This window comes from Peromyscus leucopus, chromosome 1 (assembly GCF_004664715.2).
Source record: "Peromyscus leucopus breed LL Stock chromosome 1, UCI_PerLeu_2.1, whole genome shotgun sequence".
NCBI lineage: Eukaryota > Metazoa > Chordata > Mammalia > Rodentia > Cricetidae > Peromyscus > Peromyscus leucopus.
In genome coordinates, this window is record NC_051063.1 from 73554295 (window position 1) to 73623685 (window position 69391).

The following is a 69391-nucleotide window of genomic DNA, read 5'->3' on the forward strand; positions in this document are numbered from 1 at the left end:
AACACCTGTGCCAGAGGGGCCTGAACTAGCACTGTCCATACTGTCCCTCTTTTCTATACATGCCCACAAAACCACATCCAACACCCACCAGTGACCAGCAGGGTAGCCTTGGACAAGCTACTTCTTGCTGGTTGTCATTTCTACACCTATAAAACGGGGAAGCAGCAGCCCCTATTGTTAGTTACTGGGGGGCTAACAGAGGTGTGTGCAATGCCCACACTGTGTTGGCACAGACATCCTTGGCCATGGCATGAGGATTTCCCACCCATTGCTCTAGGTATAATCTGTTGTGTCCCCAGACAGATCCATTCCCTTTTACTATTTCCTCTCTCCCAGTTTTTCAGTGTGAGTGGCATGAACCTCCCTTAGGTTAAGGTAACAATGACTTCCCCCCACCACAAACCACCAGCATGTCCACTACCCTACTGTAGCCCCTTAGCCCCCAGACCTTCCAAGGAACACCTTCCCGATACATCTAAGGATGAACCTGAAAGATCCCTTCCCCCTTAAGAACATAGAACACATGCTAAGAACCTAAACACTGTCTGGATCCTTTCTGACAGGCCTACATCACCTAAGTAGAGAGCAGAAGGCTGGACTGGGATGCAAGGACCACAGGATACCACAGATGCGAGCGAGGACCAGATTTGATGTATACTTTGCTTAACATCAAAGACCCTGCTATCTGGCCTTCCACAGCCTCTCCAGGTACAAAACTGGACCTTGCTGGAGAGAGAAAACTCAGTCAGGACAAAGAAACTTCTCTCCAGTGCCAGGACCATCTCGTGGGTATTGCTAATTACTCGACTTTGGACAACACCTCTCACACACACACCATGTATTCTCCTCATGGGGACCGAGGTATGTGTACAAGTCAAAGCAAAGTCGTGCAATGGTTTTCTTGAGTCCCGCTGTCCAGACTCTTACTGTAAAGCTTTCCCAGAAAGAAAGGAACCCTGCTGCTGTGGAGGCTCGAGCTGTGGGAAAGCAGGCTGAGGGAGCCCTCTCTAAATTCCGGAGGATGGAGTGCTTGCTCTTATTTTGGACCCAGGATAAGTATTTGCAGAAGCTTGTGCATTCTGCACACTTAGATCAGGCCATTCCCGTGCACTAGTCTAAAAAAAACTGGCTGGCTTTCAGGAGCCCTGACTGACTAGAGAGCACATGGCTTGCATCTGTCCTGTCCTGCTCTGGCTGTCCTCCACACTTGACCCACAGCAGGACAGATGCAAGGCCTTTTGGCACAGAGCAGAGGTTCCCCAGGGAGATCGTTGTTGACTGACTGCATGATGTATGAGATCGACAGATTCTCCTTAATTTAACCAGCTCCAGATTAAAGTAAAACTGTCCGTTCAGTGAGCCAAGGTGGCCAAATAGGGTTGTATGACGCTGGCAAATCCCAAGGGGAGATATTGAAATAACTCGTGGGGCAGAAAGCTCAGCCCTGCATGCACAATGTGGCTGAATGAGGAGCCCACTGACATCAAGGCCATTTCAAAAGGACTGCAGCCAGACGGTAAAAGAAGCACACCGAAATCCAAGTATGAAGAAGTACTTTAATAGCTGAAACTCAAAGTCATTGTGCTCCTGGTTCCAGGATTCCTAAGAGGCATCTTTGGCCATCTCAGAAGCCAGGGTCACCCACCTATGGTCTCAGGGCATCAACTTCCTCTGGGTGCTGACTTGGAGGAAAGTGTAAACACATCCAAGACCATGGCTGTGAGGACCTTCCTCTTACCTGTGCATCCAGTCAACTGCATTAGTTGGACAACTTGGGCTAAGGGAAGAGACAAATGTTGACTGCTTAAGCAGGAATAGCCCAAGCTTGTAAGGAAAAGCACGCTGCATACATAGCATTCAGAGGGTGGGGTCTGCCTGTGCACCTGCAACATTACATCTGTTTTGCCTGCAAACTACCAAGGAGGATTCTGTCGGCAGGGGCATTCCCTGAACAAGCAAAATGTTGGACAAAAAAGTCCTGGATGTCCTGCGTCACCAGCTCAGAGTCCTCATGCATCATCCACTGGAGAGTTTTGAGGGGAACATGAAGTCATGGCTCCTGCCTCTGCCTAGGGGTCAATTTCTTCGGGAATCACTGTAATCATAACGTCTTCATTGCCCCTGCGGACAACCATGTTCAGGGTGTTTTCCTTTTTAATGACATCACTGACATCATTGACAGTGACGATTGACTGTCCATTGATGCTGATGATGACGTCATTTTCTTTGAGCCCTCCACTGAAACACAAAGGGAAACACACTGGTGACATTTCCATTCTTCCCAGTCATCAAGAAAGGCACACTTTAGAACCCAAAAGCCCAGAACATAGGGTTTATAGGAGACGGTGGTGAACTCAGGCAGAAATGACTTCAATCAGAGTAGATGGAATTTCCTGTCAAGATTTTTGTTAAGGCCAAATCAATAATGCTCATTGTAGAAATGTCTATGATATTTGTATCAACTATGATCAGCTGTCCTCAGAGGCAACATGGAAACACCAGGTACTAGGACCACGGCCCATTTGCTCATAAATGGCACTGTAATTCAGAAAGTGATTCTTCCCGGAATACTGAATGCCTCTATTCAGAGAGAATTCTCCATGCTGTGGCTGGAACTTTTGTGCCTACATGACAGGGTCAACTATTCTACCACAGTCCTCCTTGTCCTAACGTAAGTCTACAGACTTCTTCCACAAAGCCCAGATGGGAAACAGCTTAGGCCTCACAGAGTATTTGGTTTCTGTGTCTTAGCTATCCAATTCTGCTGCAGCAGCATAAAAATCACTCCAGACAAGATGTCATCTTGTCTGGGGACACGGCTGTAGTCCAATAAAACATGTGTGCACATTTGCATTTCAGAGAATTAACAGTATCACAAAACAGTGTCATTTGGATTTATTTTTTCCCAACCATGAAAAAATGCAAACTCTTTTTTCTCAGCTCACAGGTCATTGACAAAGAGGCAGCAGGCCAAGCCTGGCCCCAGGGCCGCATATCTGCAAGCTTCAGTCCATATTGCTTTCCAGATGTCATGGGGGTCCAGGTAACAAACCTAACTTTGTCTGAACTGCTTCGTTCACTATTTGGATGGTTTTCTATAGGGGTTGATGGGTATGACTTCACTAGTCACAAACACAACTAGAGAAGGATGTGGGGAGGAGGAAGCCTGCTCCACAGAACCTTCCCAACGGCCAGGCTTCCCAGGGACTCCCAGCAAGCACACCAGCTGAGTGCTTTTCCTACATGGATGACCCCAGAGATGACCAAGGCAAGAAACCTGCTTCTGTGGCAAGCGCTGAGTCCAACCCAGGCAGAGGCCCTGGCTGTTAGGAAACGGTGGGCTGACATGGTCATCTGAGCCAGCACATGAACACTGCCTCCTAACCCACAAGCCACACGGATATTAGAAAAGGGGGAAAGGCTTCTCACTCACGCTTCTGCCGGGGTGTCAGGGATGACTTCAATGATATACGCCCCAGAGAAGACATCTGGGAAGTCTCGGTGGCGGTCCTTCAGCTCTTTGGCCTTGCTGCTTAGGAGAAAAAGCCCTTGTGTTAATATGAAGCACCCACAGCTTTCCTGGGCCAACAACTGGCTCTCGCTCACCAGATTCCTTTCTTATTCTCAACGTCAAGTCTTCTGATTTACTTGATCGTGACACATACAATACACATACACACAGGCTCTGACACAGCACAACACACATGTGGAGGTCCGGGGACAACGTTAGTCCTTACCTTGCACCTTGTGTAGCTAGAGTTTTCCTGCCTGGCCCACAGTCAGGACAAATCTCTGTCACCTGCCATTCCCACAACCGCTCAGACCCAACCAAGTAAACACAGAGACTTATATTGCTTATAAACTGTATGGCCATGGCAGGCTTCTTGCTAACTGTTCTTATAGCTTAAATTAATCCATTTCCATAAATCTATACCCTGTCACGTGGCTTGTGGCTTACCAGTATCTTCACATTCTGCTTGTCCTGGCGGGCAGCTGGCAGTGACTCCTTCTGCCTTCCTGTTCTTTTATTTCTCCTCTGTTAGTCCCGCCTATACTTCCTGCCTAGCCACAGCCAATCAGGTTTTATTTATTGACAAATCAGAGCAACACATTTGCCATACAGACCATCCATCCCACAGCACAGCCAAGTGCAGACCATCTCAGACACCTGCACTCAGGCCCGTGGTCCTAATCATCCTCTATGCGGACCTGCTGGGTAAAGCCACGAGGAACCCAAGGACGGGCTCCCACAGGACATACAGAACATCAACCACAGCAACCTTGTTTGGGGCAGGGTCTCTTGCTTGCTGCTGCACACATCGGGCTAGCCAGCCTGTGATGGGGTTTCTCCTCTGTTTACCTCCTTATGTTTATCTTGACATAAATAACATTGGAACTACAGACATGTATTGCTCTGCCTGGCTGTCCACAGGTCCTGGAGATTTGAACTCAGGTCTTCATACGACCATAGCAAGCACTTTTACCCACGGAGCCATCCCCCTCGCCCCCAGTTCTCCCTTAAAATGGCCTGCCGACTAGCATCCGCGGTTGCTACAGAATAGTCAGAAACTAGTTTAGCCACCAGCATAAGCCAGCTGCTGCTACAGCTGGCTGTCACTGCCGAGTATGAGCTGGACCTGACGGTCGATACAGTAAGCACACCCACACTGTTAACCTCATCCTGAAGGGGAGGGCGCCGAGCACCCAGGAGAGTACGCTGAAAAGCACAGGAGCTTGGGGGGAAACAACCCAGAAAGGTGACCCCCAGAGCCTAGCTTCCTTCACCCACACTTCCATCTCTCCGGCTCGCAAAGACAACCAGCGTGATTTCAGTCTCTGCAAAGCTGTCCCATCCTTGGCAACACTAAGAAAAGTACCATTGTTCATAAGCTGCACGGAATGTCTTCATATTTTGACAACTGGGTAGAATAGTACTATCAATACATCCTGCTCTTTAGTGACTCAGACATGCCAGTCAGCTCGGTTTCCTGTATTTCCTGCAGGATTCCCCCCAACCCCCTCCAGTATGGCATGAGCCTGGCAACTCCAGGCAGCAACTTCCACACTCAGGAAAACAAGTCCATCAGTCATCAGTACCCTGGGGCAGGGCCTTGCCCTGGCATTCCCGCAGCCACACCCCACGCTGCAGCGTGCAGGGGAGGCGGGTGCTCCAGGCTGGGGTGGGTGCTGGGGCACTCCTGGAATGTGAGTTTCAACAGAAGAAGCGGTGAGAGGCAGGCACGAGAGTGTGCAGGAGTGAGCCAGCCGTCTGCTGTCCGGGCCTGCCTTCGGGGAGGAGGGCAGAGTCTGCCGGCGGTCAGAATGCACAAACAAAGAGACCCAAAAGTCCCTCCCCTCCCCCAGTGTGACTTACTTCTAAGCAGAAACCTAGATGTCTGAAGGAAATAGTTTCCCTTCAAGAATGCCCATGCGGCCTTGTGATGTCCAGGTTTATATAAACACAGGGCAGATATTCATATTTCTATAAGTATGTGTCCTGTTTACCCACCTAGATGTGAGCGACATCATTCGGATCCCAATATACTTCTTCTTGGTGACAGCTTTTCCTGGTATGACAAGAAAGGGACAAAAAGTCGGCCCAATTGGTGGAAGTATTGGGACACAGGAGCTTGAATTCCAATGCTCCAGTTCTGTGGCATGAGCCAGAGGGGGGCACCCAAAGACTGTGGTTCAGTCCTGGCCTGGATTCCCAATCTACAGTGGGACTTTAGAAACTGTCAAAAACTCGGGCATGACCCTTCATTCCTAACCCCTAAGAGACCCCCTCTGTTCACTCTCCACCGCCACTACCCTGGTAACATACAGTGACTCTTGAGACGACTGGTCTTAGGAACTGTCCTCAGTGGGCAGCTAAGCCTCAGGACTGAACCTACAAAGGTCCCCGGGATGCCTGGACCTGGTTACCTTTGGCCTGTCGGTCGTGGGACTCTGTCAGGAACTTTTTTATCTTATCCGATGGAATTGCAAAGGAGATGCCTGCTGTCACCTTCAATGTGTTAATTCCGATCACCTCGCCATCCTGAAAAACAAGATGAGACCTGGAGACTCTGTATGACAGAAGTCTTTGAAATGTGTTGCCAGGTGTGGCGCCTCACACCTGTAATTCCAGCATTCAAAAGCAGCTGAGATAGGATCACTGTGAGATCCTGGCCAGCCTGAGCTATGGTTTGAGGCCTACTTTCAAAACACAAGATTGAGAGGAGGTTGCTATCTTCACTGGCCATCACGTATTCTACCCCACAAATGTGTACAATTAAAATAATAAAAAGGAAAAAAAAAGAAGCGTGGGCTGAGAAGACGACACCGTGGTTAAAGAGCTTGCCAAGCAAGTGAGAAGACTGGGAGTTGGGATCCCCAGGAACCCATGGAGATGTTGGGGGGGGTGGCAGCTGGCCTGTAATGCCAGCCTCAGAGGCAGAGGTGGGATCCCCAGAGAAAGCTGGCCCATGCAACTAGCTGTAGCATGTAGCTCTGGGTTCCACTGAGTAAGGGGGAACATGAATGTACAGATGATTTCAAAGCCATAATATGTGCTCTTTTTACAGGAAGACTGTTCCCAGAATCTCTGAGTCACTAAGGTGGCCGTTACCCTTCGTTGCTCTCCTTTTCCAATGACCTTACGGTGACTAGAGATGCTGAGGTGAGCCTGGACCCTCGGGTTCTACTCCCACCAGCTGTCCCAGGGTATGGTGGGGGCAAGTGAGGATGTTGAGGAACAATTGCTCTTGGTGTACTTCATATACATCAGTTTCTGACACCAAGGGACCCAGCGGGAAGCATTGTTGGGTGGCCTCAGTCCTATGCTCTCTTAATCAACTCCCCAGCTCTGGCATTCTGTGACCTTCAATTTTATGATGAGGTATTAAAGTTTAGGTTAAGTGAGACCTCTGTTAGCAAACAGATGGCTCCCCGTCATACCCACAGGCATTCAGGGAGGGTTCTGGCATGGAGACAAGTCAGGCCAGCTCATCTCCACTCAGCCACCCTCGAGGCTGCAGACAGCCTTTCTGGCTAGAACTTCATGGCGTCCACCTGTGGCCTGAAACACAGGCGTGTCCTCTGGCCTTACTGCTTCCAGAAAGGGCTGGTGGGGTAAGGTGCAAAGATATAGTCCACTCACATAGCGCACTATAAAGCTAATTACGTCATGCGCTCTGACCAGCTCATGTCCAAAGAGAAAGCGAAGAAAATAACATGCCCACTGAGGAAACAAACACAGCATAGGAACTGAAAGGCCTTACCAGGTTTACTAATGGGCCGCCAGAGTTTCCATACTGAAATAGAACCAAAAGGGAGAGGTCAGATCCGTTTCATATCGCCACCTAACTGATGTCTCTACCCAGCTGATTTCAAAGCACTTCAGGGTCTTCCCCAACATTTGTCTCTGCTCACCTAAGAGTTGGCTTAAAAAAGGGTCTTGACCGTTTTCACAAAGCTTGGGATGTGCCATATGGGATTATTTAGCTCCAGGCCCCACCGTGAGCACCTAATCCATTTTTACCTCCTCCTTGGAGGAGACCGGCTACCCACTTGCTTCAGGACCCCATAGTTTAACTCTGTTCAGTCCCAAGTAGGCCACCGCCACCCCCCCACCCTCTCCCACCCCCCACCCCCCACACACACGCCCCTGCTAGGACTACACTCCATGTGGTTCGTTCTAGTTCTAAGAATTCATGCAGACTACAAGAAAGTTTGGGGAAGTTTCCTCTGGCAAAAACTTGTCCCCGCCCCAGCAGGCAGAAGGAACAGAGGGCTTGCTCACATTGATGATGGCATCTGTCTGAATGTAGTCCATATCGGAGTTCCGGAGCCCCAGCTCTTTGCCGCCTCGTTGGGTGGTGCTCACGATCCCTGTGGTGACTGTGTTTTGAAGAGAGAAGGGGCTTCCAATGGCTACCACAAACTCTCCCGGTCGCAGCTCCGAGGAATGGCCAAGCAGCAGGACTGGCAGCTTTCCCTACGAGCACAAAGGCAGGCAGGCATTGCCACACTCCGCTTAACAAGCTAGAGAATGTAAATACAGGGGCACAGGGCAGACCCGGCCCCTAGGGGCTGAGCTCTGGGTTAACACTCCTCTCTCCTGAGGGCCAAGCCCCTGCCATAATCCACACACCACAGGCCATTAGGGAGCCAATGAAACAGAAGACACTCATGCCAAGGAAAATGGGACAAAGTGACAGACCATTTCTAGGTCTCACATATTAGAACCATCCACGCAGCTGGACAGAGGACAAGGGAGACAATGTAGACTTAAGATGGTCTTAGAGGTCAAAGTCCCAGGTGCCTTAGGGGAAGCAAACAACCTCGGGCCTACTTCCCACAGGCACAGCCTTCCTGAGGCCTGGGATGGGAGGAAGCCTGAGGGCAGGCACTCACACTGAATTCCTTGTGCACCCCGGTGGTGGCATGGCACAAGGATGAACAGAGGGGCTGGCAGCACCCAGGACCCCAGTGTTGGTCTGTCTCTCCTGCCTGCCCTGGGAAGGTCCCTACGCTCCCATCCTAGGCAGGCGGAGGATTCAGCGGAAGGAGTCCCATCTCCCATGCCCTCTAGATAATGGGCAAAGTCATGAGCCCTAAATAACTCCTCATAACAAGACAGAACCCTCCGAAGGCCATTGAGATTGATGGGCTGGGGAAATGGCTAGAGGCTGCCTTCCTTCACTAGCAAGGCCCCAGGCCCTGCTTTCTTCTTTCTTTCCATACAGCCCAGCAATCCCCGGTGCTGCTCATGGAGTTCAGGAAGATCTAGTCCCAGCTGCCTGCTAAGGGAAACTCTAACATTCATTCACCTTGAAAAAGAATAAGCTTTAAAAGGGGGGGGGCTAGCCTGGGCTACCAAGTGAGTTCCAGGAAAGGTGCAAAGCTACACAGAGAAACCCTATCTCAAAAAAACAAAAAAACAAAAAAAAAAAAGGACACAGTATAGGTAGAGATGGGATGGGTAGAGACCAGTGGCTTTAGCATCCCCTTAACAAAGAGAACTGAGCTGATGAGCTGGGAAACTTGTTTAGCAGACAAGGGAGGCTCCAGGGACCTGGGTGACTTGAGACAGTGCAGAGCACCACATACACACAAAGAGAAAGAGAGGGAGAATACTGGATAAGAAAACTCATGATGTAGAGAGTGCAAGTCCTCACCAGCTAGGAGCGTGAGAAGCCACACCTTTGGACTCTCAGATACCATACAGCCCCACAGAGCACCAGCCATCTGTGGCACAGGCTGAGGCCAGGCTGCCAAACTGAAATTCTGCATGAGCTTACAAGCCATGAACTCCTTATGTGAGAAGTGGGAATAACACAGTCCACCAATCTCACTTGTGTCTTACGAGAACCTGATGAATTCCGAGCCTGACCAGCTCTCTGGAAACAGCCTGCTTGGCTGGTCTATCAGCTACTTACCAATATCCAAGTGCCTGAAAATCCGATGAAGGATTCCAGCAACTGTGCTGTAACAAGCTAGCGTATGTCACCTTTCCAGACACAGTCCCACCCTGCCTTTGACCCTTTCACTTGAAGGTCACCTGAGGCCAGGGCCTATGGCATTCCCCAAACAGACCCACTCAGCATCCCATGGCACGTAGCAAGCTCAGCGCAACGTGTTTACCCTGGGTGGGCGCCAACAACAGTCCCTGCCAACAAGCTCTGCCAAGAATGACCTCAGCAATCACTGCAGGATGAGGCAGAGTCTGGCTGCTGATGTGTGCTCGGCCACACTGGAAGAGGCCCACCAGGACAGCACCATGTCTTCGGGGCCCGGGGCTGCCTCGAAGTCCTGTCTTGGAGGCTTTGGGGATAACTGAAGGGCAGGCAGAAGGGGTGGCCAGGGCCAGCAGCAGGTCAGCTTGGACATCCGAGGAAGCAGAGCTACACAGACAGAGTCAAGTTGAACTTGGAACAGTGAGCCCAGCTACACAGTGGGGACCCTAGCAGGTCGGAGGTAAGTAAGATCCACTGGGAGAATCAGTATCAGCATTTGGCTTGTACCACACCACATCCCAGCCACTGCTGCCTGCTAGGAGGAGAGCCAGATGCAGGCTTTAATCCTCAGGGTCCTCAGACAGCAGGGACATAATGACAGGGACATAAAGTCTGTCCCGTGCTTCTGTTCCAAAGTCTGAGCTCAGGCCCAGAGGATGCCAGGAAGGAGACAAATGTTTTGGGGGAAGCTGTGTGGACAAACAGTAGGAGCCTCTACAACGGCAGGAGATAAAGGCCTCTGCGTTACAGAGTGCTCAAAGGACATGCCAGGCTCAAGATCAATGGACTCATCCATTGTCACCGAGGTGACCATGTGGACACCAATGATGAGAACCCACAGGAATGCCCATGTGACCACCCTGTCACACCTGCCCAGGTGGGCAGTCCCAATGATCGTGTCTCATTAACTACATAAATCTTGAAGGGTAATTGTAAACACAAAACTAAACAGGCAGACATACAATGGCAGGGTAAGGAGACTGGGTATCATAGTCCAAATCCTCAATGTATACGAAAGGAATCAATCTTTCCCTGCCAGATGACCAAGATCTTACAGGGCACTCTGATGACCTGGGGGCATAATACCCCCCTCACACCATTTTACGGATATGGAAACTGAGGCTCGGGATGGAGACGCTTCTCTGAGAAGCCTGGTTAAGGAGAACTGGCTTCTAGCCTTGGGTCTCCATCCCTATAAGGCAGGAATTGTAATTGCTGGACTCCAATTACAGGCAGAAGTCCCTACAAGGGGGAGTGGGGTGGTGCCGAGATGGCGGCCAGGCCAGATTTATGGCTCCATGAGGTCAAGCTACCTTACGGGGGCCCTTTTGGCCCCTGCTCCCTGCAGGTGCTGGCTGATTGGCTATGAGCCTCAGGCTCCTTAGGCTTATTCAGATCCAAATGGGGCTCACTCTCAGCCATAATCCTCACCCAGGCCTGTCTGCTCGGTAGCTACGCCTTTGCTGGCCAAATTCCTGCTCAGTAATTGAGCTTTTAATTCTATCCCTGTCTAGACAGCCACACTCTCGGGAGGACAGAGGAGATGAAATGTACATGGCTGGAAGGCACAGCCATGCTACAGCCTTGACCTACAGGCGCTCTGCCACACTTCGGGGTCCCTGTTCTGTGTCCACAGGCTGCTTCCCATGTGCCCACATCAAAGCTGTCTCCAAGCTCCTGGCTGCAGACGCTCTGTCTAGGGTTCCCTTTGAAGCAGCACCAGCCACAGGCCCTCCAAGAGACCGGCTCCTCTCCTGACAGACACTTCCCATATCCACCCCCGTCCTGCAACTCAAAGCTCCCCTAAGAAGTAGACAGGACAAACATCCATTCTGATAGTTGCAAAAGCTGAGGAGAAGAAAGGGACCCACCGCTCCTGTTGGCCTTGTTGCTGGAGAGGCACGAACATGCCTTTATGAGAATAATAAATAAAGTCATGAGATGGAAAAACAGAGCTCTGAGGCTCCATACCATGAAGCCAAGAAGGAGCCCTCAGCCTCTAACAGGAGGGCCGGCAGCTTACACTGAGCCAAAACTCAAGTCCTTCGAGGGTGAGGGACATGGCACGGTGAATCTCTCACAATGAGTTCTCACCAAGCTGGAGAGAAAAAGTAGCCTAAGAGGCCAGCAGACGAGAAGCAGGAAGGTGCATAACCACCACATCTTCAGGGCACTGCCTCATGCCAAATGGTATCCCCAGCATCAACAAGAGAAAGAGAAGAATTCCTCAGGGCCCTGAAAATGGCTCAGCCAGGCAGCCTGATGACCTGAGTTTCACTCCTAGAAATCTCATCAAAAGCCACATATCTGTAATCCCAGCACTCCTACTTGGAGTTGGGAGACAGAAACAGGAGAAGCAGCCAGCAGCTGGTAGACCAGTTAGCTTGGATGTACAGTGTAGTGGCAGAAACAAGAGGGGTCTTCAACAAGGTGGAGACAAAAACTGGCACCATAAAGTTGTCCTCTAATCTCCATGCACACATTTGTACACATATGCATAGGCGCGCGCGCACACACACACAAATAATAATAATAATAATAATAATAATAATAATAAAAAAGAACTCATAATGCCCAAGTTATAAGCACACTGTCAGCTGAGTAGGTGGAGAATGAGCTCAAGGGAGTGTCAATAGTCCTGGACATAGACTCCAAGCTTACCATGTCCATACAAATTACTAAATGCCAGCCAAAGACTAGATGCTAGTTGTGAAGTAGGTCAAGGTCTTGGTCCCACAGCATGGTTCTAGAAGGCTCTTCCTAGCTAGTTCAATTATAGCTATCACACAAAGCAGGCCCAAGAGCTTTGCTTTCAGGACACTCTGCCCACCTGAGAGGGAATGGTCTCAACAAAGAGTCTTCCCAGTGCCGGGCATAAAACTTCAAAGACCTATATATCCAGTCCAGCTCTCCAGGCTTCCTGTCTGATGGGCAGAGCATGGATGAATCACCGAGGGCCAAGAGTAAAAGGGGAAGGAATAGAGACCATCCCCTTGCTGTAGGCAACTGGGCACAGTCTACAGTGCCAAACACAGAGCAATACTGCAGGGATCTACGTCTGTCTCACATGCAAGGAACAGAAAGCCGAATCCAAAATGAGCACAGCCATGTGTCTGAGGCCAGGGTTGCACTAAGCCTGAGAAAAAGGAGAAGTACTTTGTGAGGTGAGTTAGGAGTGGGCTCGTCCACTGTGCCCAGGCTTCAAAAGCTCAAGGACATCATGAAGAATCAGGCGCATCCTCCTCTCTACTCCATCAACGTCAGTGTGCTCTCCTGGTTACAAGACAGCCACCACCACTCCAGACATCACACAAAGACAAGGAGACGCCTAGTAGCAACACGACAAAGAGGGCCAGTAAAATGGCTCATCAGGGAAACGCAACTGCCACCAAGCCTGATGACCTGAGTCAAGGCGCAGGGGAATGAGCGGAGCCTGGCCACAGTAGACAAGCTCACTGCTGGTTCACCTCACACAACGGCTTCCTCCTGCTTTGCTGCACAGGAGTTGTTTACAATAAGCACTCTGCGGGACACACAAGGACAGGCTTGTACCCAATGGGCTGGGGGTACACGTGTGTGAGTTCGACACTCCCTCCCTCCTAAGCCTTGGCGGTAGATCTACCCCAGCCCACCAGCCCAGGATGCAGATACTCAGAGCCAGAAGGCCAACCAGCAAGGAAAGAACTGATCTGTGCCCAGAGGAAGGGGACAAGGGCCAGGGTAACAGAACAAAGCAATGACGGAGAAGTTAAAGAACCATGAAGTAAGCCAGGAGATGGTGGCACATGCCTTTAATCCCTGCACTCAGGAGGGGCAGAGGCAGGAGGATCCGAGTTCAAGGCCAGCCTGGTCTACAGAGGGAGATTCAGGACACCTAGGGCTACATAGAGAAAAGAAACCTTGTCTTGAAAAACCAAAAAAAAAAGTAAGAACCACCTAAGAGAATAGAGGAGGTGGAGCTCAGCACGTGTGAGACCTCGTGATCTATCCCCCACACAAGGGAATTTTCAAAAACAACCATCAGATGAACCAGCCAACATGAGCTGAGCTAGTGGTTCACAAGTAAAGGGTTGTCCCCACTTGTTATCTCACAGTACCTTTGGGGGAGTCTGTCTGATCCTCAGCCAAGCCCTGGTAAGCTTGATCTTGGCTTCAAGGCACCATGTACTGTAGTTTCAGGAGTGAGCAGAGGATGAACCCTGACTACCAGAGCTCCTCAGGGCAGGAGCAGAACCTGTGCCAAGTGACACTCCATGACGAGGGCTGCTCATCTAGCGCTGGAGGTCCAACGTCAAACAAGCCGATGCCGAAGAGAAAATCAGGCAAACATGCTCCCGTGCACACACACTCCCCAGTGTGTTTCCTGTTCACGGGGGAAGCGGACATCTGGGTTTGGGCTAAGTCCTGTATATTCAAATTTTACTGTGTTACTGTGAGTGTGTATGTGTGTTCCAAAGCACATGTATGCTGGTCCAAGGACAACTTTGTGGAGTCAGTTCTCTCCTTCTTCCTTTATATGGGCTCTGGACTCACAATCGGATCATCAGGCTTGTGCAGGGAGCGCCTTTACCCACAAAAATCACCTCTCTGGCTCTGGGTCCGATATTAACTCAGTCTGTTACTTGATTGATTTCTCTGGACCCTGTACTTGCACCTCCTCCACAAATAAAGGAGTTGAGGCCAGTCGGTTACGATGACTACGGATCTTGCCAGATGTGGCTGTTGCTGAAAATTCCATTAGCGGGAGTTAAATGGATAAAATCCAAAAGGGAATGGGGACCTGAAATGGCAAACAACTCCTGATGAGGTCTCAAGATCCTTGCCAACTTCTGAAGCATCAGGAGGAGAGATGTCTGGAAATCGTGAGGTGGTGGTGTGACCAGCCATCCTCTCACAAGGACAAGCTACCAGCTCAGGCACTCACCTCATTCCCTGAAGCGTGAAGTGAAGAGCAATACTAGGAACCAATGAAGCCAAAATGAAGGGAAAGCTGCCAACTTGTTTTTTTCTTTTAAGCCTAATAAGCCAAGTCAATCACTTCTTTATCTCTCCTTTGAGAAGTACAACAGGTTCCTCAGTCACAGAATAATATTTTTGTTGCTGAGTCTGCAGTTTTACTGCGTTTGCCAGCTGCCCGACACACTCCTGTTTAGGGCTGGGGCTTTCAGCCTGGGCCTCTTGTTGGCTGAAGTTTTCTTCAAAGGCTAATGTTGCAGCCACTGGCTGCAACTCAACTGAGTGATTCAACATGCCTTCTGGAAACAGTTATGTCAACCTTTCATTTTTCTTTAAAACTATGCAGTAGGGGGAATTGTGCGTTCCCCCACACCCAGAAAGAGGAGAGTGGAGGGGGCTAGGAAGTCGGGGGGGGGGGGGGTATATACCATCTAAGAACTTGCCTAAAGGTGAGGGGAGAATATTCCAGACTGGGTGAGGAGAGACACAGCACGTGACCAGCAAGGGTGGTAGAACCACAGGCTGTGGACCAAGTATAGCATCTGCAGAGCAATGTGAAATCAAACATGGTCCCTGGTTCAGAGGCTCTTTCCTTTTTTCTACATACTCTCCCCATAGCTTAATGGTTTATATTTGCTTTGGTCCTTGAAAAACAAAGAAATTCTTAGATTGGCAAGTGCAAACACCCAATTGGCCTCACAACCCAGCACTTTGCCACACAGCTATGTAACCTGCACACTGTACCAACTGGGGCAGAGAAGTAAAGCCTGGCATCTCTCCAAGGTTCAACCCATAGATGATGAGCGACTTCACGGGCTTCGGCATTACCACCACTGTGTTTATATGTTGGGTACCTAGATCAGAGTAGAAGCTCTCCTTGCCCAGTGACCGGCAGCATTAGTCTGTCACTCCAAGCCCTATATAACTTGCTGCCCTAAGATCTGTTGAGTGTGACAATAACTCCAATGCCCATGCCTCTTCCAGGCATGAGAGATAGTTATGAGTATACAAAGAAAAGGGGGCAGGCAGGGTCAGAGGTCCCTGGAACAGGGTAGTGGGAAGCCCAGGACTATCTTGAGGAAGAAGCAGCACCTGAGCCAAGGCTCCAAGCCCACTCAGCATACATCACTGTTCCACTAGGTGTCTAAGACAAGACACATATACAAGGATCAAATTGGGAAATGGTCTCAGAGCATAGGACCTTTCTGAGCCCAGGGCTTAGAAATGCAAATCACATGTCCATAGTCAACTGCCAAGTGAACCAAGAGTGAGATGCTTAGAATTTATATTAAAGAAGGCTATGAATGACATCAAGAGTATAACCTTGACAGAGTCAAGGATGGCTGTGGTGAATAAAGGGATGAGACTAAGGAGCTAAGAGGCCAGGGCAAAGGAGGACCTGCTACAAGGGTACTGAGACCACCAATGTGTCCAGGCTCAGGAGATGGGTGTCGCTGTGTCTTCAGCATCCATTTCCCCATCGGACATGTTACTGGTGTCTGGGGGTGTAGGACACATGAGAAGGTGGTTGGAAAAGAGATGGAAGAAGTGAGAAAGATGGAAGGAGACAGGAGGAGAAAGAATGTAAACAAGAAAAGTGCAAACTCCTTCCTCCCACTGTTTATGAACACCACCATAATATTTAGTCTCCTGTAAGATATATCAAGAAATGTTTGCTACTTCAAATATCCTCTTGCTCTATTTTGGACCACAAAATGTCAACAGCTCTGTATGGGAGCCAGCAGCCAGAGGCTTTACATTCTGTGGCACCCACAGGAGAAGAAACAGGATGTTGGTCAAGTCTTCTCTATACATCAGCCCCTTTGACCTCAACATGGCTGCTGATGCAGTGTTGGGTTATGGCAGATGTGCAACAAATATCTAGGGGGAAAAAAATCAATGAATGACCTTAAAAGATCCATTAGGGTCATGGATTGGGGAGAGGTACTTATATTAGTTAATGCTTAGCATTTTGGTCATGGTAACGGACTTGAAATGCCTTGGTTTGCAATTATCTATAAAGTGTTCATGCTATGAGATTTCAGTGCCATGTTTAACAAGTGTCTTTTCAATTAGTGTGTTTATTAGAACAATCAGTATTCAATCTACCACAAGGTTTTGCCTCTCCCTTGCCATAGAAAGAGGTCTGAAGGGTTCAGAAACCAGGTAGAGGAAATTGTGTCCTGTGACCAGATAATTAAGAACTCTTTCCATTTTGAGCCTCACAGGAAATTGACTGCATAGTTGACCGCGAAGAAGGCCTTGGAGGTTCCCAGAAGAGGAGCACTCTTTGCAGGGAATTAGAGGGAAAATATTGTGGTCCAGGCAAAGCAAGTCTCAGATCATTGGGAATGCCTCCTGGCCTTCTCACCTAGGGGAGACATTGTAGGGTCTGTCTGAGTGCTGTGAGCATGACCCCTAGCCAAGGCCAGTCAGAAGTATAGACAATACAAAGAGATAACAGCTAAGCAGAAACACTGGCCTTGTATTCTAGAAGTTATCAGGAACTCACTAGAAAATAACTGTTTATTCATAGTCCAAGATCCAGGACCTCCAGGCTGTGCAGAAAAGAAGAATGAAGCCATTTCATCCATCATCGCCCACCTGTCCCCATGGCTGGCTCATGGCATCCCATCTCAGATGGACTGTCCCTTCTGCAGACAAGTTCCCCCACCTACACCACCTATGGAAGCCTTCCAGCCCAGGGAAGACTCTTGCCCTTCTTCCCCTTGTCTCCTTCGCTGCCAACCACCCGACTCCTGTCTCCTACAAGCTCCATGGCTTGTGCCCACCACTGCTCCATGCACAAACCTAACAGTGTTTGGTCGAGACCGGTGTTCAATACACACATATGACACCAGCAAATGAAAAGGGACCCAGAGGAGCTTAGAATTGGATAGTAACTTGTAAAACAACTTGTGATTCTAGTAAATTCCTTTTTACCAATACCACAGAGAAACGGACAGACCTAACACTCCTCTCTGCTCAGTCTGGCAAAACCAAAGCCTCATTTTCACAGAGGCAAACTCCTCCCAAAAGAAAGACAAGGGGTGCCGGGCAGTGGTGGCGCACGCCTTTGATCCCGGCACTAGGGAGGCAGAGACAGGTGGATTTCTGTGAGTTCGAGACCAGCCTGGTCTACAGATCGAGTTCCAGGACAGCCAGGGATACACAGAGAAACCCTATCTCGAAAAACCAAAATAAAAAAATATAAAGAAAGACAACAGAAGTCAGCTTCACCGCCTCCATTTCTTGGTCTCTTGGTGTCTCTCCTAGCTTGGTGCCTCTAAGCACATTCTTCCCAGGCACTTCCTGTCCCCTCAGAATGAGCAGTCTACCGGCCACTAGCATTGACAAAGTCTCACTGTGAAGCACTGGAAAGCAAATCATTCTGGCTTCCCTTGCCCTGTGGTCTCCAGGCCAAGTATGCATCGCCTTTGGTACAGAATGAAAGCAGCCGTAGACTCTATAAATGAACAGACATGGCTGTGTCCTGATAAAACTTTATTGACAAAACAGATGGAGGGGCAGATACAGACTAGAGGCTACCGATGAGCCAATCTGCACTCTAATGCATGGTCATGCTCACAGCACTCAGACAGACCCTACAATGTCTCCCCTAGGTGAGAAGGCCAGGAGGCATTCCCAATGATCTGAGACTTGCTTTGCCTGGACCACAATATTTTCCTTCTAATTCCCTGCAAAGAGTGCCAAAGTGAAAAAAGGCATTGCCATATTAAGAGAAAAACGGAGCCAAAGAATTTCCTCAACCATCAACGAAGTTCTTGAAACGGGGCCAGAGAACACAAAGGGCTCTGCTTCTGAGTTTGGGGAAGTGAAATATTTTCACATGCCAAAATGAACTATAGTCAGAACAATGCGGAGCCATGCCGCCATTCACTTCTGGACAAAGGGCTGGCACTGCAGAATAAAAGCCACCCTCCGCGTCCCTGTCTGCGCTTCTTTCCTCATGAAATATTGATGCTCACCTCCCTAAAAAAAGGTAAGTATCAATCCAGTAATAGGAGCCTTGTCCTATCAACAGGCTCTGTGGCATCTTTGGCAACTGCTGCAGAAGCCCTCCTGGTTCTGGGAGAGAAGACCACGGAAAGGAGCAGCAGGAGGGGGCACAGAAAAGCCCCCCAAATGGAGAAAAACACAAAAGCCAGATAGGAAGGTTCCGGGGTGGTGCGAACCCACTCCAGGCTCCAGTTTACTTTATGGGAAGATCGGCAGCATCCACGGGATGCACAGGCTTTGGTTATCTGATTTGCTTTTGGAAGAGTCCAGGGGCTTAGTCAGCATCCTCTGACAAGTCAGGTTGCCTGAGGAGAACCCATGTGAGTCACACCCAGCTTCAAGCCACCCCGCCTCCCTGGCTCCTGCCTCATCCCCAGGGGCTGCCTGGGCCTTCCTCACTCAGATCACCAGTGGCCGACTCTCCACACACAGGGCCAAATTGTGAGAGGTTTAGATATGAAAACCCCAGTCCTCACACACACACACACCCATGTGACCCTGCTCTGAACTCCGCGATCAAGCATCAGCCTTCAGGCCCTGTCAGCAGGCTTAGCAGTAAGAGGACCCTCAGTAAACAAAGAAACCGGTACCCAGAGGCTAAGCCTCAGCCACTTCAAACAGGTCTGTGGGACCGATGGGCCAAAGGTGGCAGGGCACCCTGGTAGGCCTTGGTGGGGAGGAAGAAAGTCACCTCAAGCCTGGATAAACGCTGTGTCCAAATATTTACCTGGTGGTTGGCGTCAGGGAAAAGAACCCACAGGAAACTTCATTGCCTCATCAGCACTCTGAGGTACCAAGACCACAGGCTCAGTGTAGCCCTGGCACAGGCTCTATCCGGCCAAACTCCCAAACCAGGAGATGGAAGCAAGAGTGAGCAGTCAGTCTGCTGCACAGTCCGCCTCATCTGAAACTGCTTGAGAAGAGCCAGGTATTAGCCCATGGTGTTTCTCTTAATCCATCACCCTTGGGAGTTGTGGGCCTGGCTTTTCTCTGAGCAGATGCTGGGTGTCTTAGTTACGGTCACTATTGCTATGATGAAACACCATGACAAAAAGCAAGTTGGGGAGGAAAGGGTTTATTTGGCTTACGCTTCCACATCTCTGTTCATCATCAAAGGAACTCAGGATGGGAACTCAAACAGGGCAGGAACCTGGAGGCAAGGAGCTGATGCCGAGGCCACGGAGGAGTGCTGCTTACTGGCTTGCTTCCCCTGGCTTGCTCAGCCTGCTTTCTTATAGAACCCAGGACCACCAGCCCAGGGATGGCCCCACCCACAATGGACTGGGCCCTCCCCCATCAGTCACTAATTAAAAAAAAAAAAAAGCCTTACATCTGGATCTCATGGAGGCATTTTCTCAATTAAGATTCCCTCCTTCCAGATAACGCCAGCTTGTGTGCTGAGTTAACAGAAGAGTAGCCAGCACAGCTGTCCAACACCCACGGCCTGACCTGAAGGCCGAATGAAATGTGTTCCTCACGCGGAGGAGAGTGTGAAAACAAATGAAGAGTCAGTCAGTAAAGCGCTTGCCAGCACAAGGATCCGAGTTCAATCCTCGGAACCTACAAAAAAGCCGGACAGCGAAGTGCACACCTGGGATCCCAGTGCTGGGGAGACAGAGGTCAGAGATCCGTGGAGCTTGTTCACCAGCCAGTCTAACCAAATCAATAAGCTCAGGTTCGGCAAGAAGAAAGCAGTTGAGAAAACACCTGACATCAACCTCTAGCCTCAACACACACACATACAAAGAGAAAGAGACAGAAACAGAGAGACAGAAATCAAAATCAAAGGAAGCTGGGCACAGGGTCACATGCCTGAATCTTAGGTATTTGGGAAGCTGAAACAGGAAGATCACTTGAACCCAGTAGTTCGAGGCTATTCTGAGCAACATACTCAGCCCACACACCCAAAAAAACAATGGAAAATTAAACTGTAAGTAGCGTCCAATTCCTATTTAAATGAGGGAGGACAACAAATGCAGAATGTATGGAGTCTTGAGTCTCGTCCCTCCGTGGTGGGGGATGTTGAGGGGACTGGGATGCGGGGAACTACTTTATGCAGTGAGTCAGACCAGGATGTGATCAAATACCTGAAGCACAAGGGAAAGCCAGAAAGAGAGGATGCTCTAACCCAGGGGATCTGTGAGGAGATGCGAGGGGATCGGAAGGGTGAGGGAAGGGTGAGGAAGGGGCTCCAGATCAAGTCAGGTGATCCTAAGAAGGAGTTCGGGACACTTTGAAAGAAAGGAACCTACAGAGGGTTTGCATGGGATGGGCGGGACAGCGGCCAGAGGATGCAGCACAGCTGGAAAAACAGCTGTGTGGCAAAAGGCACCTTCCTTCTACCTTATGAACACTCCCCGGTATTTCTGCCCAGGCTCCTGCTCCAGACTGAAGATACCCCATCAGTTCACTTTCTATGTTTCCCTCCATCTCTCATGGCTCTATCTTCCTCTTAAACTGCTCAGAAAAAAGCATGAAAAAAAAAAAAAAAGAATCCTGCCTTTGGATAAAAGTTAAAAATATTCTGTACACATGGCCAGTGGCTCGTGTTAAACACATTTGGAAGTACTTTGTAGCCCAAGTTGAACTAGTTTGCCCTCAAAGCTGCTTTCCATTAAAATGTTTACATGTGTGATCCCCACCCGCCCCCCAACCTCCAGACCAACACTGACCCCATTGAGGATCCTTAGTTTCAGCTCTGGGGCAGGAGCATCCCATGAGGCTGAGGGTAGACCCACAGGGCTCATGCTCTCCTCCAAGGGGGTAGATCAGTAGTCTGGCCCACAAAGCTTCCCCATGTGAACCTTTCCCGCTAAGTCCGTTAGGGTCTCAAAATGCAGCCAGCAGAGTGAATGCACATGTGTCGGCTCAGCAGAGAGAAACAAAAGAGTCCTTTGGTCACAAGCCCAGAAACCTCTCTGGCAACTGCAAGCCAAGCAGCTTTAAGCCCTTAGAGATGTGAGGCAGGCTCTGAGCGGGAGGAAGTGAAGTTGCTCGGGCAGGGCCTACGCCGCCGGCCTCACACACTGTGTGCCCTTTCTGTGAGCAGCACGCAACCACAATTTGCAGTTTTAAGTGCTCACCCTACTTGGGCCATGGGGGTTGAGGGACTGTGGCTCACGGCCCCTCCCAGGCTCCCCAAGGGTGGAGGAGCAGATCCAGCCAAGGAAAGGATGGCTTGCGCTCTCTAAAAGGGAGATGCACATCAAGAGGACAATGACATCAGGTTTCAACTGCACCTTCCATTTCATGACACACATGTTCAAAAAGGACAATTTCAGGGTGAGTCACAGAACCCTTCAAGCGAACTCATGATGCTGATGAGACACTGAGCCCAGATGACCAGCCCTCGAATTAGTCACTAGACTTGTGCATGTGGTGCGTGGTCCAACGCCAGCTTCGCTGGGCTGTTCTTAAATGGCTCTGGGGAAGTCCAATCAGATTCTCCCAGGACAAAGCACCCTTGGGGGGTGATTTTCCTGCCTGAAGTCCCGGCTGACCTCGAACTTGATGCCCTTAAGCTCCTGAGCTTGCCTTCACACACACACACACACACACACACACACACACACACACACACACACACACCCCCTTCCTCAAATGTGGGGACTGTAGGGATGCACCACCACACCCACAATCCTACACTGCCTCCTCTGACCTTCCACAACCTGTTTCTTTGTTGTTGCTGCCTAAGAGGACATGATACCAAGCAAGCTCCGCTCCCATCTACTGCCCACCACACGTTGATCACACCACACACTGAGGGGTCAACTCGGCAGGAACTCAATTCACCTGGGTGGCCAGTGCTTTCCAAATCAAGCTTTGTTACAAGCCAGGCCAGACTCTCCCCACAGATAACCTTCATCAGAACAGAGACAAACAGGAAAAGGGGGGGGGGGGGGGCTAGTCGGCAGAAATCAGGCTTTGATGTGGGCATCTGCAATGTAATAGCCTTTCATTTTCAATTCCACTTTCAAAAGCTACATCAGTTCATTTTACATTTCCAAACATCCTTGTGTGGTGGGGATGTGCAGCACAGGTCAAACATCAGGCTTCTGGCTAAAGAGCGCGACTCCTAGGGACTGCCAGAAACCCTTCACACAGCTCCTCCGTTGAGAGCTTCCACATTCTGCCTGGATATGCCAGAGGTGACACGAGGCTCCTGTCTCCATATTGGCTCAAAATCAGAAAAGAATATCCCTGGGCCGGAAGCAGTCACATGGTATGCACCCACGCATTCCAAACATGAAATTACTTGAGGAGACAGCTCACACACCACGCAGGCCAGAGCCCTGCCTGCAGATGGCCAGGAAGCCCCTAATGCTGGCTGTCTTCCATGAACTCAGTGGGTCTGAAGGTCCTACATGTGGCCACTGGCTGGGCTATTCTGGCCAACCTCCTTCCGGTGCTACAGCCACGTTGTAGACACCTTGCTAGCAGCATTCCTAAATGGGGATGTGCCAACCTATTTAAGGTCGTGCTATTCCATCCCATGTATAAAGGACAGGCTCTGTCCCTGTGGAGTTGGGTACCTGGAATCTGCAGCCTGGCTCTGGGGAGGCTAGGTGCGATCAGGAGCAGGCACATTCTCTGAGCATTCTATCTTCCTTTATAAAGTGGGAATAACACAGCTACCCTGTATATTAGAGAATGGTTAGATGTGGAGGCAGAGCCTGGCCCAACTATCTTGGAACCAATAAACACATTTAGAAAGATGAACTCTTGATAGAAATTCCACAGTAACCTAGCAGAAATAACACACAACTGCGACCTCACTAAAGTCAGTCACCCACATGGGCACAGAGCCTGTGTCTACTACTGCCCCTTCAGTCCCGGCCTCACTACTCAACCTCTGAGAAGGTAAGGGAACGGGCCAGGTGTGGGGGAGAATGCCCGATACTATTTTTAAAAGGATGAAAGGACCCAGCGCCCTACTGCCCAAACAGTGCACTGAGATGTCTCTATCCAACAGCCAGAGCACACAGTAGGACTTCACCCCTAACTGACTTCATAGGTAACAGTCAGATGAGGAGCAAGCAAGAGCTTCACAAGAAGAAGCTATGCTTCATTAACTACTGGGCGGGCGGGTGTCTTTTACTGCGACAACCACAAATTCCCACTGACCCTCCTACCTTCCATCTAAAGGAATTTCTGAGGACAGGAAGAAAGTAGAAACTGCCGTCTCACCACTGTGTAAACAGAGATCACATCACCATGTGATCTACATGAGGTGGGGTGGGAAGTTCTGCTGGTGATCCAGTAAGAACTGGATTTAGTGTCAGGTGTGAAGACTTTGCTAAACAAGGCTGGAAGATGTGGCCCAGTTGGTAGAGTGCTTGCCTAGCTCCCACAATGCTCTGGTTTGATTCGCAATACTGTATAAACCTGGCTTGGTCCTGCATTCTCACATACAGAAGGTAGAGATGGGGGAATCAAAGGTTCAAAGCCACCTACAAGTTATAAAATGTGTTTGAAGGCAACTTGTGCTACATGAGACTTTGCTGAGCAAAAATAACTGCAAACAGAATATCAAATTTAAAAAAATGTTCTTTTCCTTTAATTTAAAAAAAAAAATGCAAGCGTGCTGATGCACACCTTTAGTCCCAGCTCTTGGGAGGCTGAGACAGGTGAATCTCTGTGAATTTGAGGCCAGCCTGGTCTACAAAGTGAGTCCAGGGCAGCCCAGGCTACACAGAGAAACCCTATCTCAAAAATCACACACACACACCCCTAATTAATTAATTAAAAAATTATTTAATTAATGCAGGTAAGACTAGAAGCAGAATCTGAGCTGCAAACACCCCCAACCCCTAAAGCAATTTCATATAAGCATTTCTCAGATTGAGCTCACTTTCACTGTCTTAGTTCTATACCCTGGTCCTGCCTCAAAGTCACGTGCTCATAGAGAATCATAATTTGGGCAGATACTGCATTCTAGCCCTTTTGCAGTGGGCTATGTGCACATCAGCGCACGAAAGATTCTAAGGGGCTCAAGGAGAGATGTTAATTTTGTCTTAAGGTTCCCAAAACCTCGAGTATAGAAAGCTTAACAAGGAGCTAGAGAGATGACTCGGGCTGAAAGAGCACACTGCTTTTGCAGAGACCCCGCGTCACAGAGATTCAGCGTCAGGTGGCTTATAACCCTGTAGCTCCAGCTCCAGGGTATCCAACATCTCTAAGTACATACATACAAACTCAACACATGATTAAAAATAATTCTTAAAAATCTTTTTAAATCCATTGCATACATACCGAGAATCCAGGACACCTCCAGTTATGTGTATGGAGACAAATATCTTTGTAACAGATGCCTCACCATCAGGGATACGAGTTTCTATTCTCCCCAGTTACCCATTAACTTCTTTAGAGTCTGTTGTTTTATAAAGATAAAATGCTCCCAATTAACTAATTAATTAAACTTAACACCTCTGATCTGAGAGCCAGCTTCTTCCAGGGGCTTCCCGAGTCCCTCCTCTCCCGCCCAGGCCCCTCTGGTGAGAGCTGCCTGGCCCTGCAGCTTCTGCATCGTTGCTGCATGCTCCAGGGCACCAGAGAACCCTGGTGTCCTCACTCTCTCCAGGCCTGGCATCTGAGAGCTGGGCTGTGCAGGCTGGGGAGGCACTCGGGCCTCAGGAGCGTCTCACCTGATGGTCAATTTTGATAAGAGCGATGTCCGCCTTTTCATCCACATCCTTGATTTTGGCTTCATAGGTAGCTCCGTTCTTCAGCTCAACCTTGACCCGGTTTTTGTTGGTCACCACGTGAGCGTTTGTCACAATCAGTCCATCCTCGGACACGATGAATCCAGACCCACTAGCCACGGGCACCTCCCTCTTCGAAAAGGGAAGCCTGAAACAGACATTAGTTGAGCTTGAACACCTCAAAACACTTACACACACAAGGAAAAGACTCTGCAAGAGCAGCCCACGCACATCTAGCAAGTGTTTAATGTTTTAAAAATAACACAAAGCTACTTTTCGGAATGAATCAAAAATTCCACTTAGAAAATATTCCCTGGGAATCTCTTCAGAGCTAGGAAGTTATTAAAAGAAGGGCCAAGATTACAGATTTAAATAGGAAAAAATTCCTAAGGCAGGGAACTCTATCATAATATAGGAATCTACCCAGTGACATTCCTGACACTTTAATGTGCTTCAAAAATAGCTCTGTCCTTTATTAGTGAGAGCTTCAGACATTACGGGAAAAGGAAGGCGCTCCTTACTTGCGATATAGTTCAATGTGAACCACAGCAGGAGCGATCTTCTCCACCACGTCGGCAATAAAGTTGTATTTATGGCGCAGACTGTTGGGATCTTCCTGCCCTGAGAACCAAATCAAAGAGGAGACAGTTGAGTGATGCTGGGCCTGTGCTGGGGCCTGGAGCAAGATCTGGGTAAGAGGGCGCCACAATGCACTGAAGTATCAACACACACACACACACACACACACACACACACACACACACACACTTCCACACATGCCGACACACACACATACAGAACATATATGAGCATATGCACACATATACACATTTGCATGATCATACACACATGCACATTTGTATAATCATACACATGAGCATTATGAGCATATGTGCACATATACCCATCTGTATATTAACATCACACACAAACACACACATACACACACACACATACTCACACCCCTCTGTGGAAGGGAAACCATCATTCCCTAGGCTCTGGGCTAAGAACTGGGACCTTTCCAGTCCTCTTGTGACCCATCACAGCTGCATGTCACCAGGCTCCCCCAGAAGTTCCAGGGCATCTGTGGATCATTCTTGTTTCACTAAGGTTTGCGGTACTCCAGCTGGGCAAAAGGACATGCAGGAACCAGCTTCCCATGCTGGAAGGGTGCCTCCAAAAACAACGAGGCCTCCAGTGCTCTCTTGTTCCCCCTCAGCCTGGTTCCCCTCCCTAAGCTGCTGAACACAGACAAGAAATCTGATCTCTCTTCCCACGGTGTGATGTTCTCAGGTTCAGGAAAAGGACTACATCTTCTAGGGAAATAAACTAACTTGACAAATTCATGACAGAAGCATCTTAATACGTCTGCTTTCAAAGCCTTTTAACTTTCTATTTTCTTAGGGACTTTGAAAATAAGTATTGTTACCATACTATATTTGGGGAAACTGAGGCAAGGATTTCCCCATGAATACCAAATGGTCTTAATAATGAACATAAACAACAGGAACGTCTGGGAAGCGCCACCCACTCCCCCGCAACTCCATGGTTTCATCAAATACACAGGTTTTCCACTTCACAATGGCCGCCATCACATGGATCTGCTTCTCATCAGTTACCATGATGAAGGCACCTTATGAAAGGAAGTGTTTATTAGGAGTTACATTCCAGGAAGATGAGAGCCCATCATGGACTGGGTGGCAGGACCAGGAAGCCCAGAGCTCACATCCTCAACCACGAGCATAAACCAGAGAGAGAGAAAAAACTGGAAGTGGTGAGAGGCTTTTAATCTCAAAGCCCATCCCCAGTGACGTACTTCCTCCAGCAAGGCTGAACCACCAAGACCTTCCTGAGCAGTGCCACCAACGGGGAACCGAGTGCTGAGGTGGTGGTGGTGGTGGTGGTGGTGGTGTGTGTGTGGGGGGGGGGAATCCTTATTTAAACTACCACAGTTCCTCTCCCTGGTCTCTATGTAGTTGTGATTAGCTGTCGTGTCCCCTGAACACCCAAATAGAAGATGGAACTATGGGAGTAGAACATTCACATTCCTTCTGAACAGAGTCTGGCAAACATCACTGAAGACAGCTGTAAACAAGTGCATCTGGGCTTCCTGGGACCAGCTTCCTGGGCAAGGACCAAGTAGAGGTTTAACTCCAGCTGGCCAGCAACCAGAGGGCACGTGGTATTCCAAAACCACCAGAAGCACAGCTGTGGGACTCCTGCCTTGAAGAATAATTAACTCGCTTCTCCTTTCTGATGTGCCATATTAGGTATAAGACAATCTGCCCACATAAATATGAACATAAATATGGGTTTTTCAGGCTCAAACAAGAAGCAGGTGCCTTTCTCACGAAGAGCAGGGCAAGTGGCTCCAAGGTCTGTCCACCAGAAAAGCTACAAGAAGGATCTAGCTTAGGCACATGAAGACCTGAGACCCATCCTAAGTCTACAGGGTAGCCTCCATTTTCTCACCAATAAAATAGGACTGTTGCCGCCAGGATGAATTGTGTGTGTGTGTGTGTGTGTGTGTGGTTTGGTCCTGATGGTTCATGACTAGAACATGCAGCCTGATGGGAAGCATCAAGACAAAGAGCCTGTGGCTCTGGGAATGGGTGCAGGGCTCTCCCATTCTGTAGATGAGACAGAAGGAGCGGAGAGAGAGGAGAGATAGACAATGACAAGCCAGCTGCTGACTTCCATTACTGTCGCTTGGTCGACATCCATGTAGAAACTGAACAGAAGCAGCTAAACACAGGAGGACCCACAACCGCTCAAAGATGGACAAAACGTCAACCCAAGGAGAAGAGACATCAACTTAAGAAGACATCAAGGAGAAGGAACATCAACCCAAGGAGAAGAGACCTCAACCCAAGGAGAAGAGACATCAACCCAAGGAGAAGAGATCAAGGAGAAGAGACGTCAACCCAAGGAGAAGAGACCTCAACCCACCTTCTGTACCTGCCGTGTCAGAGCACCTTCATATGTAAAGCAGGGTGGTTACCCCCCACCCCAGCCCCATTTCTCTCTCATTCAACTGGAGGGAGCTGCTGCTGCTGATGCTGCCTCCTTGTGTCTACAGACACCCTGGTGGCCCTGCTGTTCTGGTCTCCACGACAGTCCTCCGACCCCCTTGTGAAATGAAATGGTCAACTCAGACAGACACCCCCTATAGGTGAAGCCAGGATGGCTCTGCCAAAACCTGCTCTCCCTGGGAATGCAGAGGGCTGGAGGTCGCTGCATCTAGACCCCTCATCGGGAAGAATGCCAAACACTAGCTCTGCACTCTAGTGGTCATTGATGGTTCTGGGCACCACAGCCGCTACTGTGTGGCCTCAGTCACATCACCATGCTCAGTATCTTATCAGAGAAAAACAAAAAAGTGACCCTAAGAGCACAGAGCTCAGTGTTTGCTTCACAGAATGAGAATGTATGACCCCTGCCCAGGAAGCGCTTGATGAAGCCACAGAACAGAGCTTAAGAAGAGAATGGCTGTTCAGGAGGCTCTGGGCAGATGTGAGCACTTTGGACATGAATGGAAGAAGAGGGTTAGGAGGGAAGCAGAGGTGTAACCTATGCGAACACTCTGTGGGTCCTGGAGCTCAACAGTGTCAGTCCTAGTGGCCACTCCTGCACTGGTCTGAAGGGTGACCTGGGATCATAGCCTGGGCCTTTCCCAGCTCACACAGCTTACACAGCTTGATGGAAGAGGGCCAGCGGTTGGGTCATACATGCTCTAGCCCAAACTGCAACCCAGGTGGTCTTTCCACCCCAAAGGAGCGACCCACCAGAAGGCAGCAAGCCCAGCACCCCCTGAGGATGATGACCCCACGCTCTTTCTGCAATGTTCCCTTAGTCTAGAAGTTAGGAGGAGAGAAGTCTAGGGGCCGAGGCAGGCCCTTCCTAACGGTTCCATGGCTACACAGAGCAGAAAGCTGGAACCGGGGGATGCCCCTACAGTGAAGCAAGAGAGGAAAAAACAAAAGGCATGGAGTTTGGAAAGGAAGACATAAAAATTGCATTTATTTGCAAATGACATGATGGTCCCTCTAGAAAAGTTTTAGGAATATATAAATAAAATAACAGGGTAAGTGAGTTTCAGTGCCAAAAGAAAACAGATTCATTAGATTTTGTATATTTAGCAATAAATAATCGCAACAAAAATCTTTAAAATATCATAGTGACATCAAAAGAATTAAAATCCTTGGGAAAATATTTAACCAAGGTTGTCCAAGAACTGTTCATTGAATGCTCCAAAAGAGTGTCAAAACAAATTAAATAAGACCTAAATAAATGCAGAGAAATACCAGACTTGCAGTTTGGAGACTCAAAAGTTGCTACATTTTCAATTCTCCCCAGGAGGATGTACAGACTAAAACACACTTCCCACGGAAAAATCTCAGGAGTCTTGGTAGAAACTGATAACCTACTTCTGAAATGTATGTCAGCAGTAAAGGCCTCTAACGTACATAGTGAGCCTCCGGACAGAAAACCTGAATGACTTACAATAGGACTTCATTTTTAAACAGAAAATTCTAAATAACCAGGATTAGCAAGCGGAAAGATGAGTCACAGCAACTTACAGAGATAAATCTTTCCACTTAGCTAATAAATATTTAGTATTACTGATTTTAACACAACAAATGGCCCATTAAGTAAAGCCAACAATTTCTTATAACTTTATGAGCTCATGGCTGCCAGGATTCAGTCCCAAGAAAGCAAATGACCTGTCTCTCTCCTTTATAAACTATTAGGCACACCACTTCATAAATGTCAAACCCATCATCTCTGGAGGTTTATTGAGAGTGTGTATTAACCACTTTCATTTATTTCTTTATGTTTTTGACTCAAGGTACATAGCACAGGCCTGGTTGTCCTGGAACTCACTGTGTAGACCAGGCTGGCCTCCAACTCACAGAACTATGCCTGCCTCTGCCTCTGGAGTGCTGGGGTTAAAGGCATGCTCTAGCCTTTTTCAGTCTAGTTTTTCTTTTTGTTTCCTTTGGGGGAAAGGGGGAGTATCAACTACTTTCAGCAACTTCCTTCTATGAGGAAGGAGAGAAACACAGTTTGGAGAAGCTTCCATACCCGTTACAGAATGCTTACTGAAAAGAACAGGTCCCCCAAGTTCAGAAACTGACCCTCAGCCTGATGGGGGACGGGTTCCAAGAGCCTCAGCAGATGCTTATGTTCCTTAAGTAAAGGGCATGGTGTGTTTCATGGAACTTACACATCCTCCCACGCATGGTAAGTGGGTTCTAGATATCTAAACGTAGCCAATATGGCGTAAATATCATGTAAATGGTCACTATCCTACTGCTTAAGAAAGTTTCACAAGGTGGAAGCCTACACATGGCCAGTACAGATAAGTTTCTTCTGTGCATGTAAGAAAACTAAATATACATAGATATTTCCATTAACTATATATAGTGTATGCATACAAGAAAACTATACATATATATACACACACACACACAGTGTGGGGGAACATATAAATGATAGATGGCAGACAGTTAAGTGACAGATGACGATGACATCACCATGGTAATGTAGCTCAGTGGGTAGAAGGCAGGGCTAGCCACCAGAGGCTTTCAGCTCCATCCTCAGCACTGCCTGACGAGGGAGGGCAGAGTCACGGTCTGTAACCCTAACCATTCTAGAGCTGGAAGCTGGGCGTTGAGGACTTCAAGCTCCTATTCAGCCTCAGCAGCCCTTGGCCCACTTGGCTCCATCTCTAAATAAAGAAAAGGTAAATAAATTGACGATAGCTGACTGATACCCAGAGAGAGCCGTTGTGTGGCCCACTGAATCCATGGATGAGAAGCCTGAAGACACACAAACACAAAGCTGACTATCTGACATCATACATGATCATGCATGATCATGTTTACGAAAACTGGTTACAGTAAAAATGAAAAAAAAGAAATCACAGACGGACTTTTTTGCTTGTTTCTTTTTAGTAGCTCTCAAAACAATACACACACAGGAGGTATGTGGTTTAGATGAATGAAAATCTGTGTTTCCTTCACCTCTAAAGTAGGAACGCCATGCGGAGATGAGAATGGAGTCATAGAGAAGGTCATGATGAGCTCAACGCCATGATTCTCATATCTGTTACAAGGCGCCCCAGAGCATATGGCAAATCCATGGGATACTCCCCCTTCCTGGTGACAGCAGTTATCTAGGACATCTTATAAACTGTGTGTTACCACATTCCTGGGATGATTCCCTATCCCCACAAGGTGAGGCCACTGGCAGTTGCTTTGATAAAAGGAACAGAGTGCAGAGAAATTACTCAACATTGACAACTGTGGAAGCAGTCCTGACTATAATACTGGAAAGGTCAAGGGGCACTAGTCTCATTTGCTTTCCCGTTGTTTTTGTTGTTGTTATAAATACCACAACCAAAAGCAACTTGAGGAGAAAATGGGTTCTTTCATCTTACAGTTACAATCCACCACTCAGGGAAATCAGGGCAGGAACTCTGGAGGAAACCATGGAGGAATGACTGCTTCCTGGCGTGCTCTCCCTAGCTTCCACTTGGCTTCCCTAGCTAGCTTCCTTACACAGTCCAGGACCCCTTGCCTAGGAATGGTACTGCCTGTAGTGGGCTGGGGCCCCCTCTATCAATTAGCAATCAAGAAAACGCCCCACAGAGCCATTTGATTAGCAATCCCCCAAGTGAGACTCCCTCAGCTAACTCTGGTTCGTCTAAGTGGATACCTGAAGAGTCATCAAGAGGTACATATGTCCCCTTCATAGGAAACCGTGGTGACTGTGAAACGAAAGGTAATTGTTTTTTCCCTAATGACTACTAATTAGTTGTTTGGATATGGAACTCTTTGGTATAATTTTGGCCTGGGAATGCCATAAAAAAAATTACTGTGACATACTGTCTTCTAGGAAGGAGAGGAACACACAGTTCAAATTCACTGAGGTCACAAGCCAGGAAAGTTTGGGAACTTCCAATACCACTGAATCCCTCCACCCGGTGTGAAAGGCAGAGCAGAGAAGACACAATGAAATCTCCCAAACAAGGCCCCATGGACAAGAGGTCCTGGCAGCCCCCAGTGCAAGGGCTACAGCAAAGCATTAACATGTGGAACGTGTGTAGAGGTAAAACAGTTCATCTGCTGCAGCGGCTTGAGTATTATGGGTTGGACACAAAGTGTTGCCCTCAAGGCTCATATGCTGAAGGAAGGTTGGTTTGGTCTCCAACTGGTGATGGATCCAGTCACTAAAAGACTTTGACTTCACCAATGGGCTGACCCACTGATGAAGTAATCGTGTGGTGACATCATTGAGGGATAGCAGGAGATGGGACCTGGCTGAAAGGAGGCCACTGGGGTGCATCTTTAGGTCTCCAGTTCTTCCCCTGCCCCCTCCCTCCCGCCTCCTTCTCTCCCCCATCCCCTTCCTGCAAGTGTCTCACAAGCCCACTGAGACAGAGCCAGTTCACCACAAATCTTTCCTCCCTTGGCATTGGGGATGTAACTCAGTCAGCAGACTTCTTGTCCACCATGAAGTGAGCCCTAGGTTACCGGGTGCAGTTGCTGGTAGCATTCCAGGCAGGCCAGAGGACCAGAAACTCAAAGTCATCCTTGGCTACAATACTGAGTTCAATGCCAGCTTGAGATTCCTAAGATCTTGTCTAAAAAAACGACAGAACAAAAACCACTCTCCTCCCTCGAGTTGTTCGTAGTAAGTATTCTGTCACAGTGACAAAAACCTAACAAAGATGTCACAGGCTCTGTCCTTCTGTCACACAGCAGCTACCCCGAGTGACATACGACACAGAGAGGCACGAGTGCCCAAAGCCAAGGCCTCTGCCATCATCGGCTAGCTCTTGCTTTGCCAACACTGGGGGCCAGTGCCTCACAGCTCCAAGGGGCTCTGCCTGTGTTTCCGGATCTTCTAAGAATGTTAGTCTCCTCCCTCTCAGTCCCCCAAACGCGGGGCTCCACTCCAGCCCTCTGTACTCACACCCGTTTTGCTTCCTGCCTGGAATACTTTATTCTTCCCTACAGCTAGTCAAATCCCACCCAGCCTTCAATATTGGCAGTAAAATACTAGGCATTACTAGCCAATAAGACTATGTGCTTAAGCACAATGCTAGACACAGATGTTTCCTCTAGTTTTTCTTCAAAGCCTGCAGGGTGGCTCTTATGCCTGAATCTATACAGAAGGAAAGTGTGTTGCTCGAAGCCCCAGAACTGGGTTAAGGATGTCGTTCAACGGCTAAGAGTGTTTGCCTAGTATGCAGGAAGCCATAGCTTGGGTCCCCAGTACCACACAGTAATCCAGGCGTGGTGGAACCACACCTGTAATCCCGATACTCAGAAGATGAGGACAGGAGGATCAGAAATCTAAGGTCATCCTTGATGCCTATCAAGTTCCAGGCCAGCCTGTGCTACAGGAAACCCAGTCCCTGCTCCCCACCTCCCCCCAAAAAGCCTCAGAGCTGGAGGGAAGCAAAGCAGGAGACTGAACCATGCACAGAGACTCCCTGATTGATCTCTGCATTCTACATTCACAGCCTCCATCCCTAGGCCCAGCTCTTTCAACCTCTTCCAGCCCACACCACTGTGGGAAGCCAATTCACACTTCTGAACTGGAAGATCCGGGCCAGGGTGCAAATCCAGCAGGCCAACCTTCACTTCCAGCAAGAACAATCCCGCCATCTAATTTCTCTGCAGAGTTGATACGTACAGCTAATTTGGGAAACAGAACACAGTGTATTCGAGGGAAAAGAAATGAATCCTCCTTTATTCCCAGGGAACGGCCTGTCCCCCAAATTCAAATCAGCTGCAAGTACAGATTGATCAAATCCTTGGCATTTTAATGCCCTGTCCTACATTCAACACTACATCATCTACAGGGCCCAGGGCAAAATGAAAATGAAGCTTTTGTTCAAAAGACTGAGAATCTCAAGGCAGCGACTGCAGAGCATTAGAACAGGTGGAACCCTTCTGACTGTAGCTACGGCACCCTGTGTGACTAGATGGGTCCATGCCCAAAGGCGTCAGTCTGTCAGGATTTCAAGTTCTTCTGACTTTGAAAGCCATGCTAGGGTTTCTAGAGGTCTGGCCCACTCTGTGGAGCCAAGGAAGCCCACTGACCGTCTACAGGGGCTCACATCTGCTGGGAGACGAGGAGCCTTCCTTGTCCTTGGTGATCTGCAATGTCAGGAAGTGCCCACAGACAGAGGCAAGCTATAGAACCACAGGCAGACCCCCTCCTCAGGCTGGGGCTCCTCTACTTCACAGAGAAAGAGTCCTGCCTCTATGGAACCTACTAGCTCTCAAATCAATCCCCCGCCCCTAATTTCTTCAACTCCAATAGTAACACAGGCAGTTATACCTGAATTCATATCTGAAAGACTTCAAATGTGGGTCATTTACGACAGAAACCAAGACTCAAGGAAAGGAGAGGTGTGAAGAAAGAGGAAAAACACACAAGGGTCACACCAGGGCCTGCTCAGCAGGAGGCCAAGGGGATGAAAGGGACTGGGCAGGCCCATGAAGGGACAATATGTCTTCCTCTCTGGTATTTTAAGTTCAGATTGACTTCCTTCGGCCATATAGGCCTGGCCAAGTAATACAAGTCATTTCAAGGCACTAGAATGCCTTGGACAGAAGTCGGAGAGGAAGGGCCAGTGACACTGGAAGGACCTTGACCACCCTGATCCCTCGACCGCCTGAGGTCCAGAAGGCATTATCCAGGAGACTGCCTCTTGCAACTTTGGCTGCTGTGAGCCTGAAGTCCTGCCCAGGAGTCTAGAAAAAAATCTTCCCCGGGCTCCCACAGACACAAGTAAGCATTCTCCCACTGGCAAAGCAATTAGAAATAACGCAGACAAACACAGCGAGCCCCCTGCGGGTGTGGAGGAAACCAGGAGTGATCTCTGGGAAAGGTCCAGTGTGTGAAGGGGTAGGACACACTCCTCAGCTGTCACCATCACCTTCGAAACAGTCACCAGTCACCATGGGAGGTCCAGCCTCTGGGGCTGCAGCCTTCAAATGCCAGCAGATCTTAAATGCAGACAGATCAGATGGCCCTGCTGAGAATCTCCAGCCAAGTGGGTACACATGGAACATGTCCTCTTCTTCATCCTCGGGCTGCCCCAGAGTCCTGTGCTGTATTTGATATTTGGGTGAGTCTGAAGCACGACCTAATGACAAGTAACTACAAAGAGCTAGCTACTAAGTCAACGTAGGCCCAGGAGAAAAACTCCCCCCACTCCAGGGGCCCATCTGCAAGTGGTCCCACCTGCACCAATCACAGGGTAGCATCTGTGCGGGACTCCAGGGCAGAAGAGGGCAGCTGGGGGCTGGAGTGCAACTTCAGCCAAGCCCCCAGCATCCCAGCTCAAGCCACAGCCCTCACACGTGAACTGCCTGCTCACCCCTCCCCTCCCCCCCCACTCTGTTAGCCTGCACACGCACACGGATACATGTGCACCGGGGCTAGAGGGAAGCCACGGATGTTATCCTTCAGAACAGCCATCATCTTGTTTGTGTTTGTTTGTTTTGAGATGGGGTCTCTCACTGGGACCTGGGGCTTGCCGTTTTTGCTCGGTTGGCCGGCTTGGCCTGTCTCCACCTCCCCAGGGCTGGGGTTACAAGCATGACACCCCGCCTGGCGGTTTACGTAGGTGCTGAGAGTCAGCTCAGGTCTTCAGGCCTGCCTGGCAAGCACTTGACTGCTCAACACACTTCTCTGCTGGGGGGACGAGCACTGAATGAGACACACAGGCCAGCAAGAAGGAGCAACCTGCAGGGTGACATCAGCAACGCCAATTGCCGGAACCAGCCAGTCGCTGAAGGAAGAAGACAGTGCCCCCCCACCCCGAACATCCTTACGCAACACACTGAGTCCACACCTCGACATCCTCACACAGTACAGAGTCCACACTGTGACAATCCTCACACAGCACACTGAGTCCACACCTCGACATCCTCACACAGCACAGAGTCCACACCGTGACATCCTCACACAGCACTGAGTCCACACCGTGACATCCTCACACAGCAGAGAGTCCACACTGTGACATCCTCACACAGCACTGAGTCCACACCGTGACATCCTCACACAGCACACAGAGTCCACACCTTGACATCCTCACACAGCACACAGAGTCCACACCTTGACATCCTCACACAGCACACTGAGTCCACACCTTGACATCCTCACACAGCACACAGAGTCCACACCTTGACATCCTCACAGAGCACACAGAGTCCACACCGTGACATCCTCACACAGCACAGAGTCCACACCATGACATCCTCACACAGCACTGAGTCCACACCGTGACATCCTCACAGAGTACACAGAGTCCACACCGTGACATCCTCACACAGCACAGAGTCCACACCTTGACATCCTCACACAGCACACTGAGTCCACACCTTGGGACCTTCCTTGTCAGGGTGGAAATACAGGCAACTGAGACCCAAGGCAGGTTTGAGTAGCATGTTGAGACAGAACCAGAACCAGCAGCTGGGGGGGAGGGGGGGCACGTGCTGCAAAATCAGGAAGGGGAACACATGGGGAGGAGTGTGCAGTACAATCATGGAGGGGAACAGACGATTTGTCCCCAAGAAAAGCTCCCTTTGTGAGAGTCCTTGCTGAATTGGAGAATGGCCTGGGAGGCCAAAGGCAAAAGTCCAGATGAGCAGAGTGGGGAGGAGGGTTGGAAAGCGCCGAGGAAAGAGGCGTGGGCCCAAGGGGAACTTGCAGGGCTCCTCCTCTGACAGTGAACTCGGACTGCTTTCTCTGAGGGTCAGGGAAATCTGTAGGCTTGATGAGGTATAAAGCGAGTTGGAAATGGGGCTTCCTGTTATAAGCAGATGTGCCTGGAGTAAGAAGAATAAGAAAAAGTATAACTCAGCAATCGCTGCAAAGACGTCCCACCAGGTTCACAAGCCTCCAACTCAGTCTGGATGGCTGTGTTCTGTATGCCCCACTGTGTTAAATTCCAGTGCCAGCTTCAGTCAGCACGGCTCCAGTGAATGCTGGGACTGAGGGGAGAAGGCAGAGAAACACATTCCAGGAAACCAGAACCCCTTTTCTGAGTGGGGCTGTGACTGTAAAGTCCGGGGTGTTGAACATGGGCTACAGGCAAGAGGAGGCGGGCCTGGGCGGAGAAAAGATGCACAAAGGGCAGAGGCTGAGCAGCAGCAAGGACAACTGGCGGGAGGTCTAAGATTAACCCGAAAACAAAACCCTGTGCCATCCTCATCCGGTATCGCCTGCAGATAGACACAAGAAGGAAACAGTGGAGACACGCTCCTTGGTGTCCCAGGGGTGAAGCTCATGCAATGAGGATTTTGTCCACTGAGCCATCTTCTTTTTCCCCCTTTTGGGGGGGTGGGGTGGGATGGGGTGGGAGGACACTCAAGGTCTCACTATGTAGTCCAGGCTGATTTGTGGCAATACTCTTGCCTCTGCTTCCCGAATACTAGGGTGACATACGTGTGCAACCACGCCTGGTTCAGTTATTTCTTATGGTTAAAAACTGGAGATGAGGGCACTAGGGATGTGGCTGTTGGCAGAGCATCTTAGTATACACAAAGCCCCAAGTTCAATCCCCAATAGGAGAGGATCTGTAATCCTACCACTCAGGAGGTGGATGCAGGAGGATCAAAAATTCAAGGTCATCCTTAAATAGGTAGTGAATTCAAGGACAACCTGGATATACGAGACCTTATCTGTGCCCCCCCACCAAAAAAAGGTGGGCTCTGCCCCTGTCTTTTGCATAAAATTCCTGAGAGTTTCCTGTGACCTCTTTCTTTCCTCCTAATGAATAAAGAAGGAAGAGGAGGTGGAGCCAGGGAGCCTGGCCTTGATTTCCAGCCCACACTGGCACTTCCAAGCATTGGCAGCCCCTCTTTCCGGTACAGTCTCCCAGACGGCTCCACGTGGGAAAAGCTTGCCCTATGCCAGACCTCAGGCTGTGATGGCTGGGGGTGGTGTAAGAGACTGTCTGCAGGGGCCAGGGTGAGGCCGCAGTGCCCGGTGTCCAGACGCACAGCAGGTGAAGTAAAGGGGGCCGGGTCACCCAAACAAGCCTAAGGCTGTCTCCCCCAACTGGGGGCACCCGGCCAGCTGGCCTGCAGCCCCTAATTGTGCTGTGACTCACAAGCTCAACCTAGTTCTGTAGCTTTGGCTTTCCTGGGAAAAGGTGCCTTTTACAGAAGCGTGTATCGACGTTGAATGACACTTTCATTGAAAAATTACTTTCAGTCTCAAGGGTAAGAAATAAGAAAATGATGGGAACCTTGTTCGCATGCCCGTGGTGAATGCTTGGGGTTGATTGTCTTTTGGAGATGTCTCTGAATGGCCAGCATGTGTCTATTATAACTGCAGGGAGACAGCTGACAGACAGTTCAGTCCACACCACCTCCATCCACTTTCCCTGATAAGCATCTGGCTCTAGCCCTGACCTTCATGCTTGTCCTGACTGAGCTGTCTTCCTGCTATGATTCCTCTGGTTGTTTTGTCTGGGGCTGCCTGGCTGTTCAGTTCCTGAAACTCCAACCTCCAGGGCAGGGCTGGGAGGTGGGGCCCAGGGAGTCTAGAGGCCAGAGAGCTGAGGCTAGAGCCAAGAGATGGGAAAAGTCCTGCCTCCAAGAAGAGGCCCGAGATGCACCAATGCCCACTTGCCAATGAGCTGCTGTTCCCATGGACAAGCCCAACAGCAAGGGAGGCTTATAAACCTGAACCATACACCAGAAGGAAATGTCTCAAGCAAGAAGTGGAAAGGGGGCCTGGGTCCAGAAACAAGGCACTTCCTCTTTCTAGGCCTCAGTTACCTTGTCTGTCAGATGAGGGAAGAGGCTAGACCATTTCTGCCATCCATTCTATACCTACAAAGAAAGTTTTATGACCTAATAAATCTGAAAGGTACATTTCCTGATCTTTTCAATGTTGGATTCTCAACCTTATAATTCTGGCTTCCTGTGGTTCAGGTACCAGTCTCCTCCCAAACAACCACGAATACATTAATACTGCCTGAGCAGTTTAGACTGTCAGGGCTGGGATTTATGTGTCCCCAGCAGGGAGAGATGGCTTCCCATAACCACACAATGGGAAGATTTTTTTTTATCCGTCATAAAATGATAACATGATGCCAACTGCTAGACGTCAGTCCCAGCGGACCATGTTATAGGACCACTTATAGGACACATCTTAAGAAAGGGAATTCTCAGAGACAGGAAGTAGGCCGGTGGCTGGCTAGAGCCAGGCAAAGGGAAGTCTGGGGTGACCACTGATGACTGCTGCGCTTATTTTAGAGCTGATGAGAATGCTCTGTGTTGTAGGAATTTAGCAGGGTCGCTGTATCTGTGGTAGACATTAGGATGAATAGCTGTTTTCTACAAGTACTTGGACCTTGAAGAATCATCGTGGTAAACAAGAAAGACTCTCTGTAGAAAACAGTGATTGTTTTCTGTGATTTGTAGAATTGTTTTACTGAAGGGTGTTGCAGCCATCCCATGACTCTCTGGTCACAAGATGACCCCAGCACACCTGAGGCTCTTGGGTTACTGTGTATTGCAAACGACACACCATAAAGGAGTCAAGTCATGAGGGCCTGTGATGCTTCCTTCAGAGAGACATCTAGATTAGATTAGGGACCTTGGTGTGAGGAAATACTTTACCCAAAAAACAACTTTGTGTAACTCTCAATAAACGTGCCTTTGTGCAGCTGTTCAGGGTTCAGTCCATCAGAGGCTGGACCTTCCTGCTGCCACATAGGCCTTAAAATTTCATCTTGGAGTGACTTCTTTCTTCAACCGACTCTTGTTACATAGAACACCCAACAGTTCTGGAATTAGGGGTGATAAGTCCACAGCTCTAAGGACATATAAAAACCGTGTATGTGAATTATGTCTTGAAAATGTTGCCATTAAAATGCAAATAATGTCCTATTTTTATTTTTTTTAAATAGAACTCTCAAACTAGAAAACTGAATTTATGTGGCTCATATTACACTCCTACATATGTCTAAAACATTTGAATAAACACATTCTTCAATTTTCAAAACAGAAACAGTCAGTCTGGCCTTAATCCATATCCTGGAAAGAGCTGGCACCTGGAAGGTTCCATGTAGTAAGCCCAGAGCTAGGCATCCAGGGGCTTGCATTCTCTGTCATATACTGGGCTAATGCCCTTGGACCTTTGGACCCTTCACTTGCTCCAGCCTCCTCACCCAAAAACACAAGTGATGAGCCGGATGACTGACTGATGTGACAGTCCCAAGCCCTTTCAGCCTAGATGGTCTGTGATCGCAACTCACCTATCCCAGGTCAATCCAAATTTCTGAAGTGCTCACTCCACCCCAACCCCGCTTCCCCTTACAGGAGATGAACTTGAAGGTACCCGACAGGCAACAGGAAAACCTGCCCACTGAGCGGTATAGCTGGCTCTGAACCAACGTCTGCCATTTATCGTGAAGATTTCCTTTGAGGGAATTTCTTGTTGACTTTCCGTGACTTGAGAGGTTGACATTCCATAGCTGGGCTGGGACGATATCTCAGTCAGTGAAGTGCTTACCACACAAGCAGGCAGGACCTGAGTTCAAGCCCCGGAATCCACAAGAACCCTGGTGGTGGGTGCTTGTAATCCCTGTCCTGGGAGGATCAAATAAGTGGACCCCAGGGGCTCACTGACCAGCCAATCAAGCCTACATGGCAAGCTCTAGGCCAATGAGACTCAAGTCTCACAAAAACAAGGTAGACAGCACCTAGGAAGGACACCAGAGGTTGACCCCCTGATTCTGGATCACCACAAATAGGTATGCCAACATGCACCCCCAGACACATACATTCATACTCTCCCACAATACACATTGAAAAAGAAGAAAAAAGAAATTCCATCATTGGTGACAAAATACTATAGCAACCCTTTGGAGAAAGAGTTTGACAATAAACACCATGGGCTACAGCACACCCATGCCCTCCTCTCCAGGTACCGTATTTGTTACCATGTATCCTAAAAGAATTCAACGCAGGAAAACACCCAAGAACATAAAGTGTCCATCCTAGAAGTGAAAACAACCATTGCCCCCTGAGGGCAGGAGGGGGTCAAGCTTGTGTTCCCTGGTGATTGCAGGAACATGAATCTCTTTCCTTGTGGATTTTGATGTGTTTATGCTTCTGATTTTCAAAAGCTGATAGAGTACAATGGATCATCATCAGACGTCTAGATGGATTCCCACCATGGCTAAACCACACGGAGCAAAGACCCAAGTCTGTGGGCCGAGGGGAAAGCAGGCTCATCCTGAAGAAGCTCAAACCCCAGGTTAAGACACTGAGGCCGCTGAGCCCTGATTCATTCACTATGATATTTACGCAGCTTTTTCCCTGAGGCAAGTGCACTGTAATTAGCATTCAAGGACCTCAAAATGCTTCAGGGGAGAAACCAGTTACCACACGGGTTGCTTTATAGTCTCTCTTTAAGGAGAGGGAGAAAAAAAATCTCTTCAGTGACATTTTGAAAAGTGAGACTAAGTGAAAACAGCCACTGTTTCTCAGACCCCAGGGGAAATGCCTCATGTGGACCCCAGCCTCCTCCAAGTGCTCCAGAGGAAGGAGAGGGCTGAGACAGGTTCATAGCATCAGCCCCCACCAACAAGCTCATAGATACACAATGGTTACCATAACTGTTCTGACAGATGAAGACATTTTTTAAAAGATTTTATTTTTTACTTTTAGTTATGTGTGTATGTATGGGTTTGTGCATGTGAAGGCCAGAAGAGGGTGTTGGATCACCCAGACTGGAGTTGCAGGCAGTTGTGAGTCACCCAGCATAGTGATAACCCAACTTGGGTCCTCAGCAAGGGCAGTTGACACTACTGAGCCATCCTCCTGCCCCCGACAGGACGATATTCTAAAGAGACTCTTGTGTCCCCACCTTTGACTATAAGACTATTGAAAGGATGGCCCCCAAGGAGTTAGAATTTTCCCAGGAATCTCACGCTGGAAGATGGGGTACAGAGAAGCCTGGTGCCAGACAGAGGAGGAACTTGTCTTCAGCAAAGAAATTTCGCACAACTCTGACATGTCAGAGCATCCTGCAAGAGAGACTGGAGCTGAGACCGTGATGGGTCAGTGATGGGTGGGACCACACCGTGACCTGGACTGCATGAGCTGTCTCCCTCTTGCCCTCTATTTAAATCTGATCTCACGTCAGACATAAACTTAGAAGGGTCACTGGGACTGTTTTGTCTCTCTTCCCAATGTGGCCATATTGAATATCTTACTTCTGCTTTTCACTATTAATTGTGACTTTTTTGACCTATTGAGGGCATGCAGCAGAATCTAGGTCGTTAGGGCTGCCAGGGCCCAGGCTCTGACCCTAGTAAGTCTAATAGCACAGCTTGTGAGAATCGAGTTCCCTTTAGGTGCCTCAGTTTCCCCATCTCTGAAGTGAAGAACTGGACTATAGGGTCTGCAGCACCTTTCAGCTCCAGGCTGCATGCTCTGGGAGACTGTCTTCCCTACAATCAGCTGGTGGCTTTGGCCAGCCTCTGGTATCTCCACAAGGCCGTGTCTTGGTCCACAAGAGCCAAGGAAACATGAACATGAGGAGCTGGTGTGGCTAGAGATGTGTAGCGGAAAGCACAGCAGATCCCCATGCTGGCAATGATAAGCCGCTGTGGCTTGAACATGTCCTCTGGGTGGTGCTGTGAGGAGATAGTGTGGGACCTTTAAGAGGCAGGACAACTAGATGACCGGGGTCTGGGGGACTGGCCCTTAGGGGGAGTTAAGGCAGTTCTCCTGGGTTCCTGGTTAGTTCCTACAAGAGGGTTGTTTTGGCAGAACAAGCCTGGCCTCTGTTGGTCTCTCTCTGACTTCCACGTTGTCTCATGATCTCTCCAGTGTCTCATGATCTCTCTCATGACTCCCACCATTATGGTGCCCCCACCATGGCGCCTCTACCAGAGTCAAGCGTATGCCTGAACCTCTGGAAAAGTGAGTAGAATAAACCTATCTTCTTTGTAAAGTACCCAGTCTCGGGTATTTCCTGACAATGACCATGGCCAGAAGAGACCCAGTAAGCATGCACCTTACTTTTTCATCTTTTCTGACTCTGTCTTGGTGGTTTTTTGTTTGTTTGTTTGTTTCCTTTTTTTCCTAGCAGGAGATCTGGAAGAGTCTGAAACTGCTGACTAGCAGCCCAGATCTCATATCAACCATTTGTATTCCTGGTTGACAAAGCCCTGTCACTATCTCGTTAGTTTATCTGACCTCACAGTATCCTGCTGCGTCCCCCAGGCAGTATCTTTGTCCTTGTGCAACACATCAGGAAACAGAACACACAGAGTCAGTAACTCATCCAGGGGTGGAGGTGGGGCCTCGGGAGATCCAGTTTTCTAGAACGGAGTCCCAGAATAGAGACTGCAGCTGAGGGCGCTTCAGCATCCATCCCACTTTCAGACCCCGCCAGCGGCGGTACAACATCAGTGTCCGGTTGACCTGAACAGCACTGCCAACACGCTCCATCTAACTGATAGCTGGAAGATATCTCTGGAAGATTCCAGCCAACACCAGCTGAACACATGCTCTTCGAGCCCATGTGGAGCAGTTACCAAGGCTGACCACATTCAAGGCCAGAAAAGACACTCTAATGAACTCAAGAGAACAGAAATCCCAAAGCATGTTCTCAGACCACAATGGAACTAAACTAGAAAGTCATAAAAGGGAAGAGGCTGGAAAAGGCTCCAAATATTTAAAGATTAATCAGCATGCTCTTAAACAACACACTTAAGTCAAGGAAGTCCCCCAAACAGCTTGGTAGTGAAGCAGAGCCAAGTTCAAATCCAGGCTCTCTGCTCCTTCCTGGGTGGCCCTGGGTGAATGAAATCTCTTGGAGCCTCTTCTGTTTCCTCAGCTAGGTGGCAGGGTTTAAGGCCACTGTCTTCCTGGGTGTCCATGAAGGAACAAGAAGACAGGGCCTGTTACACAATTAGAACAGTAGTGGTCACTTTTTAGGTCACCGTGGTGTTGGTGACATTTCCCCCATCCTGGCCCAAGAATATCATGTTCCACTTGCAGGTAGCTCACCGTGTGTGTGTGTGTGTGTGTGTGTGTGTGTGTGTGTGTGTGTGTGTGTGTGTGTGTGTGAAAGCAGCAGCTGTAACTGCTGGATTTGGATGAGCCCTCCCTCACCCACATCTGTGGGCAGCCATCTACTGAGGCAGCCCCAAAGAGCAGCACTCCGCGTCCATCTGTCCACACAGAGTGATGACCCTCACTTTGAGTACCGGCACCAAAGAGAGAACTCATCTCCAGTCACAGGGCGTGAGGTGCCACGGTGCTGGATGATCAGGTAGCGTCTTGCCCAAGACTGTGTGGAAGGGAATTCTACATCTCATCCACGCCGAGACAAACACGGCTCACTGCACACGCAGCCCAGCATCTAGAGAGCTTATTGCACAACCAGGGGAGAAGACGTTCCTGAGGTCTGAAAAATTGCACAAGGCTCTGACTCATGAAGACATGGCTTATTCGAATTTGGGAATTATCAGAAGTTCCAACCACGACACCAGCCCCCAGAGAATTCAGTGCACAGATGTGACGGTCCCGTGGCTAGGGAGCAGCTGCTGCCAAGCAATGCTGTACAGGATCATTTATGAAATATGCTAAGTCAACAAATTGTCCTAGCAATCAAAATAATAGGGCATTTGTAAACTCCCAAACTGTTCGGGTTATTTTTTCCCCCTCTTTTTTTAAGACATGACACATTTTTCCCTATGAGGATTTCCAGAACATAAAAACAAAACCAGGCCAGATCCAAGAAGGACCTGGAATGCCGATCAACTGTCATGTCCTGCATGTCACCGGCTCCATGAAGGGCAAAGGAGACAATGCGTGTAAAGACTATGTCCTGAGGGCTGGGGAAATGCCCAGGTCAGTAAACTGGAGCACAAGCATGAGGTCCCAGTTCCATGCCCTGCACCCAGGTGACAAAGCCAGACACAGTGGCACACCTCTGTCACCCCAGCACTGGGGGTCCATGGGGCTCGCTGGCCAGGCAGTCTAGCTGAGTCTATGAGCTCCAGGTTCAGGGAGATACTCCATCCTTAAATACAAGGTGGAGTGTGATTGAGGATGGACCACTGGTCTACACACACACACACACACACACACAGAGGGGGGGGGTTCCCATACATGCAGCTCGTAATTCAAAGGAAGCTGCATACTTTGCAAAAGATCAATCAGGTAATGCCTGGGGCCATCAGAGGGTATGGGAAAGTGGTACTTGACTCCCTCAGCCCAGAGAACCTTTCCGATCTGGTAAACTCCGTGTCAGCCTCAGGACACATGCTTCCATCACCCCTTCTCTGTGCATCCTTCATAACCCACCCACTCACCAGCCCAAAGTGTCCCATGGTATCCAATTCCCCTCAGGAGCCTGCCCTGAGGAGATTTCTCCCATGAGTGGCGGGGGTTACTAATCTGAGGGATATCAAATGAATCTACTTACACGACGCTCTTAGGTCCATTCACTTTATTCTTCTGAGACACAAGTCTGTCTACACAGCTTCAGTTCTGTTCTCATACTTAGCTCCTCTCTGTCCCTTCTCCTGTCCTCTCACAGTTCTAAGTTCTTTCCATCCCGTTCCCACCTCCCCCTGATCCCACCCCACCCCCACCCCATGACCCGTGTCCATATTCAGGCCCTGCCGATTTCTGGTCGGGCAGGGTAAGTCTGCTGGGTAGCTAGGAAGCCCGCCTCATAGCTTGATGCACCTGGTATGTAAAAACCCTTTTGTTCTAAGTAAGCTGCTCGAGGGTGCCACTTGGGCTGTGAGAGAAAGGGGAGTCTGAGCTTAATTTGCACAAGAAGCCTGGCCTAGGCGGTGTCTCCGTATGGATATTTACCTAGCAGGTGGTCTGGGGAGCTTATTCTGTCTGCTGTTTGTCCTTGGATGCTTTTGCCCAGAGCTGGCCCTGGCTCTGTGTGCTTGCTAAAGGAGATAATTGCAGAAGGCAGACGTCTGAATTCTAATGCTAAAAAGAAGAAGCAGGAAGCCTTGCCTGTATGACTGTATCCAAATACCTTAGTTGTATATGCCCAAGAAAGGATCAGTCCACACTGTTTAGAAGTTCTTAGGAAAAGAATCAATTGGGAAAGCTGCCATGGCACACAAGAAAATCATTGCAGGTACCGGATAATACCACCCAGACTCCCTGAGGCTTGTGGCTTTTTCCTCTGGAAGAGCTCTGCTTCTTCATTCCTGCTTCATATTTCCGTGGCTCGCAGCACCATGGGTCAAAGACATTCTAGACTTTACCTCTGAGATGACTACCTCATTGGAGCTTTGACGATGACGTCAATGGTTATCATTACAGCTGACAGGAATGAGTTCTATCTAGAAGGGCACCAGATGATGACAAACGCTTCATGAAACAATGTCCTTGCATACTGACAGCTCCAAGAGCTGTGGGCAAACAATCTTGTTTCTATTATGGTTTTACTGGTGAGGACACCCATCCCACATCCAGAAAGGAAAGCTCAGAAAGAAGCCTAGCCCACAGTCAGGCAGCCATCGTAAAAGCTGCTCAATAAGAAAGGCCAGCCAAACTGACCTCTCGTTCCCTTTATTTTGTATACTTCTGCATACACAGTAGTTGTTCAGTAAAGGCACTGGATGAATTTAGAATTTACATCACTGACCGCACCATACACATCCCTCATCATTACCGCTTATGTCTGTTTCTGAAGCACGCTGTCTTGACTAACGCTCCCCTGTGGTTCTAGACACCCGTCGTTTAACAGAACCGAATCACACCAACTTTCCAGCTGTTCCTGAGAACCTTTAGGGAAAGTATTCAGAATGTCTACTGCTCTCTCGGTTTCTCTGTTAGAAGCATTTTCCTTTTCTAATGGCAGAGAAAGTGGAAAAGCAAAAGAAATAACTCAGCGGGGATCTCAACCTTAAGGACCAAGAGGCAGGGCTCAAAGTCACGGAAAAAGAACAAAGAATTACCAGACTCTCTGGCATTGGTTCTAGGGAGTGGGCATGTAACTCCCATCATCTCCAGGAAATATTCATGAGCTGGCAGAAAGCTGACATGAAGGTACTAAGCACAAGATGGGGGCATCCATTCAGTGCCAACCTCGGCTTTTCCCGTCATAATATAAGGGACAGCAAAAGGCATCTCTCAGAGCATCCAAACCTTTGAAATAGATACAGGACCACAATCTCTTCACAGACCTGTTTCCTTATAAGACCTGTAAGCCATTCTAGCTCAACGGGATCTCAGAAGCCATGGATCCAGGCCCTTCATGGCTGTGGTCCTGAAGGGGCTGGTACTGGTCAGGTCTGGACCCACACAGGCCGGAGCCAGGGGTCGGTACTCAGCGCTTCCTCAAATCACTGCCAAGCGTGACCACTCCCTCACAACACGCAGGGCCAGAGCTATTTGTTCGTGAGAAACGTAAGCTCATGGAAAGTCTGATGTCTGAATCCAAGGCACGAAATTTGTCCAGCATCACCCAGCTCCGAACCAACTCAGAATTGGGCCCGCCGTGCTGAGGCATCTGGCCAGCTAGCTCACAGCCCTGCCATCCCGGACCAATCGTGGTTTTAAGTTCCAAGGCAATCTATTTATTGCTCCCTGGGATGGGATAAAGTAAACCAAATGCCTGGCTTTTGATCCTGTGAACTTACTAATTTTATCAAGCCTTACTAATTTAACACTTTAGCAAACCATCCATCGGGCAATAAGGGAAGACACCAGCCCAGGAGAAAAGCTGTACAAAGGCTAGGAAGACAGTTTCAGGTGACAGAATCCCACACAGTCTTTCTACCAACCCTGCCCTAAGATGAAGCCTAGTCCCCACCCTGTATGCATATTTTTTTAAGTGACAAGAGGTACATCCAATTGCCAATAGCAGACAGAAATGATTCTAGCGAACTTGCAGTAGACAAAAGGAAACAACCTCCAGTAGTGGAGGGCTGTCTTTATCCCCACTGTGTTCACTGTGAGCTCCCTCAGGCAGGGACTTTGGGCTATTTCTTGTATCTCTGCGGTCCAGCAAGGCCAGACACTAAAGCTCACGGTGAAAACCTGCTCAAGGCTCACATAAAAGAGCCACCTAAATAAAGTCAGTTTTACAAATAGTTCGTGCCTCCAAGAATTCTGTTCTGTGGCCTCTGCCTTCAGAGAGGCTCTGCAGTGAGGCCAGGAGTAAGAGCTTCTGAAAAGCTGCAGCTTTCCCCTTCCAGGCCTTCTCTGCCCCCACCTGAGGCTTGGAAAGCTCTAGGCTTGTCCCTTTGGGGTGTCTTGGATGTTTGGCCTTTCCTGGAGTGTATAACAGGAGGAATGGAGGGACTAGGTTTCTCCTCTCGGGGGAGTCTTTTCCTGGCTCTTTAGCAGACATCTGCAGCACCTCACACTGTGGTTGGTCTTTTGGAATGTCCCTTTCTTGCCCAAGAACGGTTTACAGTCTGGGACTCTGGCTCGGAGACACATCTTTACTACAACCAACCCCTCTTACACTGCACTCCTCCTTGGCCAGTAACCTTGCCCTGACTCCGGTGCCCATGGAAGGAAAGATCCATCCCTCATTATCCCACAGCCATGGCCATCAGGAGCACTGTTTATTTCAGCTATGAGCTGCTACTTAGCTGGATCTGGTTTATAATCTCCGTTGCTCTGTCAGCAGCACGGAGTGGTGGTTATGAATGGGCTCCGGATCCACGCATGGTCAAGGTGCTGCTGTGTGATGGTCACCTGTACCAGGGGAATGACAACACAGGCAGTGTTGGGAGGACCAAAGGCTTGGTAAATAGATGCCTGGTACAGACATATGAATTGTACAGCACCCTGTTGCTGCTACCTTATATTGATCAAAACTTTTTTTTTTAATTTGACACAGGGTCTGTTGCCCCAAAGTGGCCTCGAACCCTTGGAACTCTTGCTGGAATCACAGGCGTGAACCAGCACACCCATTTATTTATTTATTCTCACTTTCTTTTTTTTTTTTTGGTTTTTGGAGACAGGGTTTCTCTGTGTAGCTTTGCGCCTTTCCTGGCACTCACTTGGTAGTCCAGGCTGGCCTCGAACTCACAGAGATCCGCCTGCCTCTGCCTCCCAAGTGCTAGGATTAAAGGCGTGCGCCACCACCGCCCGGCAAACCAGGTCGGAGCTGAGGACCGAACCCAGGGCCTTGCGCTTGCTAGGCAAGCACTCTACCACTGAGCTAAATCTCCAACCCCTTATTCTCACTTTCTTTTTGCACATTCCTGGTCCATAACAACGGACACTTGTCCTCTGTATACTTGCATACCTCTCAGCCAAACGCCGCAGCACTGGTAATTTGTCTCTATTTCCAAAGCAAGAGATGTTCTCTGATGTTTTCATTAACGGACTTAAAAACAAGAGTTTCATTTGGCATGATGGCATTTGCTCCATCCAAAGCGCTACCATGACTCCCAAAGCAATGCCTGGGACATCTCCTCCCCCCAGATCCCCACCTGGCTCCTGAGCTTTCTTCCTGGATCCTGCCTCACAGAACCTCTCTGACCCCAACATGTTCTCACAGCGCCTCCCCTCATCTTCTACTCAGTGGTACTTCTCCAAAAAGGCCTCTGCGTCCACCCAGCTACAACAGCACTCCCATCTACCGTTCACACTGGAGCAGGCAGCCAATTCTCCTTATTCAGTTGTGACATCAAATGAGCTAGCTGCCCTGGGCACCAGCTGCTGAAAGCTGGAACCAGGATGCGGCTGAATGAAGGTAGCTGGCTCCCAGAGTCTGGTCCTGGAGATAGGTCAGGACACAGCTGGGAATTAAAGGCAAAGCAAAGCTATGGGGCCAGCTGTGTGTGCCAAGCATCTCCTATCTCTCTATCCATCCACCCGCATAACTACCAGTGCCTAAGTACCAGGTAGGCAGACATATTATGTTAGACGTAATACAGAGCAACAAGTATTTACAGAAGGATGGCTGGCCTGCAGCTCTCCACTCCCTTCCAAAGCCACCAAACTCATTCTTCCCTGGCTGTCTCCACAAAGAGGGGCCACTGGGGGCCTGGGCTAATGAGGGACCTGGCTTCCCGGGACAACTCAACCAGCCAAGGATTTGGACTCTGCGAACTCCAGGCCTTAACTGACTCAGCTTCACATGGTGTCAGTAACTCGGGGGTCCCCACGAAGTGAAGCTACAAACAGTAACAGGTGATGGGTTTTTCACCAAAACGTGCTTTTTTTTTAATGTCACCGCCACACACTCGGGTCCTTGAAGAAGTAACCCAGACTCCCTCCCTCCCTTCTACACTCCTCCTCTAGGTTAGTACTAGAACAGCCCTCCTCCGAGCATCACCTACTCAAGAACTATTCAAGCCAGGCGGTGGTGGCGCTGGCCTTTATTCCCAGGCGCACCTCTGTGAGTTTGAGGCCAGCCTGGTCTACAGAGTGAGTTCCAGGAAAGGCACCAAAGCTACAGAGAAACCCTGTCTCGAAAAAAACAAAAAAAAAAAAAAAAAAAGACTATTCAAGAACATCCGCTCGTCTGACACACCTGCCTCCCCAGGGAACTCTGAGCCACATCAGAGTCCGGATGACTTCTGAACATCTCTAGTTGTCTCCTGCAACATCAATCTATCCTCCACTTCAAAGAAGTATCCACTCCTCAGCTGCACCGTTTCCCACGTCTCCCCAGGGTGAGACGGCCATTCCAGTCCCTTGGAAGCCTCTTGCCTACAACCTTGGGGTCAAGCTCTGGCTTGATCTGAATGAGGCTGCCTGGGTTCCAGTTCCAGCTGAGTGACCTTGATCAAATTATTCAACCTCAGTTCTGCTTTGTGTAAGACAAGAATGATGACACAAACTTCCTCCTCTAGAGGCTGTGAGATCAAATACCGTCCAAAGGTAACTCACCTGCCACATGGGCTGGGGCTCAGTGGGTATGCCTCCTCACCGTGCCGGTTAGGAAGCCCTCTGGATCAGTCCTCTCTGGAAAAACTTTCCTCTCTCTAATGAGGCTGAGTTCCTGGGGCTGAGTCCAGCCCTGTGCTCTGGTGGTAAAAATATAAACAAGCATCCACCTCTTCCTACACCAACCACTCTAATACCTTCCTGACTATGTGAGTTAAATTTTGCCAACTCCAAAGTGGTCATACGGGACCATATTCCTATGAAGAAAAATCTAGATCAAATCCCTCTGTCCTGTGCTTTCCTATCCTCCCCACCACGTGCCCAGAGGGAGGAGGTGCTAGGTTTGGGCAGGAGCCCTATAACTGAAGCCAAGTGCACTACCCGGCCCAGCTGGCCGGTCCCCACACCGCTGGAGTGGCCAGGCTGGACTTACTGTTTTTCCACAGCCTATCTCTGCATTTAACCAAAGCATTTCTCAGGAAGGTCCGGCAGGAAGCTGGGCACTTCCCCAACCTCCTTCACCCCATCACCACCTCCCTGCCACTCCAGCTCTTGTTGGTACAGAAAGGTCACATAAGGAGCGGGGGAAGGGGGGCATTTTTCATCATCCCTAGCGGGCCTCTCTCCTCTACCTCGGCAAATTTTGTGATCCACTACCTGGCTGAGCTCATTCAAAAGAACCAAAGAACGAGTTGTGAGGCTTTGTTTTTTGTAAAGTTAACTCAAACCAATGGAAGCAAGAGTGTCGGGGTGGGGTTCTAAGCCGGTTTTTGCTTACGAGACCAGGGGAGGGAAGTGCGGGCTGACTTGGGCAGCGCTGTTCCCTCTTCCCAACTCTCCAAAGTGAAAGTTTTTCACTAAGGGGATCTACGAGAAAAATACTGCCTGGCTAATTCCAACAAGAAAGAAAGCAGCAGCAGAGGAGAAGGAAGGGAAGGCGACAGACAGGAGTTCTTGGGGTCCCAAAGCTACGTGTATCAACATGCTAAGATCCAGGTGTTGTGCGGCCCTACCCAACGGCCTGCGGGGTCACCCAGGAGAGGACCAAAGCGTGCAAAGCACCTGCTTACCCGATGCTGGACGCAGAAATTGGGTCCAAGGGAGCCCATGAAACACAGCCACCCAGAGTCCTGTCCCTCTCCCCCCTGACTGGATACCCAGAACACCACACAGTTCTTTGCCGTCCCTTGGCCCAGACAGGCCGGGTTGGGAGGGCGAGGGTGAGAAGCCACCCAGGAGAGCAGCGCAGGGTGGGGCGGATACCTTGGCCGCAGGCGCCGCGATGCAGGACGATGACCGGCGGCTGGCGAAGCTTCTCGGAGCGGCGGCTGGCGGCGCGCAGCTGGCACAAGTTGGTGTAGGTCTTGGCGTCGCTGCCGCACACCGGCTCGCTGCTGGCACACACGCACACGCCGGCCTGAGCGCGCCGTCGTACTGTGGCCGAGGCGGGCACCCCGAAGGGCACCACGCACTGCAGCCCCTCGCCGCAGGGACCCTCCTGCAAGCCGCATGCTGCACCCTCAATCCCGCCGCACACCTCGCAGCAGCCGCACGCGTCCCGGACGCGGCCGCCCTCACAGTCCGTGGGCGGTGGGGCGCAGCGTGTGGGATCGCAACGCTCCGGGCAGACGGTGGCAGCCGAGGCCGAGCGGCCGGTCCTGGACGGCAGCGCCAAGGAGGGCGCCGCCAGCAGCAGCAGCACTAGAGACAAGAGCGCGGTGCGTGGGGACTGCATGGCGACTCCGACGGCTGCGGGCGGGACCAGAGCCGAAGAACCGCGCTGGGGACGGCGTGTCGGGGTCTTAGGGACAGCGGGTGTGAGTGCGCGCGGCCGTGCGGCCCAGCCCATTGGCCTAGCGGCGGTGACGAGGCGCCGGGGGGACGGGCACGGCTCCTAGGAGGGGGGCCGATCGGGGACCGCCCGCGGGGACGAGGCGGGGCAGCGCGCGACTCCACCCTCTGGCCAGGCTCAGTTTCCCAATCTAGGCTTCAAAACCAAAGTAATAAATACTCAACAGAAAGAAACCTGCCCAGCCTCGTGCGATCGCCTGGGAAAGTTCCCGCAGGTCGTCCAGCGCGGAGGGCGGTCACATAGACCCCTTGTCACAGCTAGAATGGAGCAGTGGCCAGCATGGGGGACTGTGGCCGTGAATCTGACCCCCACCGTGGGAAGGCAGCGTCGGCGGCGGGGCTGGCAGAAACCCAGCGCCCAGACCTAGTTTTACGTAAGAAAAGCAAAAAGCCGAGGCAATTGACAGCATAAACCTTCCTGACGCTTCTTTTTTTTTAAAGTTGTTTCCGTAGTGTGGGTTGGTAGCTGGAAGGATTGCCGGGAGCGTGCAGCAGCAGCCTGGCTTTGTACGGTTTGTATTTTTGTTGTTGTTGTTGCTGTTTTGGTTGTTGTTGTTGTTCATCCTGAGTTGTTAGAGAATGTGTCTTTACCACACAGAAGCGCTCAGCCCCCCGCCTGCAATCCCAACACTTGGGCAAATCAACCAGGTCCCTATCTCAAACAAAATTTTCGTCTCTGAGCTCTCACGTGAGGATCTCAGTGACTTTCTTGGGATAGAGATGAGTCTAAGAATCATTTGGAAGAGCAACTGTGACCTTGGAAGGGGGGTCTCTATGCCTGGCGCACTTACAGGCCAACAATGAACACATAAATCTTGTATTGGAAGCCCAGAGAATTAAGCGATTTGGGCACGTCCCACCTGAATTACCCTCTTGCCCACTCCAACACACCCCCAAGACTGGTGGGTGGAGTGCTGTTGACCTTGGGGAAAGGAGGAGTCACTGATTCAGCTGATAAAGCTCTAATCTACATCTGGGTTGTTCTCTTGTGCACAATTCCTTTTCTAGTAAGAATACTTAAAAAAAAAAAAAAAAAAAAAAAAAAAAAAACCCAGATGCAACTCCGCTCAAAGCATGTCCCCCGCCCCCCATATTAAGTCTCAACTGTGACCAGGTCCCAGAGGGTCCCTCCCACCAAGGGGCAGCAGAAAGGCGCCTCCCATGAGAAATACTTTAGTGTCCCAGCTGGAATCCTCAGACCCTACAAGACCCTACAACATAAAGAGCCGATCAGCAAACTCTGTTCCATCCCAGTAAGCTGATGACATAAAAAAAAGATGTGGTGATAAATAGCGAAACTCCTCTTGGTTCAACTCCCTATTTTTCAGGTAAGATTGAAGACTTGAAAGGCTAAATGATTCCCCCAGGGACTCAATCATGCCCCGAGTTCCGAACAAAGAAGCCAGAAACCTTCCGATCTTGTATGTGCCTGCCAGTCCCACCTGACCCCACTGAGTCAAAACACAGTGTGGGGCCAGCGAGGCTGCTCACCATAAAGGTGCTTTGCCACCAGGCATGACGGGCTGACTTCAATCCTTGGGACCCATGTGGTGGAAGATGAGAAATGATTACTAAAAGCTGTCCTCTGAAGCCCAGCAGTGGTACCACACACCTTTAATCCCAGCACTCAGGAGGCAGAGGCAGGCAGATCTCTGAGTTTGATGCCGGCCTAGTCTACAAAGTGAGTTCCAGGACAGCCAAGACTATTACACAAAGAAATCCTGTCTCAAAAAACTATTTAAAAAAAGAAAGTTGTCCTCTGATTTCCACATTTGTGCTGTGACCCCGTGTGTGTGTGTGTGTGTGTGTGTGTGTGTGTGTGTGTGTGTCTGACACAGTGCCTGCCCTTCCTGCCCTCCACATGGTTTGATGTGACCTGAAGAATTGCTTGAGGGATTTGGGTCTGTAAAAGAGAATTCTGGAAAGAAGCTGTGCCTGCAAAGGCTGATTGATTAGAACTTAACTAATATGGAGAGGTTGGAATGTTGCAGGTCCAGAGCCTAATTACAGTTTATCTTGGGCTAGCTTGAGCCACCTAAATAGCCACCCCTTGCCCATCTCTATGTCAGATAAAAACTCTTTGGAAAGTACTCACTTGACAAAACCCGATTTTTTACCAATCAAAGAGCTAAGAATATGTCGGAACATGGAATCTGAGGTGAACAACATCTGTGTTCCCAGGCTGTGACCACTCATGTTTGCCTCCAGAATAAACCGTCTCTTACCCTCTTTGAGGTGAGAGTTGTGTTTTTGCATCAACAGTTTGAACCACATTTCTGGCTCTTAATTCTGTGGCTCTAAGCACACTGAGAACCTGGGGGATTTCGCCAGGAAAATGGCAGTGGCTACAAGTCTTCCTGAATGGCCAGCTTAGGCCCATCAACATTTGCATTTGCGACTCTCTCCTTGGGCTGCACACTCATCCTTTACCCTGGTACACACAGTGCCCGCCATTCTGTCTCTGCCTCAGCCACTCTCTTGGTAACTAAGCCATCTCCTCCAAAGCTGACCTTGTCACTTCATAGTGGGCCCCACCTCTTAAGGATTCCATCTTCACCACACTGGACCGAACTTCTGGCTTGCACTCAAATCACAACCAAGCCACACGCCTTTAATCCCAGCACTCAGGAGGCAGAGGCAGGCAGATCTCTGAGTTCAAGGCCAGCCTAGTCTACATAGTAAGTTCTAGGACAGCCAGGGGGCTACACAGAGAAATCCTTTCCCGATAAACAAAACAAACTCATATCCAAACCGCAGAGCGGGTCCTAATAAATCCTTCCCCAAAAGTCTCACTAAAGTGCTTTGACCCTTGACTACAGTTCCTCATGTTGTGGTGACCCCCGGCCATAATGCTTTATGTTTTCTCTCTTCTAGAGTCTTGCCCTCGGCAGCCACTTATAGAGACTGTTTCTTTTTTCTTTCAGTGCATTTTTTGATCCATCATGAAAACTCATTTCTCATCCCTCAGGTCTTGGCATCATTTCCTCGAGAAGTTTTTTTCCCAGAGTGAAGAGGGCAGCTTTGATGCCAAACAGGCAAGCTCCCTGCCATTCTTTCTCAACCCCAGCTTCTCACATTTAAGCTTCAGTTCTGAACAGTTGGTCTGTTCGTGAATAATGAATGATGAGACTGAGACGCCATGGCTGCCAAAGCCTTACTCAGCAAAAGAGGCTCCATAGTTGACCCCAGCAGCTAGGGCTACTGCGCAGCAGGAGAAGGGTCTGTCATCCACTTGGTGTGTGAGTTCACTCGTGTGTGCACAACACCCAGAATGGTTTGGGATCGGGATGCCTATACTTCATAAGGCCCAAGATCAGAGGAATTGTCTTGGTGATTTTGACTCTTCCTGTACTCTGAATACTCCACTCCTCTGTCAGTCCCAGCAGGATTAAGTCCAAGCTTCTCCATTTGCTTTTTCTGGACATTTCCAGTGTCCTTATGGCTCTCACCAAACTGCCCCTTGAGCCAGGCTGTCACTAATCCCAGGGCAGCAGGCAACCTTTTTGACACATCCAACCCACCCCACCTCACCCTACCCTGTAGTAACAGAAGCCTGCCACCAGATGAGACAACTTCTGAGCTGGTTTAGGCTTCCATCCTCTTGAGCACACCTCTCCCTCAATGCTCCAGCATCAAAAGGTCACACAGATGCACTCTGGCCATCTGCCCTGCAGCGATCCCGTATCTGTTCAGTTTGGTTCACCGGGAGAGCATTTTCTTCAGCATGTGCCTCATGGCAGGCAGGCCCTCAGCAAAATTCTGTGTGTAGCACTGAGTGACTGAGCTCAGCCCCCCAGAGCTCAAAGTCTAGCATTCCCTGCAACAGCGAAAATGTTAGCTGCCCCAGTTTGGCAGCTAAGTAGCTGAAGAGTGATTGGGGCAAATGAGAAACTGGGTTTTTATTTTTATCCAAGTTTAAATTAACTTAAATGAAAGCTGCCACATGAGTTGGTCCCATGAGCCTCAAGAAGCCAGCACCCAAGCCTGGCAGTGGTGGCGCACCCCCTTAATCCCAGCACTCGGGAGGCAGAGGCAAGCAGATCTCTGTGAGTTCGAGGCCAGCCTGGTCTACAGAATGAGTTCCAGGACAGCCAGGATACACAGTGAAACCCTGTCTCAAACAAACAAACAAAGGAAGCCAGCTCTGTCGAACTGCAGAGAGGGAGCATAAGAAGCCAACTGCAGGGTGATAGGTGGGGTGTCTGATGGGGGTTGGGGAGATCAGAGCACTAAGGGGTTGACTAAGTGAAATGAGCCGGGCATAGAAAAACAGGCAAACGGTACATGAGAACTCACATGTGCAAACCACAAATCTATCTCATTGAAACACAGTACAATGGCGGCCATTGGAGACCAGGAAGGGGAGAGAAAAGGGATGGAGAAAATGGGTGCCAAAGCATAGTTAGCTAGGAGGATTAGGTCTAGTGTTCGCAGCATAGTCAGGTGACTATGGGCTGTAACACTCCATGACTTGATGGTTAATCTTGATTTTCAACTCTACAGATCACCCAGGAGACAAACTTCTGGGAGTGTCTATGAGGTCATTTCCAAAGAAGTTCAGCAGAGGTGAGAAGACCTACCATGAGCTGGCGCAGTGGTGGGGTAGGGTGGAGGTGAGGGGTAGGGTGGGAGTGGAATACCATCCCATGGTCTGAGGTGCCAGCTACAGAAAAAGGAGAGAGTGAGCTGGCACCAGCATTTGTCTCTCTGCTTCCTGACTGTGGGTGCAAGGTGACCCACCACCCACCATCCTGCTGTGACATCCTGCTGTGACCTCAGACCTTCCTTAAACCACTTTTGTCAAGTAAGTCACAACAATAAGAAAAGTGACTAATATAATGATATAGTTCAAGATAAGGATAAGAGGGCTGGGGAGATAGTTTAGCAGTTAAGAGCCCTGGCTGCTCTTCCAGAGGATCTAGAGTTCTGTTCCCAGAACTCACATGGCTCAAAACCATCTGGAACTCCGGTTACAGAGTCTAAGCACTCTGATGCCTCCTTCTGGCCTCTGTGGGCACTGCACACATGTGGTACACATACATATACGCAGAAAAAAAATACTCATAAAATTATTTTCAAAATTGTTTAAAGAGCAAGAAACTTTAAAAAAAAGGAAGAAAGGAAAGAAGGAAGGAAGGAAAGAAAAGAAAGAAAGCTAGCTAGACCAGTCCGAAAGTCCCCAACATTTAGAAATGATAAGCATTTGAGGCAACAGAAAGGCTGTTCACGCTGGATTTTAGCACAACGCATTGTGTACACACATTGGATTATGCTCTTGTACCTGTGATTATGTACAAATATATAGCTACTACAGTATTTTAAAGCTTTTTAAAAAGAGGTTGGGCTGTATCTCCAATGACAGGGAGGGTTTGGGCAGGTAGAAGCATGCACCTGGGGGCAGTGCTATGGGTCCCCACAGGTGAGGAGACCCCAAGCTGAGCAGTAAGTGCAGCCAAGGGCAGGGCACAAGGCTGAAGGGGTGGGGCTGCCCAGGTGAAGGATGTGAAGGGCTCTCACTGCCACCTAAAGAATTGGGACTTGCCAGGCGATGGTGGCACATGCCTTTAATCCCAGCACTCGGGAGCCAGAGCCAGGTGGATCTCTATGAGTTCGAGGCCAGCCTGGGCTACAGAGCGAGATCCAGGAAAGGCACAAAGCTACACAGAGAAACTCTGTCTTCACTGGGAGGTAGTATTTTATGCCTTTAATCCCAGCACTCAGGAAGGAGGCAGAGGCAGGTAGATCTCCTGAGTTCAAGGTCAAACTGATCTACAGAGCTAGTTCCAGGACAGCCAGGGCTACACAGAGAAACCCTGTCTCAAAAGACAAAACAAACAACAACAACAACAACAAAAAAAACCCCACCGAGTCACAGTTAGTGTTGCCCATATCTCATGGGTTCAGGGCTATCCACAGGAGCATGGGCACCCCATCAGTAGCCACACCCTGAAGAACAATGACTCCCCTATACCCTACCCCTCTGCATGCATCCATGCTAGAACGTTGCTAGGGTAGTCTTGTGCAGGTAGCAGGTAACCCACAGCAGCTGTGAGTCTGCCAGTGCATTGTCCAGAAGACAGCATTTTACATTATTCCTCCCCTGGTTCCACGCCTGTTGCTATGAGCAAATACTCTGACCAAAGCACCTTAAGGGAGACAGGGTTGACTTAGGCTTCAGTTCCAAAGGGCTAGAATCCATCCATCATGTCAGAGACGGCATGACAGCATGGACATGAGGCTCTCAGTGGCCTGTTTCCTCAACCTCACCAAACAGCCCCTAGTCCTGCACCCAGCCACACACTCTCACTCCACAGTGCCACTAGCTCCTCCTCCTCCTCCCCCTCCTCCTCCTCCTCCTCCTCCTCCTCCACTGTGATGGCGTGCATCCTCTCAAGCCAGGAGCTGCTCTCCCTTAAGTGGCTTTGCCAGATCACCACAATGACAGTCACTAATGGAGAAGGTGAGGTGCAGACTCCAGCGGCTGGGCTAAGAAGGCAACAAAGGCCCAGCTGCCCCTGCCTGTGACCATGTCCTCCTGCTCAGTGATGAGCACAGACCCTCCCATGGTAGAAATGGAGGGTACACGTTTGACTGTTCCCCAACATCCCAGGTCCCCAAGAGATTCCTTGGTCTGTCTCCCACTTCCTCACAGCCCACTTGGTCCTGGAAGGGAAGGGTGTCTTGTGCCAGGGTGCAGAAGCTTGAGGCAGAGACAAGGGTACTGTCCTCTTGCCAACCCGGCTTACTGTCTCAGTCAGCCTGATGAGGTCTTCCCCTGCCAGAACACCCTGGCAATCCTCTCCCAGACTGTTGGGTGACCCTGGGGTGAGCATCCTCTTCTCCAGCTCTCAGCGTCCTTGTCTGCCCCAGGAGACGATGAAAGTCCCTGGTGCCAGAAAGAGTGAACAGACAGGAATTTGGCGGGCTTGACTAAGTTTGGTAGATCATAGTACTTAATCAAGATTGGTTTTCTCATTTTGATCATGTCATAAGAGAAAAATTTTGGTTTAGTATTTTTAGACATTATTAACATATGTTAATTTTATAAAATTATGAGTCTCATGATTTTTTTTATAAATGTATAGAATATCATCTGATTATATTCATGCCCATTTTGGGTTTTAAGAAAAACCTTGCTGAAGTATTTAGATATAAAGGGCCTATATGTTTATAACTTACTTTGGTTTGGGCTGTCTGTCTGTCTGTCTGAGATGGAATAGTGAGGCTGTGTAGCCCCAGACAGCCCAGGATTCGTTATGTAAATCGGGCCAGTCCCAAACTTGAACTGATCTGCCTGTCTTTGCCTTTGCCAAGTGGTGCAATGCAGGTGTCTGCCACCACAGCCAGCAACTCAGTTTGCTTCAAATGTTTCAGACAAACATTTCAGACAGACAGACAAGACATAAGGCAGTTTGGAGAGTCCAGACTGCCTAGGCCTGGAACTATTTCAAACTAATGAACTTTTTTTTTTTTTTTTTTTTTTTTTTAAGACGGGGTTTCTCTGTGTAACAGTCCTGGCTGTCCTGGAACTCCCTTTGTAGACCAGGCTGGCCTTGAACTCACCGAGATTCACCTGCCTCTGCCTCCCAAGTGCTAGGATTAAAGGTGTGCACCACCACCGCTCGGCTAAACAAATGAACTTTTAAGGGGTGGGGGGAGGAGCCAGGTGTGGCGGCAGCACATGCTTTAACCCTAGCACTTGGGAAGCAGAAGCAGGCAGATCTCTGGATTTGAGGCTAGACTCGTCTACAAAAGCAAGTTCCAAGATAGCCAGGGCTACACAGAGAAACCCTGTCTCAAAAAAAAAAAGACACAGAGAAACCCTGTCTCAAAAAAAGGTGTGTGTGTGTGTGTGTGTGTGTGTGTGTGTGTGTGTGTGTGTGTGTGTATGTGTATGTGTGTGTGTGAGGACCCCAATGAATGACTGAAAACCTCTAGGGGGCACCAATAACACACAAGAAGATGCTACACCAAGCAGCAGCAGCAGCCAACAAATGGGAACCTTCGAATGAAAGACTGGGCAATGCAGAGAGCAACCCTGAAAGGGGATGGGAATCAGAGTCCTGATTTGGGGGGGGGGGGGGTAAATAGTGCCATGGCTCCGAGGATAGACGGCCCTTCTTCAGTGAAACGAAGAGCTCACATATGACCCAGATATTTTACACCTAAGTATACATATAGCCAAGAAAAATGAAAACATGTCCACACAGAAGCTTGTGGTCACCATCCATAGTGGCATCATCCATAACAGTCAGAAAGTGGAAGCAATCCAGACATCTATCAACCGATCAGTAAGTAAACAAAATGTGGCATGTCCACAATGGAATACTATTCATCCGTAAAAAGAATGAAGGTCTGACCCATGCTACAACATGAACCCTAAACTGAACCCTGTCCTAAAGTGGAGAAGCCAGACACAAAAGAACACATTGTATGATTCCTAAGAAACACACAGAACAGAGAAAACTAGAGACGGGAGCTAGTGGTTGCTTCGGAATTAAACAGCTCACAGTTCGGGGCTGCTCTTACAGATAAAGAAAATGTTTTAAAGTTGTGTGTGGAGGTACACACCTTTAATCCCAGCCCTGGGGAGGCAGAGGCAGGCAGATCTCTGTGAGTTTGAGGCCAGCCGAATTTATACAATGAGACCATCTTGAAGGTAAAAAAAAAAGGAAGTGTCTTTGTTTTTTGCTTTGTTTTTGTTTTTTGAGACAGTGTTTCTCTGTGTAGCCCTGGCTCTCCTGAAACTCACTCTGTAGACTAGGTTGGCCTCTAACTCACAGAGATTTGCCTGCCTCTGTCTCCTCCTGAGTGTTGGGATTATAGGTGTGTGCCACCACCAACCGGCTGAAAGAGTTTTAAAATTATGATGGTTGCCAGGCATGGTGGGCTGTAACCTCAGCATTTGGGAGAAGCGTGCAGGAATATCAAGAGTGCAGGGTCATCCTCCGATACATGTCAAGTTTGAGGCCAGCCGGGGGCCACTCTGCCTCAAAAACTCAAGAGTAACACTAAGAAAAGTCACTGTGGTGGTTGTGTGTGTCTGAATCTACTAAACACACCAAACTGGACTACTTCAACAAGGGAAGTGCATGCCGTTGAAATGCTGTCAGCGAAGCTGTGTGAAAGAACTGCGGTGGGGACGGAGCAGCCCATGCTTCTCATCTGAAGACTCAGCCAGCTCTGGAGCAATGCTGAGAGCCACAGACAGGTCATTCTGTGTACTGACACCATGTGGAAACACGTGCATATATATTTCAGTCACTCACTCTGTATGTGTACATATGTGATGCGTGTGTGTGTGTGTGTGTGTGTGTGTGTGTGTGTGTGTGTATGTATGTATGAGTACACACGCCCATGTGGGTACAAGTACATACAGAGGCCACAGTGGGAAGTCCTCCTTTAGTGCTATCTACATTGTTGCCTTGAGACAACAGTGTAGAACTGGAAGTTCTCATTTGGGCTAGGCTAGCGGGCCAGCAAGCTCTCAGAAACTACCCATCTCTGTTTCATATTGCCAGGGATACGGGAACACCCAGCCATATCCAGGTTTGGCTCTTTTTTTTTTTTAACATGGATGCTGTGGATTTGAACTCAGATCTTCATGCTAACGGAGCAGGCACACTTACCCACTGAACCATCCAACTTACCCAGTTATTCTATAGCCAGGGTAATGACCTTAGAGGTCTAGAACTCTGGGACACTTGGTGTTTTAAATTAGCACTCATCTTTACTCAGCCATGTGTGTCCAGAGGGTGACTGCACTGTCCTCCCCCAACGTGGAAGTCTGACTTGCCCAATGTGTCCCTGGTCATACAGCAGGCTCTGATCTGAGGCTGCTGTATGAACAGATGCTCGGGGCCCCGCCCAGGTTCATCTTGACTTTCATTTAGTTTCTTTCCTCAAACTTCATTCCATTTTTGCCGAGACTCTCAGCTGTAAGCTGTATGCATGCCGGACGGGCAATGGTTCGGCACCAGCAGAGCACTGTCCCCGGTGATTCACGGCTGAGGTACTTTTCCACTTGGCCAGCTGCCACCCTGCCTTCTCCATCCTCCCCAGAGCCCTAGGGCCTTGTCTTATAGCATTTGTGTTCTTCCCTGCCTGGCTGCCATGTCTGGATGTTCTTGCCTGGTCCTGTACCTGGCACCAGTTAGGAAACTCACTCTCCATTCCTTTAAAAAGAATAGTCACCAGCTTGAGAAACCAGGACTTTGGAAGTCACACCCCCTTCCTTTCAGGAAGACTGACAGCTTGGAAAGAAAGAGGGAGAAAACCTACACCCTAAGCTTCAGGAAGACCCTGCCCAGACACTTGGGTCACTCAGAGGAAACTCAGGAACCCCTCCCCGATGGTTGAACTTTCCTGGTTTGAGGTTCAAAAGGAAGTCGAATCCCTACGGTGAGCCTTGCTGATCCACCAGGCAAGATGTAGTTTATGAAGCAACTGTGTGTGCTGCTGCTCTGTTTGAGAAAACTGTTCTCAGACCCAAATCCGGAAGGCCTTACTGGGGCAAGGGTGTGGCCCCCTGAATGGGAGAGACAATGGGTGGTGTTTTCTGCTTTTACTTTTCTATACTAATCGTTAACACTGGAGGAGGTTACCAGGAAGGAAAGGTAAAGAAAACCAGCTTTCCTCTGTGTCCACACAAGCTGGCCCTAGACAGCCCCCCGCCCCCCACCTTTGGAGGCCCCACCCGGCACAGGGCTCAGCTCCTACCTGCCCTCCTGCTTCTTCCCCCAGGCACTTCAGACCTAGCCTCCCCAACTCTCAGCTCTGCACCTGACTTCTCCCTCTGTTCAACCCACTCCCTCCACCTACCCCTGCTCTCCGAATTGGCCGCTCAGCTCCCGAGGGTACACCATGTGCCCAGTGCCAGAAGATGACCACAGGCTCCTTCCGAATCTCAGTATTCTCACGACTAACCCCGAGGAGATGGGCAGCTTCTTGCCAACATTTTCCAATGAGACATGTTTTGATTCACACTCTTTTTGATGACCTGAGCCCAACTAATCCTTATAAACAGAAGCTTCAGGGGCTGGGTAGATAGCTCTGTTGGTGGAATTTTGCTTGTGGTGTGAACATGAGGATCTGAGTTCCAACCCCAAGAATTTACACACACACACAAAAGCCAGGCATGATGGAGTGGACATATAATCCTAGTTTTGGGAGGCAGTGACAGATGAATACCTAGGCTCACTGGCCAGACAGCCTAGTTTAAGGGGGAGAGCCCCAGTCTAGTAAGAAAGCCTATCTCAAAACAAAAATAACTCCAAAAAAAAAAAAAACAAAGGTGGCTGGCATCTGAGGAACAACATCCAAAGTTTGACCTCATGTGTGTGGACCATGCATGCACACACATGCAGCTGCACACCCAAACACACACAGGCACACGCCAGCATCTTTAGCTCCTCAGAACAACTCTTTCCATATCTAGATGTGTCTTACTCTCTCCATTTTCCAGCTTCCCCTTCCCTGTGCCTCATGGCCGTGCTTGCTTCCTAGCATGAGGACACGGTTTGCAAGCAACCTGTCTCCACTGAGGTGACAGCTCCTGGGATTCCTCTGAAGGGGGTGTCTAGGTCTCACAACATAAGCTGGCAGGGTGGTGCTGGCACGCAGATAAAGAAGCCAACCGAACAAAAGGAGCCCAGGCCAGACTTGTGCAAGGCTAGAGACACTTGACTGAGCAAAGGCCTTGCTGCAATTGCATGGCGTGGTCTTCTCAACAGAGGGTGCTGGACCATTGCTACTCAGGTGGGGAAAGGGGAACTTAGGCCCATGCATACAGGACATGGCCATACAGGGCAGAAGCACTCATTCTAAGTAGATCAGAGGTCTAAATGGGAAACAAGGGAAGAGTCCAGGTGAAAAGGGTCTGCACAAGAAAACAGCACATCTGGGAACCAAGAGATTTTGAGAACAGGACATGAAAACATAACCTGGGAGGTGGGGGGTTGGGGGGTGGAGGGGAAAAGACCCTTATGTGACCTAATTAAAAATGAAGAATTCCTGCTCATCACAAATGAAGACAAAACAGGAACAGTAAAAGTATTACAAGTGGCTATAGAGCAATTATAACCAAAATATACAACTCGAAAATAAAAGGGCAGGTCTAGAGAGATGACTCAGCAGTTAAGAGCACTGGCTGCTTTCCCACAGGACCCAGGTTCTGTTCCCAGCATCCATATGGCAGCTCACAACCATCTTTAACTCCAGTTCCAGGGGACAATGGCCTCTTCTGGCTTCCATGGACACTAGGTATGCACACAGTATACATACATACAAGCAGACAAAGACTGATACACATAAACTAACTTTTAAAAAAAGAGGCAAAACTAAGGGGGGAAAAATCTTGGATAAAGGGGTCACAAAGCATCCAGTGCCACCAGGAAGACACAGGTTAAAACAATGGGTCACATGCATATGAAGAGCAAAAATGAAAAAGGCAAGGTGGGCAGAATCCTAAGGTGGCCTCCAAGGTTTCTGGCCTCTTGCTGGCCATGTCCAATTTAGTCCTCACCCCCCTCATTTGGGAACAGGATCTGCGGTTATAATGAAGGTCACTTCTGTGGTTAGGTTCGCTGGGGGTTGGGTTTTACAGGCATAATTAAGATCTCTAATGAGTGTAATGTGGAGTCTATCAAAGGGGAAAGTACTCCGGGTTGGCCTGCTCCAGTCAGGAGAGCCCTTTGAAAGAGAGGGGCTGAGCTGAGCATTTAGTTCAGCGGCAGAGGATTTGCACTTCTAAAACAATACAAAGCACGCACACACACACACACACACACACACACACACACACACACACACGGGCTACCCTGAGCTTACTCAGATTTTCCTGCTGGCCTTGAGGAAGCAAGCACATGTCACTCTGAGAAGTGTTTACATGACTGGCCAGCATATCTTTTCTCAGGACCAAGGAAATTAATTTGGCCACAATCCCAAGCACCTGTTAGGCAAGCACACCCAGCACCCTTGATCTTGTCTGTCAATCATCTATGCCCAATAGTAGAGCAGGCTGCCTTTGAGGACAGCCATCTTGTCTGTCAGTCTGGGCCATTGGCTCTCCTAGTACCCTGCCCACTGCAAGAACTCAGAATAGTTTGAAGTAACTCATTAAGGCCATCTGACCTCTACAAGGGCATGACACACACAATGACAAAAGACTAATCTTCTTACTATTGATATTTTGCAATTTTACTATATGGAATAGACTAAATAATTCAAAATTTCACTGCCCTCACTGTAGGATATTATATTAGGCTACACATAATTTGTTGTTGTTGTTTTTTTATCATTTTTTTTAAAACAAATAAAATGCCAACCTCATATGGTTCAACCCAACACTTCCCTGGTCTTTTGTTGTCTAGCTTGACTGTTATTTCCTCTGGCCAATGAAGTATGAACTTGGTGGCATGTGTCACTTGTGAGCAGTTTGAAGTTGACCCATGTACCTTTTCCTTCTTCCATGACTTCTAGACATTTCTCAGATAGAGGCTGACATATTTGCTTGGGTCCCAGGATGAAAATGACAAAGAACAGAGCCATCAGTAACCTGCAATGGACATCTAAGGATCAGCAAGACTGGGGTGGCTTGAATGACAATGTTCCCCCACAGGCGCAGATGTTTAAATACGTGACCTTCAGTTGATGACACACTTGGGGAGGTGCTGTGTGACAAAACTTTACCTGCAGAGACTCGGCACACGTCTAGTCATCCCAGCAAGGGAGCCCAAGACAGACCAAAGTATGGATGCCACCAAAATCCAACTTGGTGAGTTTTACTGGGGTCACTTACAGGAATATGGGTAAGGGGTTACTTACAGGAGCAGAAATAACTCAAAGACAGCTGCATCACCAAGGCCCACCCCAGCACAGGTAAGAGCTCACAAAAGCTGAGAACCAGGAGCACGCTGCACAGCCCACAGGCAGCTCTACAAGTTTGAGCATGTCCTTTCCACATGACTCAATTGATCTAAACCTCTACCAGTCAGCTCAGATGGTTTCGGCTTCTTGTAGGCAGCTGTTTTGGTCTCAAGAGTCTTTTTTGCAGCTTGTCTCGTCTCTCAGTCTTTGCAGCTTTTATTGCTTCTTCTAGCAGAAAGGGGCCTAGTGAATCTGGTCAGTTTCCTCCAGACTTCCTGAAGCTATTTTTGAGTCACTTACTTTCCTGTTTAAGGAACTATTCTGCAGGATGAAATGTTTCAACCTCCCAGGTTGCCCAACAGGAAGTTTAGGAGCCGGCCATGCTGGCTGAAGTATGGGGGTGGGGCTGAGGTTTCAAAGCCACCACCACTCTCACTTCTTCTCTGCTTCTTGCTTGTGGTTCAGGATGCCAGCCTCTAGCTTCCTGCTTCTGCCACCAGGCCTGCCTGTTGCTGCCGTGCCTGCCTGTCATGATGGACTCACCCCTCCAGAACCATCAACCCAAATAAATTCCTTCCATAGTTTGCCTTGGTCATGGTGTTTTAGCACCACAGAAAAGTAACGAACACAAAACCTGTATGTCACAACCCTCCACGACTGTTCCTGCAGAATAGCCTAGCATGTTCTTTCAATACCTATCTTGGTGTGCCCTATAACGGAGGTGACCTTTGTGTGTCTGTCTCTCTTACTACTCCTAATTCCCTGGGACCCAAGGAAATTTCCTGCCCATGAGAAGCCCTTGAATGCTGAGCAAATTGAATCAAGCACATTATTTCTTCTGCTGGAAAGAAACTGGCTGAGCACAGCCACAGACACTGTGCGGTGCTCATTAAGGCTTGTCCTAGTTTTAAGTTTAAGGACAAGAATCAATCATGAGCCAAGCTGTGTTAGGTCAGCAAAAAATCCCCTAACAATTAAGGCGCCATGAAAGCTGTCTTGGAACGGCTTCCAGAACCAGAATGTTCAGCATGGGAATGCTGGCTCCTCTCCCTGGGGGCCTTCCTGTCACCTTAATCAGGGTGATGACACCAAGCAAGGCAACAGAAACTGGAGCTACAGTGAAATCCTGGACCATGAGACACAAAGCAGTGGAATGCTATCAGAGGTGTATGCAGTAGAGTGACAATGTGATGTGACAGTGTATGTGTATGTGTGTTGTTTGTTTGGTTTTTGAAACAGTCTCACTATGTGGCTCTGGATAGCGTAGGATTCCCTATGTAGACCTCCTGGCCTGGAACCCACTGAGATCTGCCTGTCTTTGCCTCCCCAGTGCTGGAAATAAAGGTGGGCATTGCCATGCTTGGCTTAAATATTTAAAAAATACATCATGAGGCTAGCAAGATGGCTCAGCAGTAAAGAGAAGCTTTACACGGCAGCATACAGACAACTGTAACTTTAGTGCCAGAGGATCAGACACCCTCTTCTACCCTCCCTAGGCACCAGGCACACACATGATGCATTTACTTGTCTTAATGTTTCCATTGCTGTGATAAACACCATAACCAAAACAACCTGGGGAGGTAAGGGTTTGTTTGACTTACATATCCCAGGTCACAGCCCATTGAGAGAGGCCAAGACAGGAACCTGAAGCAGAGGCTTTCTCCCCATGGTTTGCTCAGCCTGCTTTCTTATACTACCCAGGACCACCTGCCCAAGGGTGGCAATACCCACAGCAATCACTAACCAATGCTCTTGCCTAAAGGCAGTCTGATGGAGGCATTTTCTCAACTGAGATTCCTCTTCCCAAATAATCTCTTAACTTATGTCAAGCTGACTTTTCTCAATTCCAAATTTGTTTATCCAACTGCCTGCTAGACATTTCTACTTGGATGTTAAGTATCTCAAACATAACATGTTCAGTACTGAGACTGTGGGCTTCTCCCTCAAGCCTGCCTACCTGCAGAGCCACTACCTCACTCACAGCTTCTCTATGCTTCTAGTTATTCAGGCCAATGGGCTGCTCCCCTTTACTGCTGGGGCCTCCCTTCCTCACACTTGCCACACATGACCCACTGGAAAATGTCTCACCCTCAAAATATAAACAGGTAAATGGACGAGTGAGAAGAAAGGATGAAGAACAGTAGGAATCAAACTAAAAATTAAAAACTAGATATATATATGGTCACCAAGCACAGATATCCCTGGGACCAAAGGCTCCCATTTGGAAATAACAGTGTGATGGTTAACTTTGATTGTCAACTGGACACAAAGTAAAAATCACCTGGGAAAGAGGCCTCAATGAGGGATTATCTAGATCAGGCTGACATCTAATGTGGGCACGTCCATGTGAACTGTCTTGATGATGTTAATTGAGGTGGGAAGATCTGCCCACTGTGGGTGGTGCCATTCCCTGAGTAGGGTATCCTGGATTGTATACCGTGGAGAAAGTGCTAAGTGCTAGTGTGCATGCATACACTAATTCACCGTTCCCTGGTTGACTGCAGATGTGTGTGACCTGTTGCTTCAAGCTCCTGTCACCCTCCCCTTCCAGCAGTGATGGACTATAACCTGGAAATGTGAGCCCAATAAGCCTTTCCCCTTATGC

At 49.2% G+C, this 69391-nt stretch overlaps 1 protein-coding gene across 1 annotated transcript; it reads right to left on the minus strand.

Annotated features, from left to right (window-relative positions):
- Window positions 1-1536: 1536 nt before the first annotated feature.
- Window positions 1537-52902, minus strand: Htra1 (HtrA serine peptidase 1). The gene is made up of 9 exons (XM_028868377.2): window positions 52333-52902; window positions 25699-25798; window positions 25121-25325; window positions 7784-7978; window positions 7263-7295; window positions 5926-6040; window positions 5510-5567; window positions 3434-3529; window positions 1537-2238 (listed from the first exon to the last, which is right to left on the minus strand). Exons 1-9 carry the CDS (start codon window positions 52802-52804, stop codon window positions 2070-2072), a joined length of 1443 nt encoding a protein of 480 aa, XP_028724210.1. The 5' UTR covers window positions 52805-52902; the 3' UTR covers window positions 1537-2069.
- Window positions 52903-69391: the final 16489 nt, after the last annotated feature.

Coding starts and splice junctions, on each gene's coding strand:
- Htra1 (XM_028868377.2), bottom strand. CDS start 52,804: ATGCAGTCCCCACGCACCGCGCTCTTGTCTCTAGTGCTGCTGCTGCTG. Junction 6,041..7,262: donor GCGGCCCATTAGTAAACCTG/GTAAGGCCTTTC, acceptor CTTGTTTTTCAG/GATGGCGAGGTGATCGGAAT. Junction 5,568..5,925: donor CCACGACCGACAGGCCAAAG/GTAACCAGGTCC, acceptor TTGTCATACCAG/GAAAAGCTGTCACCAAGAAG.